Source organism: Sarcophilus harrisii, chromosome 1 (assembly GCF_902635505.1).
Source record: "Sarcophilus harrisii chromosome 1, mSarHar1.11, whole genome shotgun sequence".
NCBI classification, from domain to species: domain Eukaryota; kingdom Metazoa; phylum Chordata; class Mammalia; order Dasyuromorphia; family Dasyuridae; genus Sarcophilus; species Sarcophilus harrisii.
In genome coordinates, this window is record NC_045426.1 from 326,065,019 (window position 1) to 326,137,107 (window position 72,089).

Genomic DNA, 72,089 nt, shown 5'->3' on the forward strand with positions numbered 1-72,089 from the left:
GAGAGTCAGTAGCAAAACACTTTTGAGGAAAAGCAGGGTGAAAGGAGAGAAAGAATAGAGAAATGTGGTTAGCAATAGTAATTCTAAAAAGAATTTACAAGAAAATTTTTTGATAAGGCTTTATTTCTCTAATATGGAGGGAACTGAGTCAAATTTATAAAAAATAAGAGCCATGATCCCATTGATAAATGATCCAAAGATATATTCTATGCCCAAAGAACTATAAATGTATGCATATCCTTTGACCTAACAATGCCAATACTAAGCAGGAATACCAAAAGATATATTTTTCACTTATATGTGAAAAAATATTTGTAGCAACTTTCTTCTCAGGACAAAAATTTGGAACTTGAGGGGATGCCATCAATTGGGGAATGGTTGAATAAATTGTGGTATGTGATTGTCATGGAATATTATTGTTCTATGGGTAATGCTAAGCAAGATGCTCTCAGAAAAAAAAAAACAACCTGGAAAGTCCTCTGTGAACTCAAGCAAATGTACCATGTACAAAGGAATAGGAATGTTCTGGGATGATCAGCTGCAAATGACTTTGCTATTCTCAGCAGAAAAATAATCCACAACTACTTTGAAGGATTTATGATGAAAAATCCTCTCCATGCCTAGAGAAGAAATTGACTTTCTGAATACAGATTGAAGCTCTCTCTCTTTTTCTCTCTTCCCCCTTCTCTCTTTAACTTTATTTTTGTTTTTGTTTTTTTTTTAATTATAGTGGGAGATCTATATTTTCTTTCACAGCATGACTTTTATGGAAATGTTTTGCATAACTTCAAATATGGTTTCTTTTTGTGTATGTGAGGCAGCTGGGGTTAAATGATTTGTCCAGAGCCATACAACTAAGAAGTGTTAAGTGTCTGAGGTCAGATTTGAACGAAGGTCCTCATTGCTCTATCCACTGCACCATCTAGTGTGATTTCTTAAAGGGGGCTGGAGGTAATGATAAGGAAGAGAATCTGAAACACAAAAAGTTTTAAAAACAAATGTAAAAATAATTATTTCAATGTAACTGGAGGAAATATTAAATTAAAAATTAAATAAATTAAAATTAAATAAATAATAAAAATAAATAAAATAAAATATTAAATAAATTATTTTTTAAAAATAAAAGCAATAAAGAATGGTTTAGGCAGGGCATAGGGCCAGATGTCAGTTATGAACTATTAGCCTCAATTAACAATGGGGGGCAGCTAGGTAGTATGGTAGATAGAGAGCTGGACTTGGAGTCATGAAGAAATGAATACAAATCCTGATGAGACACTTAACTAGCTGTGTGACCCTTGGCAAATGAATTATCCTTTGTTTGGCCTAGTTTCATCAACTATAAAATAGTAATAATAACAGCACCCACCTCACAGAGTTGCTGTGAGGACCAAATGAAATATAGAAAACACTTTATAAACCTTAAAACTTTACCAAAAGTCTTAGTGTGGTGTGAAGCTATTAAAGTTTAAATGCTAGCAATTATTAGAACGGTCCTAAGCTTCTGCATCTAGGTCTCTTCCTATGCCCAAGGATCTTACATCAATTCCAAACCAGCCAGAGGGGTTCAGGGATGATGTGCTGCTGTGCTGTCTCTTACATATTACAGCCCAGACAACCATTTACTATGTTCAGAATGAACAGAAGCCAACCAAGGAGAATTCCAAACAATTCTTAAAAAAAAAAAGATTCTAATTATGATAATAATAATAGCTAGCATTTATATTAAGCTTATACAGCACTTCACAAATCTCACTTGATCCTTAGGATATCTCTGGGAAATGGATGCTCTTATCTCCACTTTACAGATGAGGAAACTGAGATAAGCAATTTGCTTGGGGTCAAACAGCTAGTAAGGGACCAGGTATTCTTGAGTCCTAGGCTAGCATTCTCCTCACTGCATCACTAATTGATGTTAATTAATATTCTCTGATTACCAATGATTATTAATATTCATCACATATCAAAGTGCTAGGTACTTGTATGTGGTTTTATGGTGTGTTTTTTTTTTTTTAACTCTCCTTATTGAATGAGATATAGTGTCAATGTGATAGTTTCAACTTTAAAATTATTACATTTTTGTTGCCAAAATCTGACATGACTTTCATTAATAGAGCATCCATTTCTCTATAGGATTTATTATAATCTTGAAGTGAATGGAGGAAACTGAACTAATACATTGCTTAAAGCACACATCAAACATAATATATGTCACTGTATTTTGTATATTTAACTGAATCAATAACAAAGTACTCACTCTGTCCTCCCTTTCCACTCATGCCAGATTTGAGTTACTGAGGCTGTTAGTAACTTCCCACTTCAGGAAACAAAAGTCAGAAACATGTTCATACATTTTCTCTCAATTATCCTACTATTTACTAGGCATGTATCCCAAAATATTTCTGGCAGTACTTTTGTGGTTAAAAATAAAACAAAAACCTGGAGAGGCAGGACCAAGATGGTAAAGTGAAGATTCACCTGGCTTTTCCCCCAAATGCTTCTAAATAGTTTTAAATAATGACTCTAAATAAATTTTAGAGCATCAGAACCCACAAAATAGATGGAGTGCAACAATTTTCTGGTCAAAGGCAGCTTGGAAGATCAACAGGAGGATCCTGTAGCATCAGGGTGACTGGAGCACAATCTCAGTACATCCCTCACCAGCACAAATGGGGCCCAGGAACCCAAGAAGTGGGTAATGATCTCCAGACTGCTCAGAAATAGGGCCAAGGACAACTCAGCAAAAAAGTTTTGGTGTACTAGGGTGCGGGGGGAGCCCCAGCCCAGGATCAGGCTTTTGCTGTCACTGAATCAACAGCATCTACAGCAACATTGTGGTAGGAGCAGTAACCCTGGCAAGACCAGTGACAGCAATGGTTCCAAAGATCTTAGGTCACAGGCAAGGGACTAGACAACTGGGAAGAGCGAGATTTGCAAGGGCCTCTTTGCTGGCACTGTGGCAGAATTCTGTTGCTTTGCCCATTCTCAGGGAGGTAACAGTGCTGGCTCACAATAAAGTTCCCTAGAAGGATCACTGAAAACAACAGCACAAAACCTTCAAGCTTGGGACAGTGCACCCTCCACCCTGAAAACAAAGCCCTACTTTAACAAAGAGTTAAAAGCTGAATAATAGGCTTCAGAAATAAACACACACAAAAAGATTGAACCATAGAAAGTACTACGGTGACAAGGGAGTTAAAAATACACACTCAGAAGAAGATAACAGAAGCAAACCTCCTAAATCTAAGACCTCCAAGAAAAGATAAGAATTGGTCTCAAGCCGTGGAAGAGCTCAAAAGGGAGTTTGAAAATCAAGTAAGATAAGTAGAGGAAAAGTTGGGAAAAGAAATGAAAGTGATGCAAAAGGAAATACAAAATGCCATTGAGAAGAAGAATGCTTTAAAAAGCAAAATTCCCCAAATGGGAAGGAGGAACAAAAGTTCACTGAGGAAAATAATTCCTTAAAAATTGAAATTGACAAATGGAAGCTAATGAGATTTATGAGAAGTCAAGAAATAATAAAACAAATCCAAAAAATGAAAAAATGGACAGGGGGAGGAGAATGAAATATTTTATTGGAAAAACAACTATCTTGGAATAGATCCAGGAGAGATAATTTAAAAACTGTTGTTCTACTTGAAAACAAAAAAAAGAGTCTGGACCTCCATTTTTCAAGAAATTATCAAGGAAAACTGTCCTGTTTATTCTAGAATCAGAGAGTAAAATAAAAATTGAAAGAATCCATTGATCATCTGAAAGAAATCCCAAGATTCCATATATATGGGGAAAATATATATATATATAGTCAAAGAGAAAATATTACTAGCATCTAGGAAAAAACCAATTCAAGTATAATGGAGATACAGTCAGGATAACACAAAAAATTAGCAGCTTCTATATTAAAGAACCAAAAGGTGTGGAATATGATATTCCAGAGGGCAATGGAGCTAAGATTATAACAAGAATCACCACCAAAACTGAATATAATCCTTTAGGGGAAAAGGTTAATAATCAATGAAATAGAGCACCATGAAGCATTCAAAAAACCAGAGCTGAATAGAATATTTAATTTTCAAATATAGGACTCAGGAGAGGAATAAAAAGGTAATCAAGAAAGGGAAATCATAAGGGACTTAACAAGGTTTATTTGTTTATATTCCTATATGGGAAGGTAATATTTGTAACTCATAAGGATTTCTTCTTTATTATGGCAATTAGAAGTATATATAGACAGAGAGCACAGTGTGAACTCAGTATGAAGGAATAATATATTAAAAATACAATAAAATCAAGGGGAAAGAGAGGAATGTATTGGGAGAAAGGGAAAGAAAGAGGTGGAATGGTTTAAATTACTTGTCATAAAAGAGGCAAGAAAAAGCTTTTACAATGGAGGGGAAGAAGATAAGGGAAGGGGAGCAAGTAAAACTTACTCTCATCAGAATTGGCGCACATAGGAAATAACATACACTCAATATGGGTATAGAAATTTATTTTATCCTGAAAAAAACAGGAGGGGAAGGGGATAAGAGAAGGGGGGAAGATGATAGAAGAGTAGAGAAATTTAGAGGAGGGAGTAGCATTTTTGAGGAGGATCAGGTGAAAGAAAAGAAAAAAAAGAATAAATGGGAGTGAGGGGAGACAGTTAGCAATAGTAATTATGAAAATAATCTTGAAGTAAATTTCTTTGATAAAGGTCTCATTTCTCAAATTATAGGGAACTGAGTCAAATTTACTAAAAAAAATCGATTTCCTATTTGATAATATATGTATGTATGTATGCCTACATGTATAAAATTTTTTATAGGAGCTTCTTTCTCAGGACAAAAAATTTGGAAATTGAGGGGATGTCCATCAACAATACATTGTGAATACATTGTTGAATGTTGAATGCATTGTGATATGGGATTATGAAGGAATATTATTATTCTCTAAGAAATTATGAGCAAGATGCTATCAGAAAACCCAATTTTTCTCAACTCTCTTTTTTTTCTTCAGGGTTGTTTTTTTGTTATTGTTGTTTGGTTTGGTTTGGTTTTTTTTTTTTTCAGGGAGGCCGGGAAATCTGTTTTCTTTTGCAATGTGACTTTTCTAGAAATGTTATGCACAACTTCACATGAGAGAATTTGGAACTCAAAATTTTGAAAACAAATGTAAAAAAATTATTTTACATGTAACTGGGGAAAATAAAAAATTTTAAATAAAAAAAATCCTTGGAAAAAGATGCTTTTTCATTGGTTAATAAATGATTGAAATAAAAGTGATATATAGACATGAAATATTTTTATACTGTAAAAAACAATAAATATAAGGAATTCAGAGAAACTAATTGATATAGAGTGAAGAACAAAGAGAATGACATGCACAGTACAAAGATGGGAAATTATGGGTAGAGTATGCACTGATAAACTTGGAATAACACTGTCAGTTGGTTTTATTTGACTGGTTTTTGTTGAAATGGAGTATGTATGGGTGTGGGTGGGTTTGAGTGTAGGTATGGGTATGAGTGTGTCTGATGGGGGTTGGGGAGAAGTAGGGAATATATCCAGAGATGATTGTGATATAAAAAACAAAAAGGATCAATTAAGTTTATTTTTTTTAATTTAGGTGTATTAGTAAGAAAACAAAAATGAATGAAGCTATTGTTTGAATGGCTCAACTAAATACAAACATTCCACCCTCAATTATATTTGACTGATGCTTGATGTTAGGTCTGCCACTGCATCCAAGACCATCTCTGGTCATTTTGATCTCTATTTGGTCACTGGATGCAAATGGCTATGGAGAGGAAAGTGAAGCAGGTGACCTTGCACAGCCCTTTCTTAGTTAAATCCAGTTCACTTGCATGTCACAGCATCACTTCCTTGATGTCAAGATCCTTTTCAGGAACAAAGGACAAACAATAACAACATTTAATTGACAGAAAATAAAGAATTGTGTATGTGTATGGGGGAGGGTTATTTATTTGTTTTGATTTTGATTTTTACAAAATCTCAGTGATTTTCTTTGATTCGTGAAATCAAAGGTCTATTTAGCTGCTTGTCTTTCAAGGTCTAGTACAGTATGTTGTGGACACTTTTCATCCATACTTTGCTGGTTTTCCCTAGCTTTTCAAAGTTTTACTAATCTTCTAGTTATTTTAAGGGTAACATGGAGAAGAGTTGCTTGATTGAACTGTATGTTAGAAAAAAAAAGTCTACAAAAATAAAACTTCATGTTTTGTCTATCCCAACTACTAAAATACTCTAAATTAACTTTCATGTCTTGACAGTTAAGGTTGAGGATAAAAAGGCAGACTAAATACATCAATAGTAAGTAATCATGTAAAAAATATTTCAGAGATCATGGCATCGTGGGAAAAATACAATATTAAACCTATCTTAATTGATATTCCCTACAAAATCTTATTCTGATGCATCATCATGCTTTCCCTGTTTTGTTTGGGGTTTTTTGGCTTTTTTTTTCCCCTCTAAAGACTCTACCAGCAAAGCAGGTGCTCTATCAGGTTTTTTGCCAGTACTTTGAGCATTATCCCAGAAATGGATTGTAGCTCTTCCAAATTGTGATGAATATTTTAGCTATGCCAAATCATGAAATATAACATCACTACACAACACAACAAATATCCCTGGAGTCTTATGCAACATCCTTATGTGTCTACAGGTATGGTAGAAGAGTGTCAGGAAAGGGATCAGGGAGAATAGGAATCACATGTGTTTTGAACTGTCAGTAAACTTCAATTTGGTTATTAGTATTTTGCTGGAGAAGTTAAATTATATCAGTTGTGACCTCCTTATTAAAAATAAAACTAGAATAAAGACTGTGTAACTAAATCCTATATGGAAAGATGGTGTATAGATACTTAGTGGAGAACCAAATAAAGAATTGGCTGAGTGGGTTTTATCATATACTCAAAGGCAACAAGATTAATTATTTCATGATGTTACAGTATTTATAATAATTATTTGCAAAAAGTCTACCATGAAAAGAGTTTATTGCTGAGAATAAAAGAGGTAGAAAATTCCATGAGGACTTAATGAAACCTTCCAAACCAAGTCAACATATATAATGTGGGGTAAGATGAAGATGAGGCGGTGTGTGTGTGCGTGTGTGTGTGTGTGTGTGTGTAAATCATGGTTTGTGATGAGATAATGAAAAAAGACAAAGGAAGATTTAAAGATTATGCAGAAACTTCAAGCCTCATGAACACCTCTTCAAGAAAAGAATTGATAGGTGAGGGACACGGTAAACACAAAATACATGATATTTAATGGAAAAAAATTTGTTATCGAAGTAGGAGTTACTCCTGAGTCACATAGTCATCAGACCATGAACTTATCAGATATAAGATCAAAAACTGGTAAAAAGCAAAAAGAATTATCAGAAAAAGAGACAAGACATAATTGAAAATTCAGTCCTCAACTATTTAGAAAACTGATCATCAAGTGGGAAATGATCAACATAAATTACATTGAGACTGATTATAATAATTTAATGCATAATTTGAACCAATGTAAATTAATTGCTACAATAAGGATTCCAAAAAAGGCTAGAAAGCACCTTAGTCAGCAATAGATGATTTACTTGCCAAATGGAGAGAGATGTCTGCCAAAGGCAATGCTGAATTATGATAGAAACTAGTTTGTGAGGAGGAGGATGGGTAATTATGAGAACATTGCCTCATAAAGCAGAGAGAAATGGTTTCAAGAAAGCTCTCCAAGATATCCAACTAAGCAAAGTAATCCCAAGGGCATTTAACAGTGAAAATTGGCTGGGAGAGGAGAAATTGTTTTCTCTGTCAATAACAATGGAACCATCACATTTGGCCCTCAAAATTATAGTCCCAGAAGTAGTTATAGAGAAGGAGAAATGATACTATAGAGAATATAAAGATGGGGAAAGCAGCCTGATTGCACCAATACAAAGGAAAGGCACAATTGATGTGATATAATTATGAGGATGTTGAGGAACTAATAGAAAATACCTGAAGAAGAGGAAGATTCCAAGGATACAGGAAAAATCTCATATCCTATTAATACCAAAAAAGGGTGACTAAAAGAATATCAATAACTGTATTAAAATTGTTTTACTAAATATTACCTATATTATATTATGAAATTATTTTATTAGATTAATTAAAATTTAATCAAAATTATATTATTAAATATTAAATAAAATATATTGTTATATGAAATAGTAAAATATTATATTTTTAACTATATTATTTAAAAGATTTCTAAGAAGACATTAGAGTGCTGACATATATCTACCCTCTTATCTTCACAAATACCTTTTCAAAGTAACCTATATGTGGATGGAGGACATCCTCATGAATGGTTTTGGTAGGGAGAAAGTAGGCTTTCATATGTCTTATATAAGGTCACACAAGTATTCAGAATAAAGGTAAGATACGAATTCCAGAGATGCAAATTCCACAGCCAATATACTTTCCATTCTCCCAAGCTACAAATTTGGAGTTGAGGTTAGAGGTTACCCTAAAAAAAGAGGAAATACTACACTAATTTTGGTATTTTTTTATCACTTTGAATAAAAATAAATGTTATAAAAGAATAGAAAATTTATTTTACATATAAGAGCCCATATCAATGATTAATTTCAAGGAACTTAACATGGATAAATTGTTTATGTTTTTTACATGGAAATGTATACCATATGTTTAAGATTGACAGTAGCAATTGGATAACTCAAAAGAAAGATTAGGGCAGATATGAGTAGATTCTAAGAAAAGCAAAATCTTCTAGAAAAAGGTAAAAATAGTAATTATGTTATTTAAATGAGGTGCAGAGGCAAAATAGACACAGAGGCATTAGAAGGGGGAGAAGGGCTAGTAGTTCTGAAAACCTATTCACATTGGAGTTAAATAGGCAACACTACACCAAGGGTACAGCACTAACCAAAATCTATAAAATATAAGGAGGGAAGGATAGGTGGATGGGGAAGCAAAGGGTGGGGGAGGAAGACAAGAGAGGGATTTATGGATGGGGATAGGTTAAGTAATATAACGAGTCAAGTTAAGGAGTAGATTTAGAGCAGAAAAGTTAGCAGGGATCAGAAAGAAAAGATAAGTCAAACTAAAAGATTCAAGTAAGAGAAGAAATCTACATTATATGTCAGCCATACTGTTATTGTTTTGGCTGCATGTTTGCATGTGGGTGGATGCATATGCATACATATATGTGTGTACATATGCACACATACATATGTGTATATGTGAGAGAATATGTAGATATATATACATTTTGCTTTTTGTAGGTGTGTATAGATGTGTGTATGTCTGAATGAGTCTGTGCATAGGTGTGAATATATAGGTATATGTGTGTCCATGTCTGTGTATATATATATATATATATATATATATATATATATATATATATATATGTTTATGACATATTTATAAAAATTATCATCCCTATGCACTTGTTTCTCTTCTGAATGTTTTAATATTTCTCAACATACAATTGACATTATCCATGTGTTAATGTTGACTTAGTCTGGAGGATTTTTTCAAGTTTTTTTGTAGATTTTCTTTCATTTTTCATCTTCTGAAATAGAAGCTGCAATCATTTTCATGCTGGTTCCTTTGTCTATAGCCAACCTAAGCATTTTGAGATAAGAGATGATCTTAAATGTCATGCAGTGATGTCTTTTCTTGCCCTTAGGAGCATAATGAAACTAGACCCACCAGTAGCTATTTTGTTCTCCTATTTTGTTGTTGTTATTCAGTCATTTCAATAGTATCTGACTCTATGTAACCCCATTTGAGATTTTCTTGGCAGATACTGGAGTAGTTTTGCCATTTCCTTCTCCACCTCATTTTTTATAGATAAGGGAGACAGAGGGAAATGGGATTAAATGAGCTGCCCAGATTTCACCTATTGGAAACTCTGTAAACTGTCCATCCATTACTTGCAACTTTTTTTGTCTTATAGTTTTATTTATATTTGAAATGTCAATATGGAATTGATGATCATCAACCTAAGGTCAGATAGGTAGGAAAACCAAAAGAAATAAATGACATAAAAACTCAGAGAGGAGGACATTTCCAGGAAGAAAGGAGGTAGACAGTGTCAAATATGACAGAGGCCAAAAAAAGATCATTATTGAGAACACCAATGGAACCTCAATAAACATTGCTGAAATTCTTTTTATTTCCTAGAATATGGGCTATCTAACCTTGGTTATTTGTATTCAGAAAGCAGTTAAACTACTTTCTTACTATCCCTTCACTTATTGTGGATTGTAATTCTCTATTAACCATTTTTATTCTATTCTCAGTCCATATACCAAGAAAACCAAGATTCAAGGCCTGCCTCAGCTACATATTGACTATTTGGCCTTCAACGAATGCCTCAATGCTTCAAATGACTCTCTAACACTCTAAATTGCAGAGGAGATGTGAATCTATGTTTATATAGGAATCCTTCCACTCCTCATCTCTGCACTAGCTTTATACACTCTCCTCCCTTCCCTATCTCAACCACCTTCTTCTATGGCTAATAATGTTTTTCAGAATTCCATTCCTAAATTACTTTCACTACTTGCCTTTGTCTTTCCTGTTCACATGCTGCTGAACAGATCTGTAGGAAATCATGAAATCCTGCCGACTGTGATCCACCACAAATGTTATCTAATCTCAACTGACACTTTACTGTAGCTAGACAAACATTCTCTTCCTCCTAATTGATACACATCCCATTTTTCACAGCAGCTATTCCAAACTAACTCTTCAATCTTCCCAAAGAACACCATCCTCCCACTGTCCAAGCTGATGACCTTGCCCTGAATTTCTTTTTTTTATTGAAGTTTTTATTTTCAAAACATATGCAAGGATAATTTTTCACCACTGACCCTTGTAAAATCTTGTGTTCCAATTCCTCTTCTTCCTCCCACCCCTTCTGCTAGATTTGCCCTAAATTTTAATGAAAAAATTGAAACTAATTCTACTCCTCCAGATCCATTCCTCCTCATCTTACAGTATTCAAATATTTTCTTCATTCTTATCTCTGATAAAAAGGTGGCATTTTCCCTTGCCAAGGTCCCTGGACTTTGCCCCCTCCACATTTATCCTTGATCCTATTTACTCTAGCAAATTGCCTCTATCATTTCCACTCTCCTATTTTCTTTCTATTGACTGGCTCCTTCTCCAGTACTCACAAACATATCCATGTCTCCATCATCCAAAAAAAAAAAACAACCAAAAAACAAATTTTCTTATTCTCTCATCCCTAATACCTATTGACCTATGTCTCTCCTTACATTTGCTTTCTCCAATTCCTTTATTTTTTTTAAAAGATATTCTGTAATATGGCTTACATCTACATCATTTAACTGAGATTTGTCTCCAGGTTATCAAATTTTACTTTTAATTGTCAAATCTTACAGCCTTTTTCCATTTTTCATCCTGCTTAACCCTTCTATAGCAATTGGCCTTGTAGACCATCTACATGAATACTCTCTTTTCTGTTTGTGTGTGTGTGTGTGTGTGTGTGTGTGTGTCACTGATCTTTTCAGGTTCTTCTATCTATCCAATTACTCCTTCTCTGTCTCCATCTATATCATGCCCACTATTCTTGACTATCTTGCAAGGGTTTATCCTGAACCTTATTCTTCTTTCATTCTATATAATTTTACTTAATGACCTTATCAGTTCCCATAGATTTAGTTGTATCCATGCAAATGATTTCCACATCTATATGCCCAACTTCTCTCTACTAAGCTCCAGTCAACCACTACTAATTGTTTTTTGACCCCCAATACTCTCAAATTAAACATCCCCAAAACATCTCAAACCCAACAAATCCAAACCAAAACTTCTCTTTCCCCAAAATACCTCTCCACACCTCCCAACTTCTCTATCATTAGTTTTAAAATAATCTTTTCTTTATGTTTACATACATTTAAAACCTGTCTTACCATCAAAAAATAAAACCTTTACATAAACATACACAATATATCAAAACAAATAACATTAGCCATTTCTGAAAATGTATAACTCTCTTTGTATTTTATCTTTCTTGCTGGAAATGAATGGTGTATTTCATCAGTCTTCTTGACTGGTGATTTTATCATTTCATTGGTCACAATTACAAATTATTTTATAGCTATTTTTCTTTGCAATGTTATCACTGTATCAGTTGAACTTCTGCTTCTCACTTTGCTCTGTATCAGTCCATGGAAGTTTTTCTGGTTTCTTCTGAAATTGTTCACTTTCTATTGTCTCAACAATTTTTTCTTTGACCTACAGTTATTATATTTGGTACCCAATAATTTTTTAATGCTTTTTTAAAAGATCTATATTCAATCAATTAACATTTCTTAAGTGCCAAGTATGTGCCAGGCACGGTGCTCAGCTCTGACGACAAAACAAGAAAACAAGAGATAAAAGGAAGTCTCTGCCCTAGTAGAGTTTACAATCGAATGTGGGAGACAACATGCAAATGTGTGTATGTATATGTGTGGGTGTATACATATTATATATATATCTATATATCTATATACACACAGATACATATACACATATGTATATATGCATACACACAAAGGATATGTATGTATATTTTTGTGTATGTGTGTATAATTGAGAAGAACAATAGAATTAAGGATTTGAGAAGGCACTCTATAAAAGATGGGATTTTAATTGGGACCAGAGAAGTCAATAAGCAGAGACAGAGCACTCCAAGTTTGGGTTACAGCAAAAGGAAATGTGAAGACCCAAGAGATGGAGGATCTTGTTTGTGGAACAGCCAATATGTGACAAGGAATAAGGAATAAGACCAGAAAGAGAGGAAGGGCTAAATGATGAAAGGCTTTGAATGGCAAGCAGAGGATTTTTGTATTTGTTTCTGGAAACAATAGTGAGTCACTGGAGTTTATTGAGTAGGAGGTCATAATCAGATCTGATCATGATCAAATAGGATCAGACATACACTTTCCCACCTTAGTACTTGAATGGAAGATGAGTTGAAGGCAGACCCACCAGCAAGCTATTAGAATAGTTCAGGAATGAGGTGGTAAGAGCCTATACCTGAATGTCAGGGGAGAGAAGAGGGTCTATTTGAGCGATATTGCAAAGGAAACATTGACAGGCCTCAGAAAAAGACTGATATGAGGAGGGGAAGGATGAGAGATAGTGAGGAATGCAATGATTCTTTGTAAACATGAGAGACTGGAGGATTGTGTTATTATTTATAGCACTGTTATGAGTAATATGTGTATTTAGTATTTCTGCTTTTCTACATTTTTGAGAAACTTTATATTCTAATACATTATAAATTTTTGTAAAAGTGTCTTGCACAGCTGACTACATTCTTGTCCAGTATTTATCAGGCATCTATCATCTTCCTCCCGTTCCCCACAAAGTTTGATTTAGTTGTTTAATTTCTTTCTTAACTTTTGGCTTGTTTTGATTAGGTCTGAAAAAGGTACATGAAGATGCCCCTCTAATATAGTTTTATCAATTTTCCTTTCTAATTTAACTTTTAAATATTAAGACACTATGTTATTAAACATGTATATTTTAAGAATTTATATTCATTCCTTTTTATGGTGCCTTTAAGCACAATTTCTATTCTTATCTTTTTATAATATTTATATTTACTATAGACTTAATTAAAATCAGTATTACACCTGCTTTTTAAAGATTAGCTGAAGTATCAGATTTTTCTCTAGACTTTTATATCAACTCTATGCAAATCTTTTGTGTTTCAAATCAGTTTCCTGTAAATAGTATATAGTTGGATTCTGTTGTCTAATTCATCTGGTATATTCTTCCATTTTGTGGGTGAATATGTCCCATTTACAAGCATGATTGTATACTGTTTATTCCTTTCCATACTGTCCTGGTATAGTTTTTCTTCTTTGTTCCTGCTTCTCACTTCACAAATAAAAAGATGATAAATAGAAATTTGCCTAATATTTGTGATCTATTTATAAAATAACTTGTTCCTTCTCCTTTCAGCTTTTCTCTTCTTTGACCAACCATTGTTCTCAAGATTTTATTCATTTCCTTTCAATACCTTCTTTATGTTCCTTCTCCAACATTTGCATTTATTTTGATTTACTTTTCCTTACCCGTTTTGTAATTTCTCATAGAATCCTCTCTCTCCTTTTTTGTTCCTATCCCATTTTTCTTTTGAGTTTAATGTATTTCTGTACTGAGACTACGTGGATGTACGTAATTGTGTTCAACCTTTATTTTTCTTCAGATAAAAGAGAAGTTCATGGGATCCTAGTTCCCCTTACCTGTTCTTCTGTGATTAAATACTCTTCCTTTTATGGACCTGTTATATGATATTGATTTCCCTTCTTCTTTCTTTCCCAGTATAATCCCCTTTGTCTCCTATTTTTGTTGTCTCTTAGTCTTCAGTCATTTTTTTTAACCAGTCTCTATGACCTTTAAAGATATTAGGGTTCTCATTTTGGAGAGCAATTTGAAACTATACTCAAAAAGTTATCAAACTGTGCATACCCTTTGATCCAGAAGTGTTACTACTGGGCTTATATCGCAAAGAGATCTTAAAGAGGGAAAGGGGCCCACATGTGCAAAAATGTTTGTGGCAGCCCTTTTTGTAGTGGCTAGAAATTGGAAAATGAATGGATGCCCACCAATTGGAGAATGGCTAAATAAACTGTGGTATATGAATGTTATGGAATATTATTGTTCTACAAGAAATCTACAGCAGGATGAATATGGAGAGGCTTAGAGAAACATACATGAACCAATGCTAAGTTAAATGAGCAGCAGGAGATCATTATACACTTTAACAACAATATTATATATATAATGATCAATTCTGATGGACGTGGCTCTCTTCAACAATGAGAGGATCCAAATCAGTTCCAACTGATCTGTAATGAACAAAACCAAGTACCCCTAGAGAAAGAACACTGGGAAATTAGTATGGACCACAACATAACATTTCTACTCTTTTGGTTATTGTTTGCTTGAATTTTTGTTTTTTCTTCTTAGGTTATCTTTATCTTCTTTCTAAATCCGTTCTTTCTTATGCAACAAAAAAAACTGTATAAATAGATATACACATATTGTATTTAACATATACTTTAACATATTTTACATATATGGCACTACCTGCCATCTAGGGGAGGGAGTGGAGGAAAGGAGGGAAAAAGTTGAAACAGAGGTTTTTGCAAGGGTCAATGTTGAAAATTTACCCACGCACATGTTTTATATATAAAAAGCTATAATAAAATTAAAAAAAAAAAGATATTAGGGTTCTAAGAAGACATTTCTTATTAGAAATTCCTCTATTAATATGTAAAAATCCACTCCCAAATTTCCTTTCCAATTAAGCAAATCTGTTTCTCTTATTGCCTGCATTCCATTACAAAATGTTCAGTCTTTTTGTCAAGAATATTTGGAAATTTCCCATTCTATTAAAGCTCCATTCCTTCCTCCTCCCCCCATGGAGGATTATACTTAATAGTTTAATTATCAGTCCTTATTTTTTGCCTTTTGGAACACTGTATTGCTTTATAATGGTAATTTCCAAATCTCGTGTAAGATTTACTGAGGTTCTTAGTACTGGTTTGTTCTCTGCTAGGATACTGAGCTGGAGTGCTCTTTGTCTAGAGTATTTCTTTTCCTTTCAGTGTAGCTGGTAGTCAATGATTCTTGGCCTAATAACCCCTTTCCCACCCTCCATGTCCTGAACTCTACTTTTTTTCTACCATTTTGCCTCCATCAGAATCTTGCAGGATTCTGGAGTCCCAGGACAAGTGATGTTTCTTATAGCCTGGTGCATGTCTAAGCTCTACAGGGAATGTTTGTAGGCGATCCCCGACTCCTAGTTTGATAACATGTTTCCTCACTATTACTTCTAAGGTTAGTGCCAAACTCCCAGTCATCCGAGTCACTGCTATGCGTCACTGTTAACTTTTCATTGCCAAATACTGTCATTTGTACCTTTGCATCAAATACATATGTATACATACACATATATGTACATGAGATGTATATACGTGTATACACACACACATATATATGAAATGTGTATTATACACAAAGATAGGTAGATATCCCTCTCTTTATCCACACAGCCACAACTCTGGCTCAGGCCATTTTTCTGGGCTACTGCATTAGCTTTCTAACTGGCCTCCTCACCTCCTCTTTTCACTCCACTTCATTATCTGCTGCTGCCTAGGTGATTTTTACAACACATTGGTCTACTCGCTTCCCATCTCACCATGAGCTCTAGTGGCTCCTTTCACTGCCAAGACCAATAACCAACACATCTGTGACCTGATGCTCATTCCCTGGCCCCTTCTTAATTGTTTTTCTCTATACCCCCTTCCAAGGACTCTACATCTAGCTACAAATTAACTGCTCACTTTCTCAATGGGATATTCTCTTTGCACTGACTATCCCCATCCCTGGCATATCAATCCCTTCACCTCCATCTACTTCCAAGACTTCAGTTGGAAGCCTTTCCTTTTTTCTTCCCCCAACCACAATTGCTAGTGCTTTCCTCTCTCAGATTACCTCCCATGCACAAACCTCTGTTTGTACCTAATTATGATGTGTAGATAACTAATTATTCACAAATTATTCTTCCAACCCCATTCTCCCCATATAGAGCATGGATCAAAAAAGATGGAACTAGCAGTGTGGCAAGAACAAGGGATAATTGATGAAAAATTCATATACTCTACTGAGATGTTGAAAGAAAACAAAGAACTGTAATGTTCTTGTTGCTTTTCTGGAGGTCTTGGAGCAGCCTTCCTTTCGGCAGGTTAATCACCACGAGAATAGCCAGGTATTAAAGTCCCAATCCTTTATTATCTCCTTCACAATCTAGTTTCCTTGCCTGGGGCCCAGACCAGCTTTCTGGAGAGCCTTTCAGACTGGCCTTGGTCTTAGTGAGGGAAGTGCAGGAGGCCAGGCCTGTCACCCCGGTGGTGTGAGATAGAGTGAATGAATCTGGCTCTCCGTGACTCTGAGAGCTTGAGCCCCTGCTTCCAGTCCTCTTGTCTTCTCTGGCTCTGTCTTCAAGCCTCCCTGTCCCCCAGGAGAGCCACCAAGAGCCTGACTGAAGATGGAAGGAATCTGTCTCTGGGTCTCTTCCAGGTCTGTGTCTGGCCTTTCTGAGTCTGTCTTTGGCCCTGACAGGCCTTGGTCTCAGTGGGGGAAGTGTAGGAGGCCAGGCCAGCCACAGTGCTGTGAGATGAATCTGGCTCTGAATCTGAGTCCCAGCTTATATGCTTTACACTGAGTATAAACCAATCATTATATCACTAGGAAACCGTTATTTGTTGTAAGATTTAATCAATCATACTAGAGAACTATTAAGCACCATGCTAAACTGGATAACCAATGTCTCATCAATTCCACTGACTTAACACCTTGTAAGAATTCTTGTTTCAGAGTTTTGGCCCATAACAAAGAACCATAAGTTAACAAAGAACATACAGAAAGACTTAAATAGGATTTACACAGGACGGCAAGCCTGAAGGAACTGCTACTTTAGAAATGAGCTTGTTCAACTTGGTTTTTTTTTTTATAGATGAGGACACTAAGGCCCAGTGAAGTGACTGTTAGAGACAACATAATAAATAGAAGTGATAAAATTATGCTTTCTTTAAATATTTAGGTAGGAAGATATTCATAGAAACTTAAACCTAAGGCAAGAATATACAAAGCAATAAAACCTAATTATTTTTTTTTAACCTAATTATTTTTCAAGGAAATTATTTGCTACCATGTGGTATTTTAACATACGGCTCACTAATATGTACTTCATTTTCAATATTCCCAACCCTGAACTGACTATATAGTTGTTAATTAGGAAATATTATAATTTAAGAAGATCTTTTCTTCACAAAAATCCTTCTATGGTAACCTTGTCATAATGTAGAGGTAACCTGGAATACTCAAAATCTGTATTTATTGGGACAAAATTTCTGACAGACTTTACCATCTTGTAAAGATTTCAAGCATGGCACTAATGATAAAATTATATGTTGAACTTCATGATAAAATTAACAAATTGGCATAAGAATACAGAGTAAGAGTGATGTTTCCAACCTCTTCAGTACATTATGCAATACATTATGTAAGAAATCAAGAATACCGTATATGTGTCTTAGGTGGAAAAAGGTTAGGAAAAGTTGAGTGCCTTTATGATTTTAATTTATTTAACCTTTAGCCAAATGATGTCTTAATATCACCTCATCTACTAATGTATTTCTATTAAGACTCTTCCAGAAAAGTATAACCATTAGTAATTGTGTATTTCAGAAAGTGAGTTAATAATTTAATTTAATAATTTAGGATTAATAATCCTAACTAAGAAAAAAGCCCAATTAAACTGGAAAGCAAAGGTTCACTTTCTCATTCAATTCTTGAAATTTGTTGAGAGTCTTTTCTGACAAGCAGTTATTGAAGTAATAACCTGCTATATAACACTAATGAAATAATATATCATGGGATATCTGGTCATCTTGCCTTACTGTGCACATGATGATTATTAAGTAGGCCATGATTAAAAACTGTAATTTATGGACAGTATCTGTTACAAAAGTTGTAGTAGAGAAATTTGAAAGAACTTGATAAGAACTTTCAAACTAACTCAATAAATACTCAACCTCGACAAACCAAACAAATATCCTTTCACAAAGTTCTATAAACATTCACATTTTCATAATCACAAAATTTACTTATAGCTGCTTATAACACTGCTGGATGATCCTCTGAGCATGAATATCAAAAAAGAAATAAAGCAGGGAGGAAATATGCTCACCTAAGTTCTTCACCCAGTGTCAAAGAGAATGTCCTATACATTATATCATACTGGAAAGATGCTGCAAATAGACAATTATCTCAGGCCAAAATGGAGGCACAGGAGGAACGCAAGTAGGATTACATTTGGGAAAGAGAGTTGCACCTTTAAAGGTTCAAGTGTCCTATTTTGTTCTTCTCTAATATTTTCCTTGAAAATATTCATGTACTCTCCATGAAGATAATTTCCAAATTTTACTTCTATAAACTCTGATTTCTCATCTTAACTTCCATTACACATCCCTCACTTCCACTATACATTTCCTTTTACTTGTTCCCTACCAATTACCAAAGGCATCTTGAAGTGGCTTACAAAATTTCACTAAATATAAAAAAAATGCATGAAATATAAACAAAAAGCAATTAAAAAGAGTAAAAAAAATAGATGTAGACACTTAGACACTCTTGCATAATGAATGCTTAATTTAGAATTTCAGAGTAGCTATAAAGAAACAAATCAGGATATAGATGGCATTTCTCAAACTATTCAACATATTTAAAATGGACAAACTCCCCCCTTTACCAACTCTCCCAAACTAATTTCCCTTCTACCAATCTCTTAAGTCAACCAGGTTTAAGATATCAAAGGAAACATCTTGAGGCTTTCCTAAATACAAATTAAAAAACAAACCAAAACAAAAACATTTACTGAAGGCCTAATATGTACAAATAAAACCTTGTCAAATTCAGAAAAGACAAAAATAACTACTGGCCGAATGTTGATTTAGAAAAATACCAATTAACATTATGTTGTACAGTATTTTTATTTATTCTGTTTAACATTTTCTAGTTACATTTTAAATTGATTCAGCAGCAAGTTTTGCACCTTTGTTGTGGAAGATCCAATGAAGTAGAACATAGTACACTGGTACTACAAGGAGTTGGTACTATTTCCTATACTTTCTATAATTTCCTAAATCTTATTTCTGGTCTCAATTTGTCCATTCTACATGGTGCTCCAAAAATAATCTTCCTAAAATGTCACTATTTAAAATCCTTCAGTGATATCTGATTTACCTACAAGATAAAGCTCTCTGCACTTCACATTACAAGGCCAAACTGACCTACTTCTATTTTTAGCTCTTTCATTTGAGTTCCACTAGTTCTCAGGTAGCATGGTATTATGAAAAAAAGAGCCAACATCAAAAAAATTAAGACTAGGAAAATTAGTATATGACCATAAACAAGTTTATTAAAACTCCTCTTATTCTAAGCAAAAGACAATATATTTCAGAGAAGGTGCCAGCACAGGAAGTAATTTCATCTGAGATTTCCCTATATTAAGTCACAGGCTCAGGCCTTATCCCTTTTTTTAATAGTTCTGACTACTAACAACATTCTTTATATGGAATATATTCATAGGAATGAGCTCTCTACCCTGTTTTAACAATTAAATGTAAATGCCAATTTAGCATTTTCTAAGACTAAAAAACAAAAAGCACCAAATCCAATGTATAGTTTGGTGATCTAATTGCATAAAGGAATTAAATATACTTGAAGCTTATTAATAGTTTCAATTGTTTTATAAACAAAATTGGGGGTGAATGCAGTGCAGTCCAGCACAGATCTTGCCAGTGCAGACTGTGCCAAACCAATCCAGCAGCACGCCTTGGGAGGCAACTGCCTTGATATCAATGACAATTCCAGAAATCTCAGCTCACAGATAGTAAGGAGGCAGGATAACTGCTCAGAAGTAAATTACAGGGAACCTTTGCTGGCATTGGGAGCAGGACTCTTGTTGTCCCTATACATAGTTCAGGATTGCAGCCCTAGGATGAGGAGCATTGGCAGAAACAGGGGACCTGGTCACAGTTCTAGGGCAAAAGAGAGTGCTTGTGGTCTCTTACAAACTAGAGCAGAGGCCAAGAGAGCAGTGACTACACCTCTCCTTAGTTCATGGAAGAACTAAAAACTTACAAACCTCCAGAACTAGCTCTGAAAACAAAAGCATGAAAAACCTGAAGCTTGAAATAACACCTATTACACAAAAGTTAAAAGTTAATAAATAGGTAGGAACAAACAACAAAAAGAGAACCTGACAATTGAAAGTTAGTATGGTGGCAGGGAAGTTCAAAAAACAAATTCAGAAAAAGACAACACAATCAAAGCAGCTACCTGCAAAGCCTCAAAGAAATATGTGAATTGTTCACAAGTCCTAGAAGAAATCAGAAAAGACTTTAAAAATCAAATAAATGAAAAAGAGGGAAAATAATGTAGAGTGATGTAATAAAATCATGACAAAAAAGCCAACAACTTAGGAAAATAGGCATACCCACAAAAAATTACTGAAAATAACATCTTAAAAAACCAAAATAGATCAAATGGTAAAAGTGGTGTAAAAATCCATTTGAAACAAACCCAAAAAGCAAAATTGGCCAAAAGAAACAGAAGTACAAAAGTTCAGTGAAGAAAATAATTGCTTAAAAATTAGAACTGGACAAATGAAAGCTAATGACTCCCCAAAATATCAAGATACAATAAAACAAAATCAAAAGGATGAAAAAAATAGAAAAAATGTGAAATATTTCTTTGCAAAAACTGATCTGAAAAAGAAATTCAGGAGAGATAACTTAGAATCATTGGGCTACCAAAAATCAATAACTAAAAGTCTTGACATGTTTCAAGAAATTATCAAGAGAAACCTGCCTTGGCATCCTAGAATAAGAACATAAAATACTGTAAATTTGTAAAAATTATTCCTGGTGAATAGATCAGAGCTAAATGAAAACTTTTACTTTCAAATACAAGATTCAAAAGAAACAAAAAAGAGTAAACGGGAAAGAGAAATCAGCGATTCAATAAGATTAAACTGCTTACATCCCTAAAGAGGAAGAAAGTACTTTGAATTTTAACATTATTAATGGCAGTTGGGAATAAGAGGACATGGGTGTCAATTGACTATGATGGGATGTTATCCAAAAAAAAAGTAAAGTTAAGGCATATTCTGAAAAAAGGGAGGCAGAATGGTGTAAATTATCTCATATTAAAAGAGGTAAAAGAGCTTTTACGAGGTACATGAAAATAGGGAGGAAAAGGGGAATGGGGGAGGGAGGAATAGCAGGCAATACTTCAGATTTTCTCAATTGGCTCAGAGGGAATAGGATATACCATCAATTGGGTATAAAAATCTATCTTACCCTCAAGGGAAGTAATAAGAGTAATAAGATAATGTGGTAAAGTGGAGGGGGAGGGGGGAATGATAAAAGAGAGAGGTTTGAGGGAACTGGTGGTCAGAAGCAAAACTCTTTTGAGGAGGATGAAATAAGAGTGAGAAAAGAATAAACAGGAGAAAAGAGAAAATTACATTCAATTAAAGAGGTTTTGCACAAACAAAACCAATGCAGCCCAAAATAAAAGGAAACCTGAAACCTGGGGAAAATGTTTATAACAAGTTTCTCTGATAAAAGCTTTTTACTCAAATATATAGAAAACTGAGTCAAATTTATAAGAATATAAGTCATTCCCCAATAGGTAAATGATCAAAGAGCATGAACAGTTTCCAGACAAAGAAATCAAGACTATCTATAGCCATATTAAAAAAGTGCTTCAAATCACTATTAGAAAAATGCAAATTAAAACACCTCACACCTATCATACTAATACAACAGTAAAGGAAAATGACCACTGTTGGAGGGGATGTGGGAAAATTGAGACAAATCTGTCTATACCCTTTGATCCAGAAAAAGCACTACCCCAGAAATCCAAAAAAAAGATATTGTCTTGTGTTGTTTTAGTCACATCCAACTCTTTCGTGACCCCGTCTGAAGTTTTCTTGGCAAAGATACTGGAGTGGTTTGTCATTTCCTTCTCCAGTTCATTTTACAGATAAAGAAACTGAGGCAAACAGGGTTAAATGACTTGCTTAGGGTCAACTAGGGTCTTCCTAACTCAAGGGCCAGCACTATCCTTTCCATCACTTAACTGCCCATATGGTGGCAAAGAAAGAACTTGAAGGAAAGGAGAAATAAATTTTGGAAAAGAAGGTTTTGCAAAGGCAAATGTTGAAATCTACGCATATGTTTTGAAAATAAAAGTTTCATAAAAAAATAAAATAAATAAGTAGAAAAAAAAGAGATGGAAATTGAGGGGATGTTTAACAACTGGGAAATGGGTAACCAAGTTGTAATATATGACTGTGATGAAATACCATTTTTCTGTAAGAAATGATGAATGGTATGCTTTCAGAAAAACCTGGAAACTTACATAAACTGATGTTAAGTGAAGTGAACAAAACCAGGAAAGCACTGTAGGTAGTAATAACACCACCATATGATGATCATATGTCAATGACTTAACTACTCAGAATACAATTGATATAAGATAATTTCTGAAAGACTCATGATGAAAAATGCTTTCCGTTTTCAGACAAAGAACTGATGGAGTCTGAATCTGAATCAAAGCATATTTTTTTAAACTTTATTTTTTTGGAGGGAGGTGGTACGTGGGGGGAGTCTGTGTTTTCTTTTATAACATGATTAATAATGGAAATGTTTTGCATGAGTGCAAAGGTATAACCTATATCAAATTGCTTGCCTTCTCAGGGAAGGGTAGGGGAAAATATTTTGGAATTCAAAATTTTAAAAACACTTTTTTACATGTAAGTAGGATATATATATATATATATGTATGTAAAAGATTAATGAAAACTGAGGAAATCCAAGATCCCTTAAAGATAATGAGTATCTGTAATAAGCGCTATTCAAACTTTTATACTCTGAGAATACACACACCACACATTTCATCATTATATAGTAAAGTTTCTCAAATGATTTCCAGGTCCATGCTTCCAAGTTTATTGAAATTTTTAAGGCAAGACATAATTTCAAACATCTAGATCTGAGTCATGAACTTGATAGAGAATGGATACTTTCTGGAATTTCAAGATCAGATGCTATTGATTCACTCTTAGAATGTTCTGATGTTCTGTGTTTACTTTTCTCTGTCTTGGAAATCACTGTCACATCTCCCATTTCTTTCCTAGATAGACTGTATTTTTTCGAAGTTGGATATTTTAATTTTTCATGAGCCAAAGGGTTATGTTCCCTATGTCCTTTGCTTTTCTGACTTATTGTGCTCTCAGAGAAGGAATGAGAATTGCTTTCGGACTGTTTCTTTGAAGAGTATTTTGAGGTATATTCACTCATTCTGGCACTTTTCTCTGAGGAACTTCTACTACTTCTGGAAGACTCTTCTTCTTTTCTTTGATCTTGAGTTTCAACAATCATATTTGCTAAAAATGATAATGATGGTGTAGGGACAAATTCTTTAGGAGGAACCTGTTGATGATCAACGCCCTTGATTACCTGAACTTCTTTGGCCTCCTGAGTAGAAACTGGAATCTGGAAGGTGTCAAGAGGCAAAGAAGTTCTAACATCGCCACTAACTTTCTGAAATTGAAAAGTATAATTAAAATTAGTCAAAATCATTTAATTAAATTGAAATTTCTACTGGTTACTGTCACCTTATTAATAAACATAAAAGACCCTTAAAATCCAATTCAAATAGTTCTGGGGAGGTCATTTCTCCTACAGTCATCTTGCTCCTGAGAAACTACAACAATTGCTCTGCTGTGTCTAAGGCCATTTCCTACAGCCTATCAAGTCTCAAAGATGTGAAGAGCAGATGAAAACTTATATACAAGTTCCAAATTAATAAACAAAGTATACTTCAAGAAGAGGTCTACAACAGGGAGGGAAGAGAAAGCAGGATGCCAGAGAAAAGAAATTCCTACAGGTCAAATCCATGTAGATGGCCATATTTTACATAATGAACATAACTCAGAGAGGGCTCATTTAAAAAAAAAAAATTGTGTCCCCTTTTTGTATTAAGGTGTTTTTATTCTGATTTCTTATTTTTTTTTCCTTCCTGCAAAATAGTTTATTTATACCAGTGTACGGCAAATTGTAAAAAGGTCCTCAGGATTTATCTTAAAATCTCGCTTTCTTATTTTGTTAATCTATTTTTCCCCTAGTTTCTATTTTTTTTTCCTATTTCCTATTTTCTATTTGCTAATAAATCATCTGGAAAGAATCTTAAAGAGGTCAAGTTAATAATTCAAAGCTTGTGAAAGTCTCAATCATCCTAGTTCTTGTATATTGTGTCTTCAAAAACTGTAGACACATAATCTACTAGCAACCTAATTCGCTGCTTAGTATCTTCAGTTTTAAATCAAGCTAAACTATTACCACTATTTAGCCCATTTCTGTTTTTTCTCTTTATTATAAAGAACTGAATTATTTAGCATTTCTCACAATAAAACTCTTCTTAAGCAATAAACTGGGAAAACATTTTTACATTCAAAAGTTTTGATAAAGACCTCATTTCTAAGATATATAGAGAACTGATTCAAATTTATAATAGTTCAAGCCATTCTCCAATTGATAAATGGTCAAAGTAAACGAACAGACAATTTTCAGATGAAAAAATTTAAACTATTTGTAGCCACATGAAAAAATGCTCCAAATCAGTACTGATCAGAGAAATGCAAATTAAGACAACTCTAAGATACCACTACACACCTGTCAGATTGGCTAAGATGACAGGAAAAAATAATGACAAATGTTGGAGGGGATGTGGGAAAACTAGGACACTGTTGTGAATGAATCCAACCATTGTGGAGAGCAATTTTGGAACTATGCTCAAAAAGTTATCAAACTGTGCCCATACTTTTGATCCAGCACTGTTACTACTGGGATTATATCCCAAAGAGATCTTAAAGGAGGGAAAGGGAATCATATGTGCGAAAAATGTTTGTGGCAGCCCTTTTTGTAGTGGCAAGTGTAGAGAGCTGGAACTCTGGAGAAGTATATTTGAAACAAGGTGCTAACTCAGTGAAATCGATGAGATAATGGTTCTCTTGTATACATATATTTAGTACTTAGCATGGTGATATAATGGTTCTCTAGTTCGCACATACTCAGTATACTGTAATGATATAATTGTAATAGGGTATTTAAATTGGGGACAAAGTCAGACTCAGAGGGAGACAAGTTGAGACTGTCAGACTGCTGGATGAGAACTGGGTGAGACTGAGACTGGGTTTGACTATGACAGAAAGCTACCCCGAACATTACATTTTGGTGCCCAAAGTGGAACACCATAATGTAGTATTCGGGGGCTTTTTAGAGGACCAGCCTTGATCTTTGTGCAGGAGTTCAGGAGGCAGGATAGCCACCACTAGGCTGGTGAAAGATAGAATGTCTATCTTCTAGTCCTTCTTAGCCCTTATATACCTTATTGTAATTACATCATTACAGCATACTGATTATGTATGAACTAGAGAACCATCATCTCATCAATTCCACTGAGTTAACTCTACAGGCAGAAAATAGAATTTGAGTGGATACCCATCAATTGGAGAATGGCTGAATAAGTTATGGTCTATGAATATTATTGTTCTGTAAGAAATGACCAGTAGGATGATTTCAAAGAGGCCTGGAGAGACTTACATCAACTGATGCTAAGTGAAATGAGCAGAACCAGAAGATCATTGTACATGGCAACACTAAGTCTATAAAACAGTCAATTCTGATGGACGTGGCTCTCTTCAACAATGAGATGATTCAAACCAGTGCCACTTGTTCAGTGATGAAGAAGGATCTACACCCAGAGAAAGGACTGGGGGAACTGAGTGTGGAACACAACATAGCATTCTCACTCTTTTTGTTGTTGTTTGCTTGCAATTTATTTTCTGTTTTTTTCTTCCTTCTTGATCTGATTTTTCTTGTGCAGCAAGATAACTGCATAAATATATGTGTGTGTGTGTATATATATATGATTTAACATGTATTTTAACATATTTAACATGTACTGGACTACCTGCTAGCTAGGGGAGGGGGTGGGGGGAAGAGGAAAATTTGGAAGAAAAGGTTTTGCAAGTTTCAATGTTGAAAAATTATCCATGCATATGCTATGTAAATAAAAAACTTTAATTATAAAAAACAAAAACAACCTGTTATTAAACTAGCCATACAGTAGAAAGAACACTAACCTAGATGTGTTAAGTTATCTGAATTCTAGTTCAGATTTTATTAGTTGCTATGTAACTTTAGAGGGGCAACTAGGTGGCACAATAGATAAGAGTGCTGGACCTGAAATCAGAAAGACTCATCTTACTGAGTTCAAACCTGGCCTCTGACATCTACTAGTTGTGTGACCCTGGGCATGTCACTTAATTCTGTTTGCCTCAGTTTCCTCATCTATAAATGAGTTGGAGAAAAAAAATGGCAAACCATTCCCTTATCTTTGCCAAGAAAACCACAAAAGGGGTCACCAAGAGTAGAAAATGACTGAAATGATTGAAGAACATGTCACTTTAGGCAAGTTGTAATCTACTTCACATTTGTTTCAAAACAAATGACCCTTTTGTTGGAACCTTGTTTTATCCATAAAATGAGAAAAATAACTACTTCTTTTTACATTATAGGAAATAATAAAAGCAGTTCATAAATATAAAGCACTTTAGTGCTTTATATTTATGAACTGCTTTTATTGTTTCCTACAAGTTTCATGTTTTCTAGTTTTAAGATTCTAGGGTCATCAACTTATATATAATTTTCTACTCCCCATGTCTAGTCAGTTGCTAAATCTTTCTGACTTACTCATTTCTGCTTTTCTAGTATCTATCTCATATATATCCTTATCTTTATTCACCCTTTTTTTCCCCCTCCAACCTTGCCATCACCCTGGTCCCCATCCTCATTACCTCACACCTGGACTATTACAATAATCTGTTGGTTTGGTCTCCCTGCCTTAAAATTCTATTTAGGCCTATTAACCCCCACATTGATTATCAAAATGATCTTTCTAAAGTGTACACCTGCTAGTGTCACCCCCATTAAACAACTTCAGTGGCTCCCTATGGCCACTAGGATCAAATATAAAATCCTGTTTGACTTTTAAAGTCCTATTCTTCTCATCTTTAACAACACCTCCCTTCTCCCCATTCTGCCCCTCCATGAGACTCACTGACCCTGATTTCATAAGACTTCATTTTCATGAAAACTTTATTGTTTTCACTGGGTATCCCCTGCTCCAGGAATTCTCTCCCTACTTATGTCTATCTTCTTCCTGGCTTCACTGACTTCAATCAAGTCTCAACTAAACTCCAATCTTATGCAAGAAAAATTTCCCAGTCCTTTTTACATTAACATTAGTGCTTTCCTTCAGATATCTCCCATTTATTTTGTATCCTGCTTGTATATAGTTGCTTATATATTGCTTCACTACACTGCAAACTCCTTGAGAACAAGCTGTTTTTTGCCTTTCTTTACATTCCAACATCTAAGCATGGTGTTTGTCACATAATAGGCACCTAAAAATGTTTGCTGACTTGATTAGCTGACTAGATATATTAGCCAATTCTAACATATTAATTTACAGCCTGATTATAGTCTAAATAATAATAATGTTATTATTGTCATTCAGTAATTTTTCAGGGTGTTCTCAGAGAAGATATTGGAGTGATTTGCCATTTCCTTTTCCTGCCCATTTTACAAATGAGTAAACTGAAGCAAACAGGGTTAAGTGACTTATCCAGGATTACACAACTAGTGTCTATGGCCAGATTTGAACTCAGGAAGAAGAGTTCTTCACTCCTAATCCAGCACTCTATCCAGTGTATCACCTACCTTTTCAGTCTACCTATTACAAATAACATGAAGAAATGAATAATGTATAATAATATAATTTTAATAATATTTCATTGCTTATATGTACTAATAATCTAAATACTAAGGTAGCACTTGCAACATGAAATCATGAACCTACAGGTACTGAACGGATCTTCTCAGTGATATCCTAAATGATGAAATTAAGAAATTCTTTATTATATTAAGGTAGATAATACCAAAATGAAATAGAAAAGATGGTATGCCTGATCTTAACCAAACTTCACTTACTTGGATGCTCTGCATTTGTCCTGGGGTATTCTGACCAGATTCTTGTCTTTCTTCAATTCCTTTCTTTTCTTCCGTAAGTATAGCATTAATTGAAGTGTTCATCTGGGACTGATCTAGGAAATCAAAATCCGATTGACTTATACCAGCTACTGTGGCTAGCTGCCCAAGTCTAGAATAGAGATTAATAGGAAAAACAATAAATGGTTATTATAGATGCATATAAATATATCTAAGATCAGAGCAAAGAAACAGACTAAAATGAAGTCTCATATTTCGCTTCAAAATGCAATCCTTTTTCTATATAATTCACAATAATCTTCTTGTACTCTATTGGATTGCTGTCCAAATTTTAAGAAGAGTCTCCTAATAAACTACTGTCGAACAGCTATCAACTTTATTTGCTATTCTTTAATCTCACACCTGTCAGCTACTACTCTCATGGGGTTATTCTTGCATAAATGTACTTTCTATCTAACTCTTTAGAAATATAAATTCATTATTGTGCATTCATGTTTTTTACTATAATTCCATATGACTTTCAATTTCATAGAGTTTTACACATATCAGTGGAAAAAAAGTTAATTATAATTACAATTAGTTAGCTATTGAACTTTGCTTAGGTAATAAAGTTGCCTAAGCTAAATTTTGAAAACTAAAGTTAAGAAAAGGGAAGAAACAGCATTTAACCTACCCAGCATCTTTAAGGAGATCCAAAAATGCATGGAACTTTTGGAAAGATGTCTCAATACTGCCCAAAACACCATCATCTTCCAAAATCATGGTTGCCAGGGACTGTGCATGAAGAGCCTCAGATAGTGAGAAATTTATATTTCGCAACTGGGAATTTTCAAGTTCCAGCTAGGAAATAATATAATTTTTACTCACTGTTAATAAAAAGCAAAATTTAAATGAAAAAAGGAACAAGAAACTTGTGGTTATATTTCATCAAGTCCAACTGTGAAAACAGATTTATTTCCCATAATCTTGGGGTAAGAGCAGGAAGACCGAGATTCATTTTTTACTTATTAAATATGAGAACACATCTCTCTCAAAGTAGTATAGGAGCTTCTAGTAAAATCACTTCTACCAACAGATATTACAAACTGTTCTGTAATTCAGGTAGTTTCAGAAAACTGGCTAGGTAATAATTGGTTCCATTTGTACCAGATTTCCAGAAAATGTTTACTTTTCTTTGTTAGAAAATGGCTAAAACATTCTGTCAATTAGGAAATTAAATTAGAAGACTGACTCCAGAAAAATATACAAAAGTTCAAACTAACAGGTAATTATAGGATTAATTTCTGAAGTTTCTCTCTGTTGCTTGTTGAATTCAATGCTAAATTTTTGACCTTGTGTTCAAGATTCTCCAACATCCTGTCAAACCTGCCACTGATACACCACACCACTTCTTCCTCCCCCATGTTCTCCCATCAGGTTGCTGTCTCCTTTTTTTCTTCTCTGTCCTGGTTCTATTACCCTTTCTACTTTGCTTCTGTAGCTAAACTGCTTCTACTAAACGAATACCTCTCAAAGATTTCCCACAAGGTCAGGTTTCACCTTCAAAAAGCCTTTCCTAACCTGGAGGCACCTGAGTCACTCTATTGTTTTACATTTCCTGTGGCCATAAATACCATCTCCTCTTTACTATATTGTATTTGCTTTAATACTCTTAAGTGATCTTACATCTTCCTATACAAGTTAAAAGTACTCGAGGATAGTATTAAATTGTTTCTTCTGTACCCTCTATGTTTCTTCACATATTTTTGTACATCATATTGGTGTTTAATGAGTAAAGACCGCCAAATAAAGCACAGAAGTAACAAAGTTTTTTACCCTATAGACTAATTAATGGACTATATACATGAATTCAACATTAATATTAACAGAGAGCAACCAATTTTCAAATGCACTAACTTAACTTCATTCTGAAGTCTAATTATTTCAGCTCAAACACAAATAACAAAAACACAAATTATTTTTAATTTTACCTCAGTTACTCGTTTGTCGGCCTTAACTCTCATCATCCTTTCTGTTTTTAACTGCTCTAGGCACTCTTCCAACTTCTCCTGTGGAAAACCATAAAAATTATTACACTTAAGAATGGCCTACAAGGAAATTCTGAGTCACAGATTCTCTGTACCTCAACTTTTTCATGTATAAATTTATGAGAGGATTTGACAGATTATCTTTAAGGTTTCAATCAGTTCTAAAAACTGAATTTTAAAGTGAAAGTAGTAAGAGATCTCGTACCATTATCATAATAATTAAGTCACTTCCTAGTGATACTAAAATAGGGTGAAGTTTCATTTCATTTTCTCTTTGGAAAGCAATATTCATTTCATGGAAGACTGAATAATACTCAGTACAGTGTATTAAGATAGCAAAAGGGCACATCTGAAAAAGCCTCTACATGAATGAGGTAGCTGGCAGCATCACAGTATTCAGAGTGCTGGGCTTGGTATTAGGAAGACCCGAGTTCAAATGTGACCTCAGGTACTTACTACTATGTAAACCTCTTTGCCTCAGTTTTTCAACTGTAAAATGGGGATAGTAATAGCACCAATCTCCCAGGTTGTGAGGAGTAAATGAAATAATAACTATAAAGTGCACTCACATAACAAGCATTTTAAAAAAGCACTTATTCCCTAAGTCCCCTGCTAAAATAAGATTTTTTTCAGGTAAAATTCATCATGAAATTTAAGAAAAAATATAATTTAGTTCTACTTTGAAATATATGCCATCTTCATTCATTAAGTAAATATCTTAGATTCCAATGGCAATGGAATCTAATAGTCAAATCAATCAATAAATATTTTTAAAGCATCTATATTTTCTGGGCTCTAAGCTAAATACTGGGGATACAAAAAGAAGGCAAAAGATAGAACCTGCCCTTAAAGAGTTTTCAACATAATGGGAGAAAAAACATGCAAATAAATACATTCAGAGAGGTCAGTTGTAGGAGCAGAGAAAGGAAAGCATTCCAAGATTGCTGGATAGTAAGGGATGATATCTAAAACCAAGAGATGGAGGATTTTGAGGAAAGCCAAAAAGTTATGTCACTGAACGAAAAAGTGTGTGTCAGGGAGTAAGATGCAAGAAGAATGGAAAGGTGGAAAGGAGTTCAATAATAAAAAGTTCTGAATGACAGAGGATTCTGTGTTAGCTCTTAGAGGTAACAAAGGTCACTGGAATTTTAATGAGATGAGTGTGTGTATGTGTGTGTGTATGACATGACCATACCTACATTTTAGGAATATTCCATTATTGGTTGAGTGGGAAGGGACTTGAAGCAGGCAGACCCAGCAGCAGACTACTGCAATAATCCAGGTATGAGGTGAGGAGAGCCTGCACATAAGTAGTGTCCATGTCAGAGGAGAAGAAGCATCATCAAGAAATTCTGCAAAAGCAAAATCCATAGGCCTTGGCAATAGAGTTGGGTATGGGGAGGGTGAGAATTTGTGAAGACAAACAGAGGTAGAATTAAAAATAATTTGGTTTTTTGTGATTCGTGTTTGAGCTGAGATAATTAGACTTCAGAATGAAGTTAGTGCATTTGAAAACTGGTTGCTCTCTGCTAACATTAATGTTGAATTCATGTATATAGTCTATTAATTAGTCTATAGGGTAAAAAGCTTGTTACTTCTGTACTTAATTTGGCCTTCTTTACGCATTAAGCATCAATTTGGCGTACAGAAATATGTGAAAAAATATAGAAGGTACAGAAGAAATAACATAATACTATGTTGGGATGATTTCTAGATTGTAAGCTTGAGGATTTAGGAAGAATGATGTTTCCCTCTATAGTAAAGGGAAGACATGAATATGGGGGGGGGGGGGGAAGGTAGGAAGGGAGAAAGATGAATTATTTTGGATTTTTAGATATATCTAAGATGTCGTCTACTGGATACCCAATATGAGACACATGAAAGGCAGTTGGAGATACAAGATTGGAGGTCAGCAGAGCATTTGGAGTAATATAAGTAAGATTTGAGAATCATTAGCATAGAGATGGTAATTCAATCCATGGGAGCTTATAAGATCACAAATGAAATAGTACAAAGGAGAGAAAAGGTCTCAGGAAAAAATGTTCTAGGGGAGGATCCAATAAAGACAATAGGGAAGAATGATCTGACAGAAGAGAAAGTAAGTCCTAAAAACTTGATTAAAAAGGAATATTAAGGAGGAAAAAGTGATCAAAGGTCAAAGGTTGCAGGGAGGTCAAGAAGAGAACCAAGAAAAGTCATTGATTTGGCAACTAAAGAAATCACTGCTAATTCTGGAAACATGATAAAGTCAGGGGCTAAACTGTAAGGGGCAAAGAAAGCAATTGGAGGGAAAGAGGAGGCTGTAGACTGAACTACTGTAGACTGTAACCTTTCTGAGTTTAGCTCCAAAAGTCAGGACAAATATAGGACCGCAGCTGGCAAGATAGAAGGATCAAATGAAGTGAGCTTCTCCACACTGATAGAAGACACATGGACATATTTATAGGCAACAGAAAATGAGCCAGTAGGAAGAGGGAGCTTGAAAATAAATGAATAAGTAAGAATGGTAGAGGGAGTAATCTTCTGGATGAAATGGGATCACTTGAACAAGTAGGGGAGTCACTTTATCAAGTGAGAGGGAGGTTGAAAGAGGACATAGTGGCAGAAGACATCTGAATGATAGGACAGGAGGTAGAGGGAAGAAGAGAATTCTCGGCTGTTTATAGTATTACAAATCATTTAGGAATGATGAGGTAGTGCTATTTTGATGGGGCAAATTCAATTGTATTTTTCAATAATTTTCAAAATTCTTGTCTAATTTTTTATTCAGATACTTTAATATTCAAGACTGATTAGTTATTTTTAAATTCCCTAATGGGATATGTATGAAACTTCCTAGCAATTGATTTTTCCTCTCCCCCCAAACCCTTGATTCCATTTAGTCTGTTTGGCGTTGAGGAGGAAATGTAACTCTCTCTGGAAATGCAAAAAGTATGACTAGTACTTCAAATGCATTTTACCATATGAAATGGGTTTTCTTAAACCAAGGTGATGGGGGGAAGAGGTACAACATAAACCTCAAGATTTGAGAGTTAAAAGATACCAATTCAAATTCTACCTCTGACTCACTACTAATGTGGTCTTAGAGAAGTTATTTAACTTCACTGGGCCTCAATTTCCTCATTTGCAAAATGCAAAGGTTGGACTGAATGACCTCTGAGGTTCCTTCTAGCTCTTCATCTATGACCCTATGACCTCTCTAATCCACTTAGACTTTTTGTTCTGCTTCAGTCTGATCAGTCTATAATGGAGGGAGTTAGCATCTAAGGTAAAGCCTTGGATGGCCTTTTAATATAACAGGGGAATAGCTGATCAGATTGTGTTATATGAATGTGATATAATGTGCTGTAAGAAATGATGAAAGAGAAAATTGCAAAGAATTCTGGGTGATATCAAATAATAGTGAAATAAATAGAATCTGGAGGATAATTTGTAAAAAAAAATTTTTTAAGTAAAAGAAATTTTTTTTAAGTTTAAGAATATTGATTTAAAAAAAATTTGACAAGAAGCAGCTAGAAGGCGAAGTAGATAGAGCATCGATCCTGGAGTCAGGAGGACCCGAGTTAAAATCTAGTCTAAGACACTTAACTATGGATAAGTCACTTAACCCCAATTCCCTTCCCTTCTCCCCCAAAAGGGGGGGGGGCTATAATAAGGTAAGTTACTCCTTTCTTGGCAGAGAAGTAATACAAGGTGAGGAAACACCTTTTGAGACATGGCTACTTTGAAGCTTCTTTTTGTTTGACTGCTTATCTGTTATAAGACATTTTCCCCCTCTTTTTCACTCTTTGTTAATTGAGTGGGGATGATTATAAGAAAGAGAAGGTAAGCAATACTGATACCAGAGAGCACTGTAACAGTTTTAAAGGTGTATCTATGACAATTAAAAAAAAAAAAAGGAAATTTAGAAGGAAGCAAAAATAGGAATTTTGAAAGAATAGAGAGAATATATTATTAAAATAAAAAAGTGGTATGAAATGGACATTTATATAATTCCATAATTTTGCATACCATTGTGTATATAAAATTAGGGAGTATTTTAGTTCAGAATATATATATTTTAAATTTTAACTCCCTGAAATGTTCCTATTACCTACAATCTATTCCCCTCTCTCTACTGTTCAAATTCTATGTTCAAGTCTCAGTCTACTGAAGTAACTTGTCCAATCGACGCTGTATATTCTTCCCCTTGACATCAAATTTTGTAACATACTATATTGTACTGTGAGAAATCACAGTGTGTACCGATTCTTCCACAATTTCTTCCAAAATATTTTCATATCCTTTCCATCCTGGGCCTTCCTACTGAGTGATTTTATCCATGGGACTATTATCCTTCAGGAAAAGGGCCAGTCTTGTCTCACTAACACTTTCTTTCTTTCAAAACACTTGTCATATCGACTCATCATATGTTCCTTTCTTCCCTGTCACACTCTACCCTTATCATCAAAAAATCTGCCAGAGTTCATGGATGAGGTTTGTCATGCGCCACCCCCCCTCCCTTTTTTTTAATAAGCACATTCCCATAACACAGAACAGAACTTGCCGAGTTGGGCCAAATAAACGCTTTTTCATTTATATATCTTTGCAGAGCTGAATCTTACTCATTTCAGGCATAGGGAAAAGTGACACCAAGGAATAAGTGAGAACAGTCTGTTGACCAAGTGTCCCAGTCACTCTTTAGACTTTTGACATCATACTCCATGAACCTACTTTCCCCAGGAACTCATACTTCCTCAGAAGCCCTCTCCCCTGGATCCTCCCTTTGATTATATGGCTCCTTCAGTCCATTTAAGCAGGGTATCTAGGTTGCCATCTCTTTATTTTCTACTGGGCTATACTCTTCAAGTCCCCTTGCAGCAGATACCTTCCCTTGCCTTTCAGCTTCCTTTTGTATGTTGTCTTTCACCATTAGATTGTTAGCTCCCTGAGATCAGGACTTTTCCTTTTTTGTATTCGGTTCTTACCACATTCAATAAATATTTATCAACTGATAGACTAATCACCCAAGTTGGCTAGAACACCTTATAAAGGATACATAATGGATTTAAGAGATTGAAATTGAATTAAGAAGGCAGCACATTTTAAGCACAGGAATAGTCAACATAGGGAGAGTCATGAGTGAGTGAGGAACAAAAAGATCATTTTGGTTAAGTCACAGAAGAGACTAGCTAATTTCTACTTTCAGTTCAAATTGGATCTTTGTTGTCAGAATTTCATGAGGTGCTCAGCACTTCATCCTTTCTGAGCTGTTTTTCTCTGTAGGATCTTAAATCACAGAATCCTACTTTTTCCTTATAACTCACTAAAATCCACTCTCCCCAAATCTAGAATACATGTGAGACTGCCATCTGGATTCTTTTCTTTATGTTTCGTGTTATCTATTTTAAAGGCCGCTATATGAAAAAGGGTTTGAATTTATTCTGCTTGACTATAGAAGAGAGAACTAAAAGTAACAGGAACAAATTGCTAAGAGCAAATTTAGGCTTGATGTTTAAACAACAACAACTACATTACAACTTCCTAATCATTTAGAGCTTTTCACAAATAAAATGAGCAGCTCTAGATTTCGGTTACCCTAGGATTTCAAGAGAATAATGGATGACCCCTGGTTGGCAATTTGATAAATAGGATTTTTGTTCAGGTACAGCTTGTGCTAGAAGCCTTCAAGATCTCAGAGAATCTGTGATTATGATCAGTAATATATGTGCTTTGTAATATTTTTTTAGTCAGAATGATGAATCTCCATAGATTTTTCTTTTAAAACACTATTTCACCTTTGAGATTAATGAGATACTTGGGTGGGAAGGCAGATAGATATAAGGGAGCAGAGAGGATAAAAGTACAAATTGTTGTTACAGGCCACAAAAATTATTGAACTTGATAACCTTTCTGCTATTAACAAAACATATGCGCCAACAGACCCTAACTAACTATGTACAACAACAAATACTGTTCAATTCTGATCCTTGAAAAGAAAGAACTACCTCTAACTTAGAAAACTATTAAGTACAGTTTTTTATTACTCAATTTCACATGGATTGTAAAATTTTATCTGATATTATTCATGACAAAAACCAGGTCTACATGGTTATAAACAACATCCTGACAAGAAGTACAAAAACCCAGTTAATTTTTCATCCTTTTTTCTATATAATGCCAAAATCTGGATTCAGCACATACTACATTATGTGGATAGTTTGAAGAAAATATCTATGTTTTTATATATATAAATATATATATATGAATAAAATATTGTTAAAGCATTCTGAAAACTATTTTAGCTTTTGTTTAATATTTTTGTTTTGAAAAGTAAAATATTGTTAAAGTATTCTGAAAATTATTTTAGCTTTTATTTAATAATTTTATTGCTTTGAAAAGTACTTCATAAATATATTTCAGAATGATTTTGACTGTCCTATATTAACTTTATTTCAGTAAATGTAAATAATCTCAAGGACACTGGTTACAATTTGGCCACAATTTCCTTTAATTACATCATTTTATCTGGGAACACATTTTCTAACACGGAATACTCATTCACTATTAAAAAAAAAAAAAAAAAAAAAAAAAGAAAAATGCATTGTTTCAATCCACTGTAGCAATCGAAGGATTAAATTTAACAACAAAGCTGGGAAGACAACTCTGAAATTTAGCTCTATTTTTGAAGGGAGGTGGGGTGGGGACCAATCAGTGTTGTCTTTAAATTTTTACACTTTTGCCTAACATTTCAGAAATTTATTTCAGTTCTTGAGCTTTGTTAGATTCTAATCAAGAAATAAAATTACATGGCCTTGAAATCTTAAAGAAATGACTGATTTTATTTAAAAAAGGGAACTAAAGAATTTTTGGCTTTATGAAAACTTGTTTCTTATAGAAAAGATTTGAACTCAATTTCTGATGTAAACTTTTAGACTAAATTTGTTAAGAAAATAAAAATGTATAATATTTTCTACAATTCCTTAAATCAACTTCACAAATATTTAAGAAATTATGATATAATTATTTTCTCTTAGAATAAATTCAGATTGTTAACTTGATGTCAACAACAGAAAGTCTGTCTTATTTATCATAAAAATGCTTAGTTATATTTTAATAACAGGGACAATACTGAGTAAATGCAGGACACACACACACACACACACACACACAATTTTTATACAGACTATTTCTAGTACACCTGAACATGCAGTAGTTCCTAAAATGTAAACCCCTATTTTAGAAATCAAATATCTGCCATTATAATTTCAGATATCTTGCATAAAATTTTTATTGTCAATTATTAGTTATACCTCTTACTATTTTAGTTTATTTTTTTTAACCCTATCTATTCAAGTTATTCATCTATGAAATATTTAACTGCCAGCCTTGCAAATTTTTAAAGTGAATTCTTTTTGTAAAATTGAAAAGTATATATAATGGCCTCTGTTATGTACTGGTTAAATTTAAATTTCTATATATCACGTATTCTTATGGGCATGTAGAATCCAATTGGATTCTTTAGCTATTACTGAAACAGATTTGCAAATTAAGGAAAAATCATGCAGATTTCACTCCCAATTATAGAAAGCACTTAAACTTACACAAGAAGGTTAAAATTATGTTTTCAACTTTCATTTTTGCACTTAAATATTACTTCTAATACAAACAACTTATTAATTTGTCATCAGAAACAAAAACCCACAGTGGTTTAGCGACTGGTTTTCAAGTTATAACTCAAAAAACCTTAGGATTAATGTACTTTTCCAGCAAAAATTACATCTTGTCAGTTTAGGAATATAACATTTATTAGACACTAAAATAAACTTCAATCCATTTAAATTTTCATTCAGTACAAATTTTAGAGGTAATGAATTTCTGAGTTCATGATCCCACTGTGTAACATAGCACTTCGTTTTATTTATCCTATCACTTTTATTTACCACAATTTTATTTAATCGTGGGCTCAATTTGCCTATTTGTACTAGCTGTAAAAGACACTGACAACACAGATCAAAGGAGACCTACAAGCTAATCATTCAATTGCATAACATAATTTTAAGAATAGGTTTTCCTTCTTTACTGGGCCAAATCTTAGAGGGATTATGGATCATCTAGCAAAACATTATCAACAAATACTAGCATCTGAACACTTCACCTCCTAGAAGAATTCCCTTTAACTTTAACTCCACCATATCTTGCTTCTGACTGATATTAAAAACCAGAATCTTACCAAACAAGGTTATCTCTGTTACAGCTTTTAAGTAACCTTTAAATAATCTTTAAGTGATCTCCCTTGACAAATTCAGGCAAGACATTTTAGAGAAGCCATTAAGAGCACAGATTCACAGGAGTCTCAAAGGTTACCCTGACAAACTTCCACATTTTACAAATAAGAAAACTGAGGCACAGGTAGGTTAAGTGATTAGAGCTGGATGGTGTTTTGCTTTACTGAATAAATTGATTTTTTGTACTTAACCAAAAACGCATATCAGGATCTTGAATTCTTTACATTCTTCACTCATGTGTGAAATAATATAGTCTTCTGTGAAATGCCTCTTGCAAAAACTAGCCTGTTCCCTTATGAATAAGCTTGTGAAAGAGAGAGCCTCATTGTTTGAATAGATGAGTCTCTTACAAATTTTATATAACTAATAACCTGGGAATATACTTTAGTATTTATGAGCATTCTTTTGTTTCCTTTCTTGGTTAAGATGGTTGGAGTTTTTTCCTCCCAAACCTTTGGTATCACTCCCTCAAGTAGCAAACTCTCTGCTATAACATTTTATCTACATTTCTTGAAAAACATTTCCATTGCACGTCTAAGACTGTTAACTCATGTTAAGAGTCCAAAAGTAGTTACACATGGTGAGAAGACTATAAAAACCTTTGCAAATCTTTTCCTAGAGTAACCTGTTTTTCTTTCTCTAACTCACTTTTACCTTAACATCTTATAATAGGATGTCATTTACTATCCAGGTCATTTATTAAAGATTTGACAAACTTTTTTTTTCCCTTCCACTCTTTCTCCCTGTTTTATTAAGCAAAATTACTCTTGAATCCTCCATTGTCCTTCTTCACCAGCAAACTACTTTATACTCTAAAAATTTTTGTTTGGCAGTCAAATCTTTCCATTTGGCAAGCAGGTCAAGTGTTTGTTGATAAAGGTGGTTTTTAGGTTCTTTGGACTTCATAATTAAAGCAATTTTATTTTCTAATCTTCATCTTCTATCATTTGTTCAAGTTGTTTTAATTGGATTCTGTATTTTCCCCCATTTCTATTCTTTCTTTTAACTTTATACTAATTTTGATCTTTTTCTCTAACCAGTCAGTAAAGAAAGGTGATTCGGATACAACTTCTGCCTTAAAGAGTAAATTTCTGTCAAAATTAACCAATTTTATTTTTTCAACATTTTTTGTTATTTGGTGTTTATCATAATTTTTTTCTCTTTTAGTTGTTGAGTTTATGGCCACTCAACTTGTAGATGCTGTCTCATAACTGTCTTCTTCTGAATTTGTGAATTAAGCTTGTCACTATAGCAGCTTTTTATTGTGAGGTTCTTTTGATGTTGTTTGCTCATTTTCCCAGACTATTTCTTGACTTTTAATTTTGTTAAGAATTGGGCGCTGTTCACCTGGAGTTGGGGAAAGAGAAGTAGGAGTGTACTGTCCCAAGCTTCAGACTTTTTCACAATACTGTTTTCAGTTGTGGAGTAGGGATGGAGGATGGGTCTGTAATTTTTTGGTAATTCTAACATGGTGTGATGGAAGAAGTGTGATCACTGTTCTTTTGGTGTGTGTTTTGAGATTTACCAAGTAGATCCCCTACTCCCTTTTCAACCACATGCTTCTTTCTACCTTGGAATTCTGATCAAAACTGCTACTCTCTCTCCTTGCCCTGAAACTATAATGGGTCCTTGCTTATGACCACATGCACTCCTCTATGTCCTGGAACTGCAATTCAGAAGTGAGTAATGGGCAATGAAGATCGTAAGCAATGTAGAATCTTCCATCCAGTGCCCATACATGGATCCCTGATAATCTCTTTCTGACCAATTGTCCAAACTGTTGACTATCGCTGGGAAGGGAGAGCTAGCATAACTGTTGCTACTATTGTTCTCATTATCTTTGAAGTCCACATCTGTTATTGCCATGTGTGCTCTGGACTATGCCCTACCCTAGTTTCACAGAACTTTCCTTCCAATCTCCTAAACTGACTTGGATTGGAAAAAGTGTTTCATCCTGACCTTCTGTTGGCTGTACTGCTCCAGAATTTGATTTGTTATTTTAAAGTTGTTTGGAAGGGAATATTGAAAGTTCGGCTTGAATACTCCCTCTACTCAGACATCTTAGCTCTACCTGTAGCTAGCATTTATCATATTTAGAATTCAGAAGCTTTATGAATTCATGATATATAATGCACACACACACACACACACACACTCTTTTATACACACATATATATCACTAAATCATGAGGTTTCTGTGCAATTTACAAGTCTCTGGCTCTTTTATTTCGAACATATTTTCTTCTCTCTTTACCCCAAGCCTATCTTTGCATTAAAAGCACTAAAGTATGAAATTTATTTAATTTGGAAAATCTTATCTACTTCGCTTAGAATTTCTCTATCTCTTCAGCTTCTGTGATACATGTTGGCACATTTACTCTAATTATTTGGATTGTGGTTTTTCTATAAATAATTATCGTGAGCATTGCTAAATGAGACAACTAAAAGTACCACAAAATGATATCCTGTTGCTTTTCAATGTCAAATGAAACCACTACACTAAATTTTATTTCCCTCTCAAAGAGATCTGTAATTCATGATTCAATTTAACTGTGACTTTCTTTTGTTTTCTGCTTTTGCATAGAACAAAAATAAATTCAGTTCCTCCAGTAGTAGGTTCCATCTACCCATCTTTTGCTAGGCTAGTCATTAGAAATTTTAGCCTTTTCAACAGTAATGTCAGAGCTTGTATTCCAACTTGCACAGTCTTTAAGAAACCTTAGTCATTCACCTCCAAAAGTTACAGAATTTGAGAATTATATGAGATTTCAATAGCTATCTAGGTCCAAGCTGTACACAAAATAAATTCCCATTAAAATGTCCAAAACTTAGGTATATCTAGTTTTTAACCTGCCTTCAAATGATAAATTAGTTGTAAATAATATAATGAAGAATTCACTGCTCCTACAAACACAGGAACTATAAGGCTAAAATTTTAAGGCATTATACTTGATTGATGTTAATTCTTTATTTCCAAGATTGCCAATTGAAAACTCATGATTCTCTCTGGAAGAGATAAAGGGGTATTTTTTCTTTTAAAAATAGATATTCTACAATTAAATCCAACAAAAATCAGATACCTGGTGAGCAAATTACTTTTCAGAGAAGATCCAATGAATTAAATTTACATGATGATCCTAACTTTATAAAAAAAAAATACAGACTCTGGAAGTCCTTATGAAGAGACTCAGCATATTATGGTGGAAAATTTGGAAAATATAATCTACTAAGTGAAATAAACCTATCCAAACTTTAAAGATGATGGCTTCATACCTCTATTTCATTTACTCTGTATGGTGTTAGGCTAGTTTTTTCAGGAAGACGTTCTAAAATAGTGCCTTCTGACTCTTCTGTTTCTGAGCAGGATGGGGTCTCCACAGTTACTTTCACAGGAAAATCCAATTCCTTAAAGAAAATCACAGGAGACTGTTTAAGCAAGGTTAAAAATGATCAAATATTAAAACATATTTCAGAACATTTCCAAACTCTTAGTAAATTATCCTTATCTTACATCTTCATGATTTAAAAGTTGGCTGTAATATTTGGGTAATATGACAAATAAGTAAATGTGCAAATCTATCTGCAAGTACTTTTCTTTCATTTCATCTTGGAGATTCAAGATACAGTTATTAAAAACCAAGCTGAATGTAATATGGTTTTTCCTGATGGTTATGTTGTGATTAGCTAATTTCAGCATTCTGAACCACACTTGTCTTTTAACTTCACATAAGCAGTAGAAGTTGGATTTAGGATCATAGATAAAGGGCTGAAAGGGACTTCAGAGAAGATCTAACACAAACCTCACCCTTAGGGAAACTTAAGGTCCTAAAATTAAGTGTACTAGCCAAATTATATCTTAGGTTTTAAGCAGTGGAAAGCCCCTAAAAGACAATTTAAGTCACAAAGTAGTGGATAGGAGGTAAAGATTATTACTTGGATGGAGAAATACTATGAGTGAACTAGAATTCTTTTTCCTTTCTATTCCTTCACAGTACATTAGAAGATTATTCATCAAAGATGTTAATACCATAAACCTTTTCAGAAAAGATAACCAAATTCCTGATTAATAAACAGTGGACATTCAATACATATTTTTTTTTTTTTTTGAATGAAGAGCATCACAAATCAAAGCTTAGAAGGGATTGCGATGGGAAGAACATCTTTCACATTATTTTACTTTTGGGACATAGAATATAAATATATGTCACCATTAGCTATTTTTTTCTCTCAAAAAATAAATAAAGAGTTTTTCAAGGAGGAATGGACACAGAAAAGTTATCAATGTCGGGACAAATCACTTTAGTGTCAAAAAACAAATCTAGATTATATGACAGTTAATAAACCATGGAAACAGATATTGCTTGAACCTCCAATTAATTAGCTACAAAACAGAAGTTCATAACATCAAATCCTAGATTCCTATTTATTACAGTTCAAACAACTATCTTACAACTTTGCTTTAAGTCAAATGTCTCTATTTAAAATTTATTCTAATCAACTGGGGAGCAAGGTAGCACACATTAAGAAGACACTAACTTCCTTCTTTTCTTCTTAATAGCATATGGCCTCTGTTTGATAAATCAAATATATGCAATATCAACCTAGGAAAATTAAAGATGCAAATAATAAAAATAGCTCACTGGCAAGACTTGTAAGACTTAACAAGGCAGGACTTCATAAACTTTTCCCATTTAAATCCCTTTTCACTAGAGAAATTTTTATGAGACCCCAGGTATAGAGGTATATAAAATAGGTATATAAATCAAACATTTACAATTTCCATAATCAGTTACAAAACCCCACAAAGAGTCACAAACCACAGTTTAAGAAGCTGGGTTCTAAGGAACAACCAACTTAAACAGAAAAGTTGGGACAGAAATTCCCTCTCAATCCCCCACATTGAAATGTAATAAATATTAGTATATTACCTGAACTGGCCAAGGTAAATCTCGGGTTTTAATCAGTGGAAATCCCCTAAAGAAAGAATTAATTTAAGCCATATTTTAAGGTAAAAATGTTGGGGTTTATAACAACATAAAATGGAACATTAAATTGACATGTTTGGAGAAGTATGTATTTTATATAAGTAAATTTTCCAGATAAATGAATATTAACCCTTAAAGAGCAATAAATAAATTTTTGAATGTTCTAAATACTTTAAAGTTTAATATTTCACACATTCTTCTCTTTCTGAGAGACTATAATGAAGATATTTGACATTTTCTTGACTGTCACTATAAAAAACAAGATAAAACCTACATTAAATGACCCTTGGCTACATTTCTTTTTAGGTTTGGCTTTTTTCCCCCTTTCCCTTAAAAAACAAACAAACAAAAACAAAAACAAAATCTTGATGTGTCAAAACTTTATAGCTGGAAAAATCCAGAGAAATCATTTAGTCTAGGAGTTTTACATCAGGAATGCAATGCATAAATCTGTTTTTTCAGAATTTAAAAACAATATTTAAATATAACCTATTTCCTTTGTAATCTAAAATACTTTACTTTATGCATTAAAAAACACCATGAGAAAGGATTCAGAGGTTTCACCAGACTGCTCAAAGAGTCCACATTCATAAAAAAGAAAAAGAGTCAGAGCTGGACTCTGTAAGTGAACAAAATGAGGCCTGCAGAAGAGAAGGTGAGTTTTTTGTGGCTTCACTGTCAGCTGTCACTTTATATTACTGTCAGCATAACTATCCATAATGCCACAATTACATATTTTTTCTGTTCCCATTTAATTTATAGCTTTCTCATCTTCTCTAGACCAACAAAGTTGTTAGAACTAAATATAAAATAAGAGTTCAGATCCTGAAAAAAGGCAAGACAAGTTTTCATTTAGTCAAGTGAATATACTCTAATGCGCCAATATTGTTAAAGCATTTTTAATGCTTTAACAAGCATCTGAGACTGCTCAGAAGTCTTTTTCATTTGATTTTTAGTTATATTCTGGATTCCCGAGATTGCTAAAGTTTGACCTACAAATTAATTAGAATATCTATACTTTGATTTGAAGTCTTCCTGAAGAGAATTAAGAGTAAATCTCCATGAAATATTCATTACTGCAAGGATCATTTATTTACAAGTATAAAAATATGATACTCAGGAATGTCAAAGGAACACTCAATTCTTAAAATTATATAACATTTAAAGGAAATTTTAATTCATCATAATTAATAATACAAGGTTTACTATAAGTAAAATATACATTAGTATAAAATATACTAAAACATGTACCTCAAAATATTTTCATGAGTAGCTAGAAAGATCTTGATATAGTATCACTGAAATCTATTATGAATGTAAGTTCTTAAAGAGCAAAGACTATTTGTTTTTTGTCTTTTTGTCCCCAGTGCTTCAAAAATTTATGCTATTGATTTTAAATTTTTTATGAAAAAAATTAACTTCATTTCAAGACCAAAATGATCTCACTAAGCCATTTAAAAAATAACTTTTATAAAATGATCTTTTTATCAGAATTGAAATCTGAATGTTTACTTTTTCCCCCTTGGCAAAAATTCTCTTCCTCCCTTCCCCAGTTTCAAAATAAAATGATTAAATATGAATATCAATGTAGCTTACACTTGGGTTCAAAAGATATGCAATCTATAAGTTATCTGGCTCATTTCATAGAATCAGTATTTTTTTTTTCCCCATTATAAAGACAGAAGCTAAAAATACTCTACCTGGTCCTATTGGCACGTTCTGCAGTACGCCAGGGCAAGAAGCCATATGTACCAGGTGGCAATGACTCTGGAGTATAAGAATCTTTATTACATAACTGTTTTCTTCCTGTACTTAGAGGTTTCATTGTTGTTACTCCTGAATAGTTTGAAGAGGCATTTAAAGGAAAGAATTAAAAGCAATATGAAACACATACATATAATTAAATTACCATATATATATATATACACCCTGGAGCAAAAGAAAAATATACATGTAGCATTTAAGATAATGCAATACAAAATAAACTCATTTACTTAAATGTCCTTTTATAAAGAACAGTCATTTCATTACTGCTGTACTGTGCCAAGTCGAAGTCATATAATGTTGAAGTCATATACAATATGCTGAAAAAGTTAGCAACTCATGGACTGGCTTGAAAAGACTGTGTCCATTTGCCCAAGTGGGGAAGATATATGCCACAAATCTTTCCAAAATATTATCACAGGTGAAGTTATGAAGTTATATTAGAGTAGTTTTCCATTTAGCCCTTGCTTCTTTAAAAAGGAGGCTATGGGAATGATGCTTAAGTCACTTAGGCAATAGGCTATAATCTTATATGCTGTCATGTATATTTCATATCAGAACTAGTCACAGAATTATCTCAGCATGAGGGAAGCTATCACATGGGCATGGCTATGATGAACAGTGCTAGTACTATGGGCTGATGATACCCCTGCACTAAAGATGTTCACCTGCTCCAATCGATGAATCTTTCAATTAACGTCCAGCCTTATTAGTTACCTTGTAATCCAAACCTAAGAATGATGGTACATGATGCTTAAGCATGTATTGGATACTCAAAAAAAAAAAAAAGTTAACTTAAAGAATGATGCCAGCAATTTACTGGCTAAGAATTAATTTCTAGAACATTTTTCTAACCAGCCTCAGACATCTATATACTTGGCACTCCTATCTATACTTCAGAGAAATGGGAAAACAAAGGTGTGCAAATTCTCCGGGACAGTTGCACTTTGCAGCTACAGTATTACATTACTCTGAGACTACTGTCTTAGCCTAATATTATTACGGAAGGTTGTTAGCATGAAAGTTAGGAATGTGTTCCCTACATTCACAGAATGACACCAAACTGCCTAATTCAAACTTACTTTCATATGGAAGACAAAGTACAAATGTAAACAAAAACAGCAAAAAATTGATGAAAGACAAAAAATTGAGACTATAAGAAATGAAGTAATGTATGCATTTACTGTCTCTCAACAACAGCTTATTATTATGTATAATTAGCTCATTTAATACATTATCACTGTATATCTTAATGATCAAGACAGAGTTATGACTTATGAATAAGTAGAAAGGACAGTAAAAGCTTACATTTACATTCAAAAATTAAATTTCCTCTCTTACAACATTAAAACACCTTAGTTAGGTTTTTATATATTTGCAAGAATTTATTAGTCAAGTTCAACTCTCCTAGTATTCCAAATGGCATGTAAAATAAGTACACAGGATAAAAAATGTCTGAATCACTATCAATAATATGCCAATTTTTATAAGATTTTTACTCTACCATGACCATGGCAAAAATTCATAACTCACTAATTACATTAAAATTTAGTTCATCTTGTGTTATTTAATTTTTTTTCTTAACATGTCTAAACGTGATACTGAATTTTTACTTTGCAGCATATATGCAGCATATACTAAATGCTGCAACTATACCTTCTGAAATTGATTACTAACCCAGACACCAATTTGAAGTACTTACCTTTGTGCCTCCAAATTACTGAAGCAAGTATGAAAAAGCCCAAGAAACAAAATTACTTTTTCAGTAGCCCATCACAGCTTGCAAATGTGTCACATTTTCACTTTCCTTAACCATATTAAGAATTTTATGAATATTTTTATTCTTAAAAAGGATTTGGGATTTCCTGAATATAGGAAGCTCTCACTAAGGAGAAGGTGGGTTCCTTCATCCAATTTTGTCTCAAGAGACAACTCTCAAGAGAGAGGCACTAAAATATTAAATACCTTGCTCAGGGTAACAGCTAGTATGTGGGAGAAGTAGCATTTGAATCCGAATTTTCCTCACCACAAATTAGAATCCGGACCTTCCTCAGTATAAAGCCAACTCTAGCCACCATATCAAACTTTTTTTTATTCCAAGACACTTTATTATATATTATCAGGTACCACTATTAAGTTATAGAAATTTACCTCTCTATAATATTCTATATGTAAACAATGATTTGTCTGATTTCAAGAAATCTTGTAAGCGTAACATGAATTCTTAAGGTAATAAGGAATTATTTCTTTTTAATAAAGCATTTCTTTTTATATATTAATTATTTTGTTCATTATTTATATAATCTAAATATTTAGAAATAACAGTGGTAGGCAAATCTTTAGTCTAGTCTACCTCTTTCCACTTTGTAATCTAATCTCTTTTAAAGATCACTGTTATATGTATCTTCCAATAAAAGAACTGGTGTGAAGTCAAGCATGTATAATATTTAAAGGATGACTTAAGGATATTTACATTAACAAAAGGATAGGAGTACACCTATGATGTCATTAGTATAGGACTCAACAGTGAGAAACTTCCACTGCTATATATTGGCATTAATTATGTGGCTTGCTTAGACTTGAGTCAACATGTGTCAGAAGGACAGACTTTAACACTATTCTGATTCAAGTCTCTACTCTGCAAATTAAAGAGCTCAAAAAATATAATGTCCTCACTAGACATGTCCTTCTCATGTACCAACATAGTTGGCGTTGGGAAAGAATTCACACTTGGTTTCCACATCAAATCCCTACAGGACTGCTATGTTAGCTCTATTTGAGAGGTAACATGGTACATAATAGTATGTGGCCTTTGCCAGGACTTTAGAAAGTCACTTTTAGAAAGTCACTTTCTAAATCTAAAGAGTTATAGAGAATTTGATAATCTGTATTGAAGAAGGTAATTTCCTTGATGAAATCTCAGGTTCAGAAAAAAAAATTCTCCTGTATAGCACATGAAGTACCAAATTATTGTACAGGTTGTCAAATTTGAGTGGATCAACTGTGGGAACAGTAGAACAGCTTGAACAAGAACTGAACACGATGAAAAGAAACAAATGGATTTGTTATCTATACTGATGAATGAATAATCTCAAAATTCACTAAATTGTATATATATCATATCATGGGTAATAAAATAATGATTAACTTTTGAATCAACAATAAAAATTTTAACAAGCATTCTTTCTTATTAATAACTGGCTCTAACGTACCAGTATTTATAAAGCTGTAAAAGCTACATTTCAAATCTAATCAAATACTTTATGAAAATTATCCATTTTGATCCACTTATTTAGTATAAATCTAAGGAATATTTTCATTACAAGAAAAAAAAAACCCAACATTTGGACCCCTATTTATAAGAGAAGTTCAATTAAGCATGAGACTCCTTAAGTATTCCTTCTTTTAGAATGAACCATTTTAAAGGTTTCATAATAAGGCAAAAAAAAAAAAAAAAAAAAAAAAAAAAAAAAAAAATCACAGCTGACCATGGAAAAACATGTTTGAATTTGGGAGAAAATATACTTAATTTTACTATATATTTATTAACACATTTAATTTTACATTGTCTGTTGTGCCTCTCATTTAGACTTTTTAAAAGATAACTTTTGACCTAAGAATTTATTTTTCAGAAAATTGCATAATACCTGTTAAAATCTGTATAACAGGGGAGAAAAGTAGGCTCTTTTCCCCTACTGTCAGGGAAAAACTGCTCTCCAAAATAAGTATATAATCAATCAAAATTCCTGCTCAAGAAAATAAATATAAAAGTTCCCTAACAAGTAAGTTTGGTTTTTTTTGTTGTTTTTGGGCTTAGGACATACCTTTTCACGTAAAAGAACAATGAAGACCATCTATGTTCTCAAGTTTTCCTTAAAGTGCCTACAATCTACAATAAAAGCAATCTTGATATTTTCCTAAACAGATATCTTTCCAAGACCATTCTCATCCAACCACAAGATAGCATATAAAAGGCTGATCACCAAGAGCAAATGAGAGGAGAAAAAGAAACTGAAAGAAAAAGAACTGAGTTCTTAGCCTTTACTCAAAGTATTTTAAAAATTCTGACAGAACCGAAGTTTATAAGACTTTAAAAAAATATATAAATTTTAACTATACTTGATCATGGAATTGCAGCTATAATTTCAAAAATCTAGATATACTCAAATTTGGCAAGTCTTTGAATGAAAATATCTAATCTTCCAATGTATTACTCAAAGACAGGTTCTCCCTTTAAATCTATTTCATCTGAATTAGTGAACCATTTTTTAAATATTTCAAAAAATAAATGTGGATATGTCCTCCTCCAAAAATATCAGACACATTCTCACATTTATTTTCAGTTTTCGCACTTCATTCACTTTAGGTAAATGTAAATAAGGGAAGGGAGAAGACAGAGGAAAAGAGATATCATCAGAAATATTACAGATTTTAAAAAGCATTACCTTTAGGTTTTACTCTTCATCAAAACCCTTCCTCAAAATTTACTTGCAAAATATTAGAATAAACAGATATTCTTCTCATAACAGTCAACATAAAAATCCCAAACAGGACAAATAAGTTAGGATTGGGGTGTTGGACAGGAGTTTAATTAGAAGTACTTTTTTTCTAAATTGATTTTTCTCTAAAAAGTTGAAAATATTATGCCTGTGCCAAATTATCATCATCAAAATGTTCACAATTTGAACAAAGTCATCATTTATATTTTCAATACAGTATAGTAATTCGAGCACATTTCAATTCTGAAGCTCTGTTGCTGAATATTTTGAGCACCCATAAAAAAAGTAAGTAAATATTACAGGGGGAATTTCCAAGCGACGTTAAAAAAAAGCAGGGTTACCAATACGAATAGTAGCTTTTCCTTTTCGACCACTTCCCAGAATTATAGTTCTTTTTTTCTGTTTAGTTTTGAAAAGGTCCTTTAAAGTTGGAGAACTTAACCACTTGTACTAGAAAAGAGAAGTAAAATACTACATTTCAGTGACAAGCAACTTATGAGGTTTTGGCTTCAGCCAGCAATTATAATTTTAAATAAATAAAAAATGTGTTTAACTTTCTTTTGGTGATATAATTAGCAATATAATTTTTGGCAATACTAACTGAAGGAAAAGTATAAGATTGCCTTTATGTTATTAGCCAGAAAATGGCTGACTTGTAAATGAAAAATTAATTTCACGTTGCCTTTGCTATTAAAGAATACATCAGGCAAATCCTTCTGGACAAAATAAAAAAGTACACCATACCTCTGATTTAGCACTCTTTCCATTCTGTACAGCTCTCTCAATAACTGATTTCATCAAAGAATGATCTACAAGTAAAATGACAATTAAATTACAATTTTTCCAGTGATTCTGCATGTTTTTGTTTTCAAACAAAAAACAAGCCAAATACCACTGCTGTCTCTTTTCCAGAAAGAGGGAAAATTCTTATTATTGTATTTACATACAAGTAACCTCTTTGTGTATATTTTCCTTTCCCCTGAAAAATATTTGAGGCTATTTCTACATATAAATTTCCTCCAAAGACTTTTTGTCAATAACAAGTGATGTAGATGGAAGAACAGATGAAGAGGCCTGAAAAACATTTTTTGCTTGACGTTTTTACTCCGTCATTGCTGAAATCACCTAATACACTCTAACAAACTCTAGTAGCACCTCTAGAGGATCTCAGACTCTAGGGATAAAGGGTTTCCAACAAAAATGTACTAAAGAAGACAAGAGATATGAAGTACATTCTAAATAATCTAAGCATAATCTCAAAGATCATATAAACATTATGAATTTATTGGTTAAAAAATTCACCTTTGCAACAGAATGTTAAGCTAAGACTCCCTGTAAGGAAATAGGTTCTAACTGGTCTAAAAGACAAAGGAGGAAAAGAAAAATAAAGGTTAGGGAGATACTTAGGTGTACTGAAATACTGAAAGTCAAAATATTTAATAGTATACAATCCTGATAAGGATGAACAGTTCAACTGAGTTGCAGCAAAGGGTACTTCCACCCTACTGGGCCAAACATCAAGTGGCAGACAAAACCGTAGCAAAAAATTACATAACAACATGCTAACATTATTCTTCAGTTCCAGGCCTATAATAACAAAGGACGAAAACCCATTCTGTCTTCATCACAGGAACAACCAGGAACCATTTACTTGTATAACCCATTTAATAATACAAAAATCCCCTTTAAAAAAATGTAAAAGAAGCTGAGATAGAGTAAACTTGTTAATATTTATATTCTGAACACTTTTCCTTAAGCTCTGTCAATGTTAATTAAGTAAAATAAATTTAACATACCAACTAGTGGGTTTTTTCTTATATCCAAAATCACCATAGTTGTATTTCCTTCCAGGGCTTTTAGAAGAGTTTTAGCTCCCTCATTGCTAAGTCCACACTGCTGCAGATCAAGTGCTTGAAATAAGAAAAAATATTTCAACTTACCAATTTATATATTTAACATGCAGTCATCACTCCTCATATATGGAATATCTTTTTTTATATTACTACATTTATCACTGAAATGGATCTATAATCTCATTTACATAGGTATCACAATCTATTTATGTCTACTTATCCAGTATGACTCTTACAAAAGACCTTTAAATTTACCATCACAGATCTAACTGACATATGAGGTGCCTTCTTCACTTTCTTTTTATTATCATCAACACATCATATCTGTATAAATATACAGATTATACAAAAATAATCCTCTGGAGGAGGGTGGGAAATGTGAATATTGTTTTCTTTTTTCTTTTTCTTTTTTTTTTTTGCTGAGGAAATTGGGGTTAAGTGGCTTGCCCAGGGTCACACAAGTAGGAAGTGTTAAGTGTCTGAAGCCAGATTTGAACTTAAGTCCTTCTGACTTCAGGGCCAATACTTAATATTTTCTCTATATTACACACAAGGAAACTGAGGTCCACAGAGACTAGAAGACTTGTCTAAAGTCACATAGCAAGTGTGAGAGTAGAGATTTCAAAACTGCTTCATGATTAAATCATGCTTTTTGAAGATTTTTATTTTAATTCTAACTAGTTTCCTGTTACTCAGAACATTTCTGGGTTGCTAACACTACATCTATGCACAGAGAAATGTAAACTAATTTTTAAATAAGATAAATTAAAACTATCAATGAGTTCTAAATTCCTTTCATTTTTAATGAGGTGAGGAAGAACAGAAAAGAAAATCTGTATCACATTTTCTATTAGTGCCCAGGACCAAAATTATATTGATAAACTTTCATAGTTATGGCAAAAATGCCATAGACTTACTTGTCATGTCTTTTCTGTTTCACAGGGTTGGGATATATACAGGTATTAAAAAAACTTAGTAATTCAAAATAGCTACTGAATAAGAATAGATTCAGAAAAGTAATTTAATTGTCATTTTACTTGTAGATCATTCTTTGATGAAATCAGTTGAGAGAGCTGTACAGAATGGAAAGAGTGCTAAATCAGAGGTGTGGTGTACTTTTTTATTTTGTCCAGAAGGATTTGCTGATGTATTCTTTAATAGCAAAGGCACACGTGAAATTCATTTTTCATTTACAAGTCAGCCATTTTCTGGCTAATAACATAAAGGCAATCTTATACTTTTCCTTCAGTTAGTATTGCCATAGACTAATCAATCTAATCATAACAAATTTATTGGCTTATTAGCAACAGTTAGAAGTAAAACTTTTCTACTACATCCCCTAATCATAATCTACTTGGTCTCAATAGTTAGCCAAACAAGATTCTCACAGACTCAATATTAACAAGTATTTCATTCATTCTGAAAACTAGGATATAAAAAATAAAGCTAAAATGCCTTATTCTACAATAGAACAAAGCAAAGAATTTTGTAATTAGTTATTTTCATACTTGTCATGACAGAGCAGGTCGGAGGTCACTTCTATTACACCCCCCATCCTCCCTCCCCACCCCCTACCCAAATGAATGTTTTTACCAACCTCTCAGCCACAAAGTTTCACAAAGACATTCTGCAAAAGCCTTGGCACCCTGATCACCAATAAGGATGTTGCAGTTGAGTGAGAGACGCTGCAAGCCTGCCATGCCATCCAGATCAGGGTTCCGATAGCGAAGACTTTCTGCCCACACATCCTCGTGCCTCTTTATTGCCTGGTACTTGAAAAATTTAGACAAATGAAATGTCTCTGGGGATAACCAATACTTAGATAAAAAGAAAATCACTTATAAAATGATCTATTAAATTCTAAAATTATATATGCTACCTATTGGTAAGAAATTTGAAAACAAGGTTAAATAAAATTAACATGTACAAACTGGGGCAAGCTCTTCAACTCTTGTAGGTTTTGGTTTTTTGCATATAAGATGAAGAGAGTGAAAGAGATGATCATTAAGATTTTAAAATTGCAGGATTCAATATAGTAAGACATGAACACAACTTATACCAAAGCAGATAACAGATTATTTAGACAACTGTTAAGGCAAGCTTCTTAACTTCATGCTTTAAAAATAAGCAGAGGGAAATTAAAATGACTTAAGCAAGGTCATATAAAAGCTTGCTGAGATAGAACAGGACTAAAATCCATCTCTAACTACTAGTCCAATAAACTTTCCATCACACTATGCTGCCTGCCTCCTACAATTATTTAGTCAGAAGTATTCATCATGATACATTAAAATAATAAAAAATTAAAAATTAAAAAAAAAAACAAACAAGCAAGCTTCTCAAGTGAAATTCTGTATATAAATGTAAAAGCTGTGGGAGTTATGTGTGGTTAGAATAACCAGAATTGTAGGTATCTTCCAAATAACAAAATCTAGTCACTTCTCTTTAGCAATAGCTTCATTCACTTTCTGTTTGGTTATCTAAGAAAATAAAAATTTTGATCAAGAGTCATTTTTTTAATTAAGATTAAAGTTCAAATATGAATTACCTTTAAGATATTGGCCAGATGTTCTGCTCCACGCCAAGTTAGATTACACCCTGAGAAGTTTACAGTCTTGAGGGTTACTGAGGTCTTAACACTTTGACAGATAGCTAAAAACAATAGAGAAACCAAAGACAACAGATTAGACATAAAAAGTCATTATGCACTTTTCTGAATCTATTCTTATTCAGTAGCTATTTTGAATTACTAAGTTTTTTTAATACCTGTATATATCCCAACGCTGTGAAACAGAAAAGACATGACAAGTAAGTCTATTATAATTGCAATGTTATCCTAATTTACAAAAATCACAAGTTAGCTAACTAAAAATTATACCGTTTGAGTGTTTGGAATATGCTTTTGATATACCAAGAATTTTCCTGTATTTTGAAAGCATAAATTCTCAATGTTTCTTCCTGTCTATGCTTTAATTTCTATGTAATTATTAAAACAATTTCTCCAAAAATCACATGCTGTACAATCTTTTTTCATTTGTTTCTGTTTTCAATCATTAAGAATTTATTAAATAAGAACTATATGTCTATGATTACACTGTTGTAGTCCAAGGAGGACTACAAGGAAAGCATAGACAGTTCCTGACCTCAGCAACTACATAATCTATTTGAGAAGACAATACAATGCACATTTTTAAAAAATGACAATACAAAACAAGATACAATTAAGTGCTAACTATAGAATGCAAAATAATAAAAAAGGTTAAGAGATTGGGGAGCTCAGCATAATGGTCTGTAGTGGTAGGAGTAGTTACTAGTAGTTAGCTATTCATGCTAGAAGACTTGGTCTGACTTCTGAAAAATAAGTAAGATTAGGATAGCTGGAAAAATAAATTAAAAACTCACTTTCTAAACCTCCATCTCCAATTGGACAATTTGCTAGAGATAGATGTACCAAAGATGCTGATTTATTCAATCCCTTCAAAGGGGAAAAAAAAAAAAAAAAAAATCATATCATTAAAAATACATGATTATAAAATAAAATAAAAAAACAAAATTAGTACTAAATGTTGCCATGATGAATTTTAGAAACCTTACCCTTGTTAACAATATTAAATCTCGTTCTCTTAAATATAATCCCTGAAGTTCTAGGTTCTTCAGAGTAGTAGACACACTTAAACAGCCTTTAACAGCTTTACATATTTGGATGGTCACTTCTTTGGATCTAATTGTAGGAATTCGCCTTTTAGAATAGCCTTTATACCTATCGAAAGCTAGAAAAAAATGTTTTTCAAAGTTGTTACCAAAGAAAACTTGTACCAAAGACAACCAAAAAAAGCTTATGTAGGACATTCTTTTTTCCTACATTAAGAAATGGATTCTGTGTGAAGAAGCTATCTCCCCTCTTCCAACTTTGCACATAAATACAAACATTAAACAATTACATGAGGAAAGATAAAAAGTTTAGGTAACTGTCTCTAAGAGCAGAAAATTTTAGCAAATGGTCAAGAGCTATAATATACAAGATTAATTGTATTAATCATGTTACAAATATAAAACAAAGTGTGAGATCTAAGAGAAAAGTTTGTTGTCATCTAGGGAGGTCAGAGAAGGCTTTCTTAGATGTAGTATTTGAGTAAACATTAAAGGATGAGCAGTGATTTGACAAGTAAAGAGGGAAAGTAAGGAATATAAAGGGATTGTACAAAAAAGAATGAAATTCTAAGTGTTTAGGAGTAAAGAAATTAATCCCATTTTGATGGAATGTAGACTAAAGTGAGAAAAGTTATTTCAGGTAGCATGCTACAGGCTACTTGTTTGATGCAGCTTCCTTATATCATGTATCACAATAAGCAAAAATGGATGTAAACAAGTATAAAAAGACCATAAACATTTTTTAGATGAAAATGCAATGAAATATCTTTCAGAACTATGCCTACAGGTGCTTAAAAAAAAGAAAGCAAAAAGAAAATGGGTCTCCCCTATCTTGCCCAGGCTGGAAAAAATTAGGGACATCTTAAGGACTTAATCTCATTGACACCAGAACTTTAACCTGCTCCATTTCTGTCCTTTGCTGGTTGGTCCTCCCTAGGCAACGTTGTGGCTTGCCCACTCCCAGGGGCACACCATATTCATACTAAACTTAGTGGGAATACCTGATTGGCATAGCCCACTGCAGCTCAGAACTCTGGATCTCAAGGAATCAGCCAGTCTCAGACTCCCCAGTAGCTGGGATTATAACTGTATGCCATCTCATCCAGCTGTGAGGTAAATTTTTAGAAAATAAAAGACAATTTTGACTACACAAAATTAAAAAGCTTCATTCACTAATGAAAACAGAATTAAAAGAAACTGCAGTGTGGGAAAAATATTTTCATAAATATTAATAAAAGTCTGATATCCAAAATATATGTGGAGTTAGACAAGATTTTAACACCAATAGTCATTATAGTTTTCAAATTACAAACTAGAAATGTTTCAAAACATGCCCCAAATTATTTATGAAACTAAAAATACTCTGAAGTTTCACTTCACAAGACAAATGAACAAAAATGAATAATGCTTGATATCTGTGGGAAAATACACATCGATGAATGAGTGTTAGTAGATTTCTGAAGGGTCTAAACATCCTAGATTTCAATTTGGGACTATTTAAAATAGTGATTAAACCATTATTGGGTATGTAATCCAAAGATACAAACAAAAACCAAGGTTTGGAATATAACCAAAACATTCATGACAGTGCTCTTCGTGGTAGCAAAGAATTAGGAACAAAGTGGGTATTAATGATTGGAGAATGGCCAAAATAAATTGCATGTGAATTTTATAGATTACTGGATAGTAAGAAAAGAAAGATAACAAGAATTCAGAGCAATGGCGGAAGATATGTATGAAGTGGAGCAGAAAAAAACAACTAGAACCAAAAAGAAAAATACATACAAGGAATACAATATGAATGAAAAGCAGAGTCACAATTCTAGGGTAATGAAACACATCCTTAACCCTTACTGGGAGAAGAAAGCTAACAGGACAGAATATCATCTATGCTATCAGAAGTCATTGAATTGGAAACGTCAACTAAGTGGTTCTTCTTTGTCCCCAGGGAGAATTCCAGAATCTGGAGAAATGAGTTGAAATGACAAAGGAAAAATGTATCAATGAAGTTGATTTTTCAAAAGCAAAGATAAAATGATGGGGTTGGACTAGACAATCACTCAAGTCCATTCCCACACTATATCTATGAGCCAATGAATATCCTCTCAGTAATTTTAGTAATAACAAGTAACATTTATTAACTGCTTACTATGTGTTGGACACTGTACTAAATACTTTACAAGTATCTCATTTAACCCTCACAACCTTATGAAGCAGGTCTCATTATTATCTTCAATTTAAAGATGAGGAAAGGAAAGCAGACAGGGATTAGGGGACTTGACTTGGATCACACTGATAGATCTAAACTCAATCCTGATTCCAGGCCAGAACTCTTAACTACTGTACCACCTTATTTCCTTTGACACCTTAGTACAAGTACTAAGCATATAGCACTAAACTATATTAAAATAACTTATAGGGAACATTACATATTACTATTATTCCACTTATTAAATTACTTTTGAATCCCTAAGTAGCAAACAAGAGGTGTTAGAAAGTTAGAAAATAGTTTTGTGCAAAGCTATTTGATGATACCATGTAGCAAAGTAAGTACACGATAAATGCCACATACAAAATGATGAATTAAGGCTAAAGTAGAAAACAGTTCAATGATATGCAGTTCACTATAATGAAAAGAATAATGGATTTGTAATTAACCGATCTGGATTGGAAAGCATAGTGCCTGGTACATGCATGTGCTTATGAATGGCAACTGTCTGAATGCCAACTCTGCTCCTACAATTATTTTCCTAGTAAAATTTTGCCACAGGAAAATGCTTCTTTAAATTTACTTCGAGAAAACTAATGAAGAATATTCTACTTTCCTCACATCTTAAATCTACCCTATGGGGCACAGTTATTACAGTTAAAGCCTACCTACCAATGAAAATGTAATTTCCCAATTGCTTAAAATTTCACACATTCTCTTCTTGTGAACCCAACGGCAGCCTAAAGATTTACGTAGCATTTCAGTTCTGAACCACAAACCTGAATCTCCAAAACCTGGTTGATATGAACTCCTGATGGCAACAGAGGGCAAGTTTTTATTTATCCTAAGAGCGCTTAGCAAAGGTGCCCAGTCCAGGAGCTTGAGGCGGTCTGCATTGAAATCGAGCACCCCCAGCCTCAGGTTGGCTCTCACAACAGGCAGAGGTATAGAATCTTGAAGTGCACAAAGATATTCATAGTGAGAAAAGAAATCTGCAGCACTCTCTCTCCGGAGCTTCACTGAGTCGATCATTTTCTGGCCACCAGTTGAAACCCACCCTGACCCCTGGGAAGGGAAAAAAAAGTAGAGATTTACTCCCAGTAGGAACTGGAATTAGAATAATCACCACTCATTTTAGAAGGGTATATGTATGATGTTTGGATTTTTTTTTTTCCTGAGGGTGGAATGTTGGGGGTCTTTTTGAATATAATGGGAAAAGTGGGAAGAATGGCCTTATTAAACTTTTCCTGGTGACTACTGTATTCTACCTTCTACAATTCCTAATAATAGAGAAATTCTGAGAAAGGGTAGGAATCGGGAGAAGGGACTGTTTCCAAGATGCTAGCATAGCAATTGAAATTAACCTTCACACCTCTGGCCTGTGTGGTCTGTGTAAACTCTCCTTTACACCGAAATTGTTGTTTTTTCAGTTTTTTTCCACTTTTTCCAGCATCCCATTTGGGGTTTTCTTGGCAAACATCTCAGATGAGGAAACAGAGCCAAAAAAGGGTTAAATTAAGTGTCTTGTCACTTGTTACAGCTAATAAGGTCTGAAGCCAGATTTGAATTTAGGAAGTGTTCCTGACTCCAAACCTGGCACTCTATGCCAGTTAGCTGCCCTTTTATACTGAAAAGCAGATTAAAAAAAAAAAAAATGTGAGAAGGGATTATTTGAAGAATATTAGGACAGCTGTTGGATTCAGCCCCCTCCACCACACCTCTGGCTGATGCTCTGTTTAGGATGAACCTCCTTGCATAAAAAATCAGATTTTGTAAAAAGATGTACTGGGGGAGGGGTTGTAGGATGCTAGAGCAATAGATGGTTGTTCGAGGCTTTATAAAAAACTCCCTTTATATCGATAAGTAGATTAAAAAAAAAAAAAAAAAGGCGATGTGGGAGATGGATGGTTACTTAAAAGGTGCTAGGATAGCAACTGAAATGAGCTCTCCCCCCTCCTCCCAGGTTTCTAGCTGTTACACTGTTTATGAACTTCCTTTGCATTTAAAAGATAAAGTTTTGAGCGTGTATGGCGGAGTGTCTCGTCTGCAGGACATTTAACGCAGTCATTAAAATCCGGTCCCCGAAGGGTCTCTGAAAGGTGGAGTGTGGTTTATTACGAGCCCCCTTTACACCGAAAAGCGGATCAAATCTCCCCACACACTAGACAAGCAGCGCGGGAAGAAGCGCGGGGCCCGCCCGCAGCCGCGGGGCCCGGCCGCAGTCCCGGGGCCCGGCCGCAGCCCCGGGGCCCGGCCGCGAGGCTCCCGCGGCCCAGGGCGGGAAGGCGCCACGATCCTGGGGGAGCTGCACTGGCCGCCGCCGCTTGGCTCCCCAGACTCCATCCAGTCCCTCACCCCGGGCCCCGCGCTCCGCGGCGTTCACCTTTTCGGCTAAAGAAAGCTGAACCCCGCTACATGTCTTTCGGTCCGGTGCTCGGCCGGGGCTCGGCCGTTAGCCGCGGGCTCATGGCACTGCCCAGGCTGGCGCCGCCCACCGCACGGCTTCAGTTTGTGGTAACCCGGGAAGATAGCGTCGAAGCCGACGACCCAGCGAGCGTCCCCACGCAGGCCCGCTACGTCAGCGCGTCGCCGCCCGCGGGGCCTCTGGGAAGGGGCGGGGCCTCTGGGAAGGGGCGGGGCCTCTGGGAAGGGGCGGGGCCTCTGGGAAGGGGCGGGGCCTCTGGGAAGGGGCGGGGCCTCTGGGAAGGGGCGGGGCCTCTGGGAAGGGGCGGGGCCGTCGTGTTCGGGTTCCGGGGGTCCTTCTGCTCTCTTCCCTCTGCCATGCTGAGAATGTGAGTCCCGAGAGCTCCCCCTCAAGTTGGGAAATCCAAAATTTAAGTTTTGAGAGTCATCCTAAGCGGTCTAGTCCACACTTTTTCCTCTTGCACGTAAGGAAACTGAAGCCCAGGGGGCGTAAATGACGTAAGGCGTACAGGTAAAATGGCCAAGGATGCTTGAAATTCGCGCCCTTTCCGCCCCCACCCCCACCTTTTTCCTGTGGACTTCACCAGTCATCTACAAGAGACTCCTAAACTATCAAAGAGATTTTCCTAAAGCCCATTGTAGGCTTTGCGTGTGTACCCCGATCTCCAGTGACTCCTTATCGCGGGGATCAAATATAAAGTTCTAGCAAAATCTGGCTGCTTCTAACGCCAGTTTTCCTCTGCTTTCTAATATGAGTCAGAGACACTGACCTTGCGGTTCTCCGGACTCTGCCTTTTCATTGGCTGTCCCTCATATCTTCCTCATATCTCCTCGCCTCCGACTCCTGTTTTTCCTGATTGCCTTCAGCACATCCCACCTTCTGCACCTTCTTTTGTGGTTCCTTTATGCGGATGTTACCCTAAGCTATATAGCTATAGGATTCTCATTGGGGGAGGTCAGTGCCCAGGCTCTGCATGAGGGATTGAGTGGAACTGGTAAAATTGGGAGAGAAGAGAGGTCCGATCTCTTCAGCGTTTCTGGTTTCCTGCTTTAATGCTTTAAGAAAGAAAAATATGCTGCGAAGAAGCCAGCAGGAATCCTGTCCTCATTCTTGGCTTTGGAGAATTTTCCCTTGGGACTGTCTCTTGATTAACTGAGTTATCTTGCTCCTAGTGGGAATGCTCCTTCAATTTGTATTGTCTGTGATAGTCTATTGGTTAAATATCTATGTACATATATATATATATATATATATATATATATTCTCATAATATATTTTCTCCGATCACTATTTCTCTATCAATTTAAATAAATGAGTTTTTTTGCTATTTGCTCAATGTGTTTATTTTGAACTGGTATTTGATGGGAAAGAGGTCAACTTGGATATATGGCTTGAAGGGCTTTCCTTCTCCAAAAAGGAATAATAATCAAGAGTTTAGCTTGAATGTGAAAATTACATCATTCTTTAGACTAATACTATTTAAGGGAGAAGATAGATATATTTCTAGCCTGAGATTCTATCTAACTGAACTAATCTTTGGAGAATTTGAGGGAGAAGTCAGTAGAATGTCAAGCCACACTAATGGTAATCCTTGCTACATTTATCTTGGATATACATTTCCCGCCCCATATTTATCCCTCATTAAAATGTGAGTTCCTTTATTTCATCTCTATTTCAGGGACCAGGCTTGTGCTTTTAACAGACCTTATTTAGCCTGGAATATAGTAAACACTCTGTGGCTCAGTATTAAAAACCTCTCTGTGATACTTGCTGCATCAGTGACATTGGACAAATCATTTCATCTTTTTGACCCTCATTTTCCTCATCTTTAGAAAGGGATAGAGTCCCTTTATTAAATGTTTAACAACCAACTCTGTCAAAAAACCACAAGTTTTCAAACAAATTTTTAACTTTAATTTGCAATATTAACATGTTTTCCATTACTTTTTAAAATTAACAATCATCAAAAAAATAAATCAAGTTCTGATTTAGAGCATTTGCTGATTTCTGGCATAAAAATTAAAAACCAAGCCTTGAATCAGCACATCTCTTGGCTAGAACATAGGATATATGCAAGAAAATTGTATGTGGTAAGACTGGAAAAAGCCTTTTCTCTCTCTTACTACTGACTGTAACACTGTGACTTAGAAAGTCACCTGTGAGAAAATTTGAGAACTTGGTTTTTACTCAGCACTTCCATCCAGTGGAATAGATGGGCATAACAGCAAAGATAAATAGGATTGCCTAGCTCTGATTCCTTCCTGTTGAATAGAAAGATAGCAATGGCTAATAAAAGACTACATACATACATACTACATACATACATAAATGTCCAAGGCCCCATCCTTGACCTTCTTTTCTTTAATTTTTCTCCCTTGTCAAACATATTCACTGCCATGAATTAAATTATCAGCTCAATGCAGAATGTTTCTCAAATTTATATTTTCAACCCTCACTTCTCCCCTAAGCTTCTTTATCATATAGAGCCTATTGCCCTCTATGTCCCACTAACCCCTCAAATTCAATATACTCAATGTTAATTTTACCAAATTCTCCCCTTAAAACCTAGACCTACTCCTAAATTTCTCTGCTTTAGTTGATATCACAAACCTTTGGCTTAAAACTTATTAGCTGTCTTTCATTCTTCCTTTTATCAGACTTCCCTCTCATATTTGATGAGTTTCAAAAACAATTTAATATTTCTGGGCTACATCTTCTTTCTACTTCCACAGTGAAAACCCTAATTCAAGCTCTTTTGCTTAACTATTTTCCTAATGTCCTAAAGTGGTCATCTTGCCTACATTATATCCTGACTAATATATTCTTTACTCCACCAAATTTTCCTAAACCACTATTCTTTTTAGTACTCTTATAGTTAAAAATCTTCTTGGCTTCTGTTTCTCTACAAAGTATCACTATCTTAGTCAGGCACCCAAGACTATCTGCAATATTTGTCCAAACTGCCTTTCCAGCCTTATACCAAAGTATTTTCTTGTATATATTTTATGTTCTTGCCAAATTTTACTATTTCTCATTGATGAGATCCTGAATGGTGGGGGTGGTAGAGAGAAACTGAAGAATTGATAAAATTGATCCCTGAGGCAGGCAGAGAAAAGGCTCTGATAGAAATCAGTTTAGCTCCCTGGTCCTAGCCTCTGGGGAGGTAATGGGCAGTCTCACTTTACCATGTTATGTCCCTGAGGTTAAATTTCCCCTATAAATCTACTTAGGGCCCAAGCCACACTTACTGCCCTTTTCTGGGTTAGTCTGCTGTGACACTCTGTCTCATGATGTCTTTCCCCTTACCCTTCTTCCATGCCATGTGTTACCCCTCCTAACCTTCCCCTCAGACCCTACTTCTTATTGCTAATTGACTCTTTTAGGATGCTAAGTCCCTTTCAGATTTTAGCCTGCCAGCTAAAGGCATTTCCCAACCTCATGGGATGTTTCCTTTCTCTTAGGAAAGAACAAGCAGTGGAATTTGCCCTTTCTATCATTAATTATTAAAAACCACTTTCTATGCTCTCCCAATACTATTTCATATTTACCATTCCTGGTGTCTATTATATCCCATCATTTTATCTAAATGTAACCTCTTCTCCTAAATAAACCTACTGTTTGGGTAAGAGAATGTCCAGTGTAAATTTTTCACATGACCAAACCCTAACATTTGGTGCCTACAATCATCTGGTGTCTATTGCAGCCACATCACTTATCCTCCTCCTCTCCTTACTCTATGCTCTTGCTTCTTGCTATCATCCTTAATTGGAAAAGACTCTTCCTCTCTTTACTCCATTATATTTTGCTTAATTTGAATTTTAGAATTTTTAATATTTGTTTATTTTACAATTTTCAGTTTCAAATTCTATCTCACCCTGCCTTCCTTCCCCTATCATTGAGAACAAAAGCAATTTAATAAAGGTTATGCATGTGTGGTCATAAAAACATATTAGTCATGTTGTAAAAAAAATATAAACAAAAAAAGAAAAATAAAGTAAAATGACAGTGTTTCTATCTGTATTCAGATCCCATCAGTCTTCTTTTTCTTTTTGTTTCTTTTTTATTTCTCTTTTCAGTTGATAAGATTTGAAGGCAAATAAAGATTTCTATTGAAAATATAATGAGATGGGAATTAATGAAAGGAAAATGTTCACATAGAGTATTATATTTTTACCTGCCAGTGCTTTCCCCAAAGGAATGTAAATTTTGATGACAGAAATTTCCCAAAATATCTTGGGTTTTATGTAATTGATTTCTTTCTTAAAGACCAAACTTTTTTTTTTATTTTTTATTTAATAGCCTTTTATTTACAGGTTATATGTATGGGTAACTTTACAGCATTAACAATTGCCAAACCTCTTGTTCCAATTTTTCACCTCTTACCCCACCCCTCCCCAAGATGGCAGGATGACAGTAGATGTTAAATATATTAAAATATATATTAGATACACAATAAGTATAATGACAAAGTTATTTTGCTGTACAAAAAAGAATCGACTTGAAAAATTGTACAATTAGCTTGTGAAGGAAATCAAAAAATGCAGGTGGGATAAATAAAGGGATTGGGAATTAATGTAAGGTTTTAGTCATACCCAGAGTTCTTTTTCTGGGTGTAGTGGTTAATTCATTATCCCATTGAAATGATTTGGTTGATCTCATTGCTGAGGATGGCCAAGTCCATCAGAACTGAAAAATCAAACTTTAAACCCAAATCACTCTGTCTTTCATTGGTTGGCAAACAGTAGGTCAACTGGCCAAGTTCCACTTTATTTGGGCCAGATTGACTCAGAATGAACGGGAATACCTATTGTTTTTGTTTTGGCCAGAAATCCTAAGGGTCTGGTTTTTGTTGTTGTTGTTGTTGTTGTTGTTTAAGCTAAGTGAAAGAGGCCATTCTCTGCCTCTTTTTAATGCCTAATGCCTAGCTTTAACCATTGAATGGATAGTTACCTCAGTCAAACCAAGGTCTGTTAAATACCTTAGCTTAAAAAGACCTGCTGCATCCTGGGCTATCTCCAATATTCCTGAACTATATCTTGCCACTGGATGCAAAGGATTCCAGAAGAGTGAAGGAGGCTGGTAACTTTGCCCTCACTTAAATCCAATACCCTTACATGTCATGGCATCACCTCCCTGATGTCATTGGTCCTCTTTGAGAATGAAGGACAGGGGGGCGGAGCCAAGATGGCGGAGAAGACACGCAAATTTCTAAGCTCTTCTCTTACCCTCTTTATCAATATTATATCGAGCCTCAAAAATACTTTGATGCCACAAAGATAAAAGAGAACAACTCACCGGGTCAAGAAAAGGAAGTTCGCCAAAAAAGGTTGGTTCCGGGGCCAGGGGGAGATCGAGACAGGAGAGAAATTAGGTTCTGAGGAGGTCTCAAACGGAGGGGTGAAAGCACAGATTCAGCACAAGCCGCAGCCCCAACCCGCAGTAAGAGTTTTTCCTTGGGGGCTGTGATCCTGCATGGCAGGAGGACGAGCCCGGTTAGCCTAATCTGACAGTGGGGAGCTCGGTTTGGGGCCTAAGAGCTTTCCAGGGCCGAGTTGCATTGGGGAGAACTGGGCAGAGTTCCAGGCAGTCGGCCGGGCCAGCTGCAAACTCACAGTCCACAAGGGTTCCGCCGGGGCAGTGACACTCACCACTTAGTTCTAGCCAAGGCACCGTAATCCACTCAGCTCTACTAAGCCGTTGAAGCTCGGCCTGTGCGAATCCACTTCCTGTTGGGGAAGGGAAAAACCTCACCCGAGCACTCCCATACCTCGAGCCGGAAATTTTAAATCTTTCCCTGTCTGCAGAGCAAGCTGGTAACCCCCTTGCCTAGAGACCACCCCAAAGGTTTAAAACATGAATAAAAAGATGAAAAGAATTATCAAGCCTTTATGCAGAAAAAGAGCAGGTCACAAACCTGAAGAGACCTCAAAAGCAAAAAATGCACGACTGTCCTCCTTTCTAAAGTTTTAAGAAGAGACCATTGTCTCAAAAGAGGTTAGAAGAAAATGGGGAAAGGAAAGAGAAGCTCCTTTAAGGAGAGCAACAACTTCCTGAAATACAATTGAAAAGTTAAAACATTCCCAGAATGCAAAGGGAATTGGAAAAAAAAAAATCAAGGGGAAAGTAAGAATTGTGGAATTGAAAAAAGAATCTACTAGAAAGTAGGATCCGTTTGGAAAAGACAAAGAACACGCAAGAAAGTAGGACTTGGAATTGAAAAAGAAAATAACAAAAAAAAATTATGAAAGGAAAAAATTCCACAGACCAAAACAAACATTCAAAACCCAATTGGACAATACAGAAAGAAGAAAAAAGCAATGAAGAAAATAATTCTTTTTAAAAATTAGAACTGAAAAATTGAAAACAATATTCATTAAAAAGAATCATAAAAAAACAAAAATACAAACTGAAAAAACCACGAATTATCATACAAACGACAGACTTGGAAAATAGATCTAGGAGATAATCTGAGGATTATTGGATTCCCAAAACTATGATGAAAAAAAAAGAGCCTAGATACTATTTTACAAGAAATCATCAAAGAGAACTCCCAGATTAGAATCAGAAGGAAAATAGGATTGAAAGAATTCATCAACACCTTCTGAAAGAAACCCAAAATAAAACCCCAAGGAATTTGGGCAAATTTCATAACATGATGAAGGAAAAAAATTTTACAAGAGCCAAAAAAACCATTTAAAAGAGGTGCCACAATAAATCCCCAAGATCTGGTCCCTTATATTCGGAAGGCCCAAGAACTTACGTAAGAAACTACTTAGCTAAGTGAGCATTTTCTTCCAGGGAAGAAGATGGATTTAATGAAACAAATGAAGTCCATTTGTTTCGAAGAAAAACCAGAATTAAACAAAAAAAATTTGATTCCAAGAATAGAACTAAGAGATGAAAAAGGAAAAAATTTTGAGAATTGTATTTCTGTTGTGGATATACAAAAAATACATGTAAAATTTGATTGATGAATAAATAAAAAAGGGAAGTAGATATGGAAAAGGGATGATGGCAAATAAGGTAAGGAGGGATAAAAAGAGGGAAACCACATCCACAAAGAGGCAAGGAACATCACATCTGAGGGAATTTAGAGAGGGGGGAAATTGTGGAATCTTACTCCCATCAGAGTTGGTCAAAGAAAAAAAATTGACATTTGTTTTAGAGAAAATTCTTCCCTCATTAAAAACGGGGAGGGAAAAAGGGAAAAAGAAAAGAGTAATAAGGGAAGGAAGGGGAAAGACCCAAAGGGGGGGAGGGAGGATTTAAAAGAGGATAAGATCGTGACAAGAGGGCATGTTTTAAAAGGGGGGAGGGTGGGGGAGGCAAAATGGCCACAACTGGGGTTATTAGGAGGGGGCAGATTTAGTAATTCTAACCAAATGTGAATGGGAAACTCCCCAAAAGAGGAGGAAAGCAGACTGGATCAAAGTCAGAACCCTCAAATGTTGTTTAAAAACAATTTAAAGCAGGGGAACATATAGAGTAAAGGTGGCTGGAGCAAAACAATGTTCGGGTGAAGTCAAAAAGTAGTAGCCATCCTTATCCAGATCCAAAAAAAAATTGATCTAATTAAAAGAGATAAAGAAGGAAACTAACCTGCTAAAGGGTAAATAAACAAGAAGCAATTTCAAATTAAAACTAACGCATCCAAGTGGAGGCACTAGCCCTAAAGGAAGAAGAGAGTTGCAAGAAGAAAAGACAACAAAACTGTAATAGAGGAGATCCCAACCTTCACCTCGAATTGACAACCAAACCAAAAACAAATAAGAAAGAAAAAAGAAGTAAATAGAAATTAGAAAAATTAGGTATGTGGATCTTGGAGAAAATTGAATGGAGATAAAGGAAATACTTTCCCCAGCAGTTCATGGAACCTATTCAAAAATTGACAATATTAGGACATAAAGACTAAATTAAATCAAAACAGAAATAGTAAATGCTTTCTTTTCAGATATGATGCAATAAAACTACATCAAAAAAAAAATTAGGGGAAATAGACCAAAAATAATTAAACTAAACAACACTTAAAGAATGATTTGAAGCAAAATTATAGATACAATTAAAATTTCATAAGATAATGAAAGATGAGACATCATAAAAAATTTTGGGGAGGGCCAAAGCGGTAATAAGAGGGAATTTTATATCCTTAGAGGTTACTTTGAATAAAAAAAAAGAAAAGATTAATGAATTTTGGAAAACTAAAAAAAACTAAAAAAAAATTAAAAACCCAATCAAATAAATAAATTGGAAATTTAAAATTAAAAGGAGAAAATTAAAAAATATTGAAAGTAAAAAAACTATTGAACAAAAAAACTAAGAGTTGGTTCTATGAAAAGCCAATAAAATAGATGCCTTTGGAAATCATTAGAAAAAGGAGGGAGGAAAAATGAAATTAGTAGTCTTAAAATGAAAAGGAGAACCTTTCCACCAATGAAGAGGAAAAGAGAAATAATAAGGAGTTATTTTGCTCAACTTTTACAAAAATTTGATAACCATGAAATGGATATACCTAAAAAATATGATTGACAAGAGGAGGGAAAATTGGTTTAATTCCCATTTCAGAAAAAGAAAAAAAGCAATTAAACAACCCCAAGAAAAAATCCCAGGGACCAGATGATTTTTAAGGTTTTTTACCAAACATTTAAAGAACAATTGGCCCTTAAAGGCAAAAAATTATTTGATAAAATAGGGGTGGGAGTCCCCAAATTCCCTTTCTATGAACAGACATGGTATGATACCTAAACCAGGTGGTGAAAACAGAAAAGAAAATTATGACCAATCTCCTAATGAAATTGCTAAAATCAAATGATATTGCAAAAGACTACAGAAAAATCCCCAAGATAATACCCAATGATCAAGAGGATTTTACCCGGAATGGGGCTGGTCAATATTGGGAAAACATCAATAAATTCCATGTTAATAACCAAATTAACAAAACCATATGATCATCCTAATAGATGCAGAAAAAGATTTGATAAAACCAACATCCATTCCCATTAAAACACTTGAGAGTTAGGAATAAAATGGACTTTTCCTTAAAAAATAAAGCAGCACATTTAAAACCATCAGTAACCTTTGGGAATGGAGACAAACCAAACTATTCAATAAGATCTGGAGGAAACAAGGTGCCCATATCACCCATTATTTAATTTTATTAGAAACCTAGCAAGCAATAAGAGCTGGAGAAAGAATTAAAGGAATAAGAATAGGCAATAAAGCCAAAATATCACCCCATGACATGATGGTATATTTAGAGAACCCCCCAGAGATTTAAGAAAAAGTTATTGAAATAATCCACAACTTTAGCAAAGTTGTGGTTATAAAAAACCCAATAAGTCATCAGATTCTTATAATCACCAAAAAATCCAACAGTCAGAGTTAAAAAGAAATTCCATTTAAAGTAACTACTAAATATAAAATATTTGGAACTATCGCCAAGGGAAAATGAAACTTTATGAGCAAAATTACAGACCACTTTTCACACAAATTAAGTGGATTCCAATTGAAAAATTAAATGCCTTGGATAGGGGAAAAAAATAAAGATGAAATATTCCTAAACTAATTTATTTATTTAGCATACCAATCAGACTAAAAACTATTTTAATGACCTAAAAAAAAACAACAAAGTTTATGGAAAAAAAAAAGGTCAAGAATTTAAGGGAATTAATGAAAAAAAATCAAATGATGGTTTAGGCTGTAAGATCTAAAATTATATTATAAAAAGAGTACCAAAACTATTTGGACAAGGAAAGATTTTGATCAGTGAAAGATTATTTGGGGATAAACAGTCAACAAATAAACCTAGTCTTTGAAAACCCAAAGATCCCAGCTTTTGGATAAGAACATGTTTGATAAAATAAAAATTGGAAACTAATATTAAGAAATAGGATTGATCCATACTTAACCCAACACCAAGATAAGGTCAAAATGGGTTCATGACCCAGGCATAAAGAATGAAATCATAATAAATTAGAGGAACATAGGCTAGTTTACCTCCAGACCTGGAAGGGGAAGGTCTTTATGGACCAAAGCAGAACTAGAGATCATTACTGATCCAAAATAGAAAATTTTTGATTATACCAAACTGAAAAGTTTTTGCACAAACAAACAAGCAGACAAGATTGAAGGAAGCAAAAACTGGGAAAATATTTTACAGTCAAAGGTTCTGATAAAGGCCCATTTCCAAAATATATAGAGAATTAACTCTAATTTTAAAAATCAAGCCATTCTCCAATTGAAAATGGCAAAGGATAGAAAGACAATTTGATGAAAAATTGAAATATTTCTAGTCATGAAAAGATGTCCAAGTCAAATTTGAGAAATGCAAATTAAACAACTCTAAGATATACTACACACCTTGTTGGCTAAGATGAAGGAAAAATAATGATGATTGTTGGAGGGGATGGGAAAAACTGGGACATTGATTCAGTTTGGATTGTGAACAACCAAACCATTTTGGAAAGGTTTGGAACTATGCTCAAAAAGTTTCAAACTGTGATACCCTTTGATCCAGAGGTTACTACTGGGATTATATCCCAAAGAGATTATAAAAGAAAGGAAAAATTTGTATGTGCAGAATGTTTGTGAAGCCCTTTTGTAGTGGTAGAAACTGAAACTGAATGGATGTCCACAGTTGGAGAATGGTGAATAAATTGTGGTATATGAAAATTATGGAATAATGTTCTGTAAGAAATGACCAAAGGATGATTTCAGAAAGGCCTGGGAGACTTCAAAACTGATGCTGAGGAAATGAGAGGACCAGGAAATTCTTATACTTCAAAAAATTAGATGATGACCAGTTCTGATGGATCAGGCCATCCTCAAACAAGAAACCAAATATTTCTAATGGAGCAGTAGTGAACTGAACAGCTATACCTAGAAAAGAACTCTGGGAGATGACTAAAAAACCATTACATTGAATTCTAATCCCTATATTTATAAATGCATTTTTTGATTTTTTCATAAGCTAATTGTACAATAATTAGAGTCTGATTTTTTTGTACAGCAAAATAATTTTTTATGTATACCTATTGTGTATCTAAGTTATATTTTAATATATTTAAATCTACTGGTCATCCTGCCATTTAGGGGAGGGGGTGGGGGGGTAAGAGGTGAAAAATTGGAACAAGGAGGTTTGGCAATTGTTAATGCTGTAAAGTTACCCATGTATATATCCTGTAAATAAAAGGCTATTAAATAAAAAAAAAAAAAAAAAAAGAGAATGAAGGACAAACACGAACAAAATGTATTGCCGTGTATGCACAGTTTTATAGCCATTTGGAAGATAGTCCCAAATTGCTTTTTAGAATGGTTGAATTAGTTCATGACTCCACCAACAGTGTTTTCTGTCCTAATTTTTTCACCCTTTTTTTTTTTTTTTTTTTTTTTGTCATATTAACCAATCTGATAAGTGTGAGATGGTAACTCATAGTTGCTTTAATTTGCATTTCTCTAATCAAAAGTGATTTACAGCATATTTTCTTATGGTTATTCTTTGTCTGAAAGATATTTGTTCATATCCTTTGGTTACTTATTAATTAGAGAATGTCTCATTCTTCTAAATTTGATTCAGTTCTCTATATAGTTGAGAGATGAGGCATCTAGCAAAGAAACTGTTAATGAAGTTTGGGTAGCAATTTCTAGTTTGAAAGAAACAAGTGACAAATTCACAATGGCCATTCTCT

General features: G+C 34.2%; 1 protein-coding gene across 2 annotated transcripts; it reads right to left on the bottom strand.

The window, feature by feature from the left end:
* Nucleotides 1-23,585: 23,585 nt before the first annotated feature.
* CEP78 (centrosomal protein 78) lies at nucleotides 23,586-60,539 on the bottom strand. Of its 2 annotated transcripts, XM_031945500.1 has the most exons (17): nucleotides 60,364-60,539; nucleotides 58,760-59,045; nucleotides 55,715-55,890; nucleotides 55,523-55,595; nucleotides 54,669-54,772; nucleotides 53,718-53,892; nucleotides 52,064-52,177; nucleotides 51,012-51,076; nucleotides 50,609-50,717; nucleotides 47,471-47,488; nucleotides 45,705-45,840; nucleotides 43,948-43,993; nucleotides 42,293-42,424; nucleotides 30,696-30,773; nucleotides 29,399-29,565; nucleotides 28,708-28,876; nucleotides 23,586-24,195 (listed from the first exon to the last, which is right to left on the bottom strand). In XM_031945500.1, exons 2-17 carry the CDS (start codon nucleotides 59,010-59,012, stop codon nucleotides 23,650-23,652), a joined length of 2,361 nt encoding a protein of 786 aa, XP_031801360.1. In that variant the 5' UTR covers nucleotides 59,013-59,045; nucleotides 60,364-60,539; the 3' UTR covers nucleotides 23,586-23,649. The 2 variants fall into 2 exon arrangements, with proteins under 2 accessions (XP_031801360.1, XP_031801361.1); XM_031945501.1 differs by lacking the exon at nucleotides 47,471-47,488 and having other exon boundaries at nucleotides 60,364-60,538.
* Nucleotides 60,540-72,089: the final 11,550 nt, after the last annotated feature.

Coding starts and splice junctions, on each gene's coding strand:
- CEP78 (XM_031945500.1), bottom strand. CDS start 59,012: ATGATCGACTCAGTGAAGCTCCGGAGAGAGAGTGCTGCAGATTTCTTT. Junction 51,077..52,063: donor AAGAAAAAACCCACTAGTTG/GTATGTTAAATT, acceptor TTTTACTTGTAG/ATCATTCTTTGATGAAATCA. Junction 42,425..43,947: donor ATTTACCTTGGCCAGTTCAG/GTAATATACTAA, acceptor ATTTTCTTTAAG/GAATTGGATTTTCCTGTGAA.